A 69,466-nucleotide genomic window follows, 5' to 3' on the forward strand; every position below is an offset into this window, starting at 1 on the left:
GGCCTGGGATGTGGATTTAAATGGATAATTAAATAAACCAATATGTAATTTGTGTTAATTTTATTTTACCCTTATTTTACCAGTTAAATTGACTGAAGTCATTCTCATTTATAGCAATGACCTGGGGAATAATTACAGGGGAGAGGAGGGGGGATGAATGAGCCAATTGGAAGCTGGGGATGATTAGGTCGCCAGATTGGGAATTTAGTCAGAACACCAGGGTTAACACCCTTACTCTTACGATAAGTGCCATGGGATCTTTAGTGATCACAGAGAGTCAGGACACCCATCTAACATCCCATCTGAAAGACAGCAATCTACACAAAGCAATGTCCCCAATCACTGCCCCAGGGCATTGGGATATATATATATATTTTTAGACAAGAGGAAAGAGTGCATCCTACTGGCCCTCCGACACCACTTCCAACAGTATCTGGTCTCCAGAGACCGATCAGGACCAACCCTGCTTAGTTTCAGGGGCAAGCCAGCAGTGGGGTACAGGGTAGTATTCTGCTTGCTTCCTTACCCTGTAAGCAGTCTATTAACAAGAGAACACAGCAATCCTTGCTTGGGTTTTGTTTACCTGGTCACGGTCTCCATCTTTTTAACATTGATAGCACAAAACCAATTTAACTGAATATCTGTGATATTAGCATATTTCACATTTCATGTCCAAATCATCTTAAACTAACTTTATTGAGCTAGACAATCAATTTTTGGCACTGGGATGATTTGGACATGGAATGTGAAATATGCTTATAAAAAAAATCGGGGATATCCACTTGCAGTGGTTTTGTGCTATAAACCAAAGCATGGACTGCTGTCTTGCCTTGTCCATTGACTGCTTACAGGGTAAGGAATCCAATGTACGTTTGTAATTTCGGTGATTTATCCCTTTTAAGTCTACTTTTGAGACATAAGACTACTTTTGAGATGTGCAAACATGTGCCAAACTTTACATTTTTTGAGTGTAATGCCCCTTTAGTGGATGTGCAATAATCTAGAACAATCTGATTAATCTAAACTTCTTGTTATCTTGGCAGATAAACGTCTTGGCAGATAAGAAAAGAAAGAAGGCTGCATCAAAAGCTAGGGTGGAGAAGCACAGAAATCCAGAGCTGCTTGAGCAGCACAGAAGAAAGGAAAGAGAGGTATAGAGAGAGGAAAAATTGCAGTCATGAGTGGTTTCAGAGTTGGAGTGCTGATCTATGATCGATTGCAGAGCTCCCACTCCGGACACTCTTAAGCAGTGCAGTTAGGGTCCTCGGGGGAATCTTGGGGATAAACTTATTTCTGTGCCTGAAAAAGAACACATAAAACATAAGCCCAAAATGCACCACCAAAATGAGTGAAATCACATTTCCTATATCTCTTTTCCACTCAATCAATCTAAACACATTTACATTTGAATCATATAGCGGTCACTCCTATCCAGAGTGACTTGGCGTTAGTGCATTCATTTTACGATAGCTACAGTAGGTGGGACAACCACATATCTCAGTCAAAGTACGTACATTTTTTCTCAATAAAGTAGCTATCAGCAGTCAGTGCTAGCAGAGTGCTAGCAGAGGGGGAAAAACTCAAGTGCGAGTTCACAAAAGGCAAGTGAGTTAGTATTAAAAATCTACACTGCTCAAAAAAATTAAGGGAACACTAAAATAACACATCCTAGATCTGAATGAATGAAATATTCTTATTAAATACTTTTCTCTTTACATAGTTGAATGTGCTGACAACAAAATCACACAAAAATTATCAATGGAAATCAAATTTATCAACCCATGGAGGTCTGGATTTGGAGTCGCACTCAAAATTAAAGTGGAAAACCACACTACAGGCTGATCCAACTTTGATGTAATGTCCTTAAAACAAGTCAAAATGAGGCTCAGTAGTGTGTGTAGCCTCCCTACAACACCTCGGCATGCTCCTGATGAGGTGGCGGATGGTCTCCTGAGGGATCTCCTCCCAGACCTGGACTAAAGCATCCGCCAACTCCTGGACAGTCTGTGGTGCAACGTGGCGTTGGTGGATGGAGCGAGACATGATGTCCCAGATGTGCTCAATTGGATTCAGGTCTGGGGAACGGGCAGGCCAGTCCATAGCATCAATGCCTTCCTCTTGCAGGAACTGCTGACACACTCCAGCCACATGAGGTCTAGCATTGTCTTGCATTAGGAGGAACCCAGGGCCAACCGCACCAGCATATGGTCTCACAAGGGGTCTGAGGATCTCATCTCGGTACCTAATGGCAGTCAGGCTACCTCTGGCGAGCACATGGAGGGCTGTGCTGCCCCCCAAAGAAATGCCACCCCACACCATGACTGACCCACCGCCAAACCGGTCATGCTGGAGGATGTTGCAGGCAGCAGAACGTTCTCCATGGCGTCTCCAGACTCTGTCACGTCTGTCATGTGCTCAGTGTGAACCTGCTTTCATCTGTGAAGAGCACAGGGCGCCAGTGGTGAATTTGCCAATCTTGGTGTTCTCTGGCAAATGCCAAACGTCCTGCACGGTGTTGGGCTGTAAGCACAACCCCCACCTGTGGACGTCGGGCCCTCATACCACCCTCATGGAGTCTGTTTCTGACCGTTTGAGCAGACATGCACATTTGTGGCCTGCTGGAGGTCATTTTGCAGGGCTCTGGCAGTGCTCCTCCTGCTCCTCCTTGCACAAAGGCGGAGGTAGCGGTCCTGCTGCTGGGTTGTTGCCCTCCTACGGCCTCCTCCACGTCTCCTGATGTACTGGCCTGTCTCATGGTAGCGCCTCCATGCTCTGGACACTACGCTGACAGACACAGCAAACCTTCTTGCCACAGCTCGCATTGATGTGCCATCCTGGATGAGCTGCACTACCTGAGCCACTTGTGTGGGTTGTTGACTCCGTCTCATGCTACCACTAGAGTGAAAGCACCGCCAGCATTCAAAAGTGAGCAAAACATCAGCCAGGAAGCATAGGAACTGAGAAGTGGTCTGTGGTCACCACCTGCAAAACCACTCCTTTATTGGGGGTGTCTTGCTAATTGCCTATAATTTCAACCTGTTGTCTATTCCATTTGCACAACAGCATGTGAAATGTATTGTCAATCAGTGTTGCTTCCTAAGTGGACAGTTTGATTTCACAGAAGTGTGATTGACTTGGAGTTACATTGTGTTGTTTAAGTGTTCCCTTTATTTTTTTGAGCAGTGTATATCTTTGGGGGGCGCTGTGTTATTATATAAGATACTATTTGAAGATGTAGCATTCCAGCCATTTTAGAAGATGGGCAGGGACTCTATTAAGATGACATATACTATTATAGAGACTATAGACTACTGGTATATATATATATATATATATATGTTTTATTCTATTTGATAACGGGAACATGGTGGTATGGTAACACAATCGGTAACACAATTACAGGACATCACTGTCTGTGTTCTGAAAGAGGGAGAGCATGTAGAGAAAGAAAGAGGAGAAAGTACCATAGATTTCCTCTTCGCTCCAGTCGCTGCCTCCCTCCCCACACCATTTCGTATAGACTGCTTTAAGCTTGACTCTGTACTGGCATCTCTGGTCATATGAAACCTTCCCTGGTACACGTTCCAATTGTATTTCCTTACCCTGGAAGAAACATACACCGAACCATAAGTGGAACTCAAAGTGTACTATTTGACTGACACACCCATGCACGCACACACACAGCAGATGTCCAAAGCCCTTTATTCTAACACATTCAGTAGGTCTGTAAAAACAATGCAAATACTGTCCAGTGACTAAAGCTCTATTTTTATTGGTGTAATTCGCATACGTGGCCGGTCTCAGGTTGACAATAGCAGAACGCCCATCCCCTCATCTGACACATATTCTGTCTGCAGCCAGCTAATCTTAGGCCTCATTAGCTGTGTATTTGTTCATGGATCATTAAGTATGATTACAAAACACAGTTTCTGAAAAGTTCCCTGTTGCAAAATAGATTTTTATCTCCGTGAGACTAACCTGTATAACAATGGCACGGCTGAGTGGCGTGCAGTGCCTTTGGAAAGTATTCAGACCCCTGGACTTTTTCCACATTTTGTTACTTTACAGCCTTATTCTAAAATTGATTAAATTGTTTTATTTCCCCTCATCAATCTACACACAATACCCTATAATGACAAAGAAAAAAAATAGGTTTTTAGAAATGTTTGCTAATTCATATAAAAAAAAAACTTCAATATTACATTCACATAAGTATTTAGACCCTTTACTCAGTACTTTGTTGAAGGACCTCAAATCAAAATCAAACTTTGTCACATGCCCTGAATACAACAGTGAAATGCTTACTTACAAGCCCTTAACCAACAGTGCAGTTCAAGAAAGAGTTGAGAAAATATTTACCAAATAAACTAAAGTAAAACATAATAAAAAGTAATACAATAAAATAACGAGGCTATATTCACGGGGTACTGGTACCGAGTCAATGTGCGGTGGTACAGGTTAGTCGAGGTCATTTGTACATGTAGGTATGCGTGAAGTTCATAGATAATAAACAGTGAGAAGCTGCAGTGTAAAAAAAACAATGGGGGGTGTCAATGTAAATAATCCGGTGGCCATTTGATTAATTGTTCAGCAGTCTTATGGTTTGAAGCTGTTAAGAAGCCTTTTGGTCCTAGACCTGTTACTCCGGTATTGCTTGCCGTGCAGTAGCAGAGAAAACAGTCTATGACTTTGGTGGCAGGAAGCTTGGCCCCAGTGATGTACTGGGCCGCACGCACTACCCTCTTTAGTGCCTTATGGTCAGATGCCGAGGAGTTACCATACCAGGTGGTGATGCAACCAGATTGGTGCAGCTGTAGAACTTTTTGAGGATCTGGGGACCCATGCTAAATCTTTTCAGTCTCCTGAGGGAAAAAAAGGTGTTGTCGTGCCCTCTTCACTTGGTCTTGGTGTGTTTGGACCTTGATAGTTTGTTCGTGATGTGGACACCAAGGAACTTGAAACTCTTGACCCACTCCACTACAGCCCCGTCGATGTTAATGGGGGCCTGTTCGGTCTGCCTTTTCCTGTAGTCCACGATCAACTCCTTTGTCTTGCTCACATTGAGGGAGAGGTTGTCCTGGCACCACACTACAAGGTCTCTGACCTACCTACAGACTGTCTCATCATTGTTGGTGATCAGGCCTACCACTGTTGTGTCGTCAGCAAACTTAATGATGGTGTTGGAGTCGTGTTTGGCCACACAGTCGTGGGTGAACAGGGAGTACAGGATGGGACTAACCACACACACCTGAGGAGCCCCAGTGTTGAGGATCAGCGTAGCAGACGTGTTGTTGCCTACCCTTAACACCTGGGGGCGTCCCGTCAGGAAGTCCAGGATTCAGTTGCAGAGGGAGGTGTTTAGTCCCGGGGTCCTTAGCTTAGCGATGAGCTTTATGGGCACTATGGTGTTAAACGCTGAGCTGTAGTCAATGAACAGCACTCACAGAAGTGTTCCTTTTGTACAGGTGGGAAAGGGCAGTGTGGAGTGTGATTGAGATTGCATCATCTGCGGATCTGTTGGGGTGGTATGCGAATTGGAGTGGGTCTAGGATATCTGGGAGGATGCTGTTGATGTGAACCATGATCAGCCTTTCAAAGCACTTCATGGGTACCGACGTGAGTGCTACGAGGTGGTAATCATTTAGGCAGGTTACCTTCGCTTCCTTGGGCACAGGGACTATGGTGGTCTGCTTGAAACATGTAGGTATTACAGACTCGGCCAGGGAGAGTTTGAAAATGTCAGTGAAGACACTTGCCAGTTGGTCTGCACATGCTTTGAGTACACGTCCTGGTAATCCGTCTGGCCCCACGGCTTTGTGAATGTTAACCTGTTTAAAGGTCTTGCTCACATCGGTTACCGAGTTATTCCACAGTCGTTCAGAACAGCTGGTGGTCTCATGCATGCTTCAGTGTTGCTTGCCTCGAAGGCAAAAGGCATTTAAAAAGAAAGGAGGACCAAGGCACTCTTCATATAATTAATTAAAATGCCTTTATTCGTATGGCATGTTTAATAGAAACAAAGTTTATATGAAGAGTGCCTTGGTCCTCCTCTCTTTTTGATTACCAATTTACCCCTTTTACCAAAGAGCACCTTCTAGCTACCAAAATGTACTATTGTGTACCTTAGTAGCGCTTCCCTTCCTCATCTTTCTACTAGAAAAGGCATTTAGCTCGTCTGGTATGCTCGTGTCACTGGGCAGCTCACGGCTGGGTTTCCCTTTGTAATCCGTAATAGTTTTCAAGCCCTGCCATATCCGATGAGCATCAGAGCCAGTGTAGTAGGATTCAATCTTAATCCTGTATTGACACTTTGCTTGTTTGATGGTTCGTCTGAAGGAATAGCGAGATTTCTGATAAACATCCGGAATAGTGTCCTGCTCCTTGAAAGTGTTAGCTCTAGGCTTTAGCTCGATGCGGATGTTGCCTGTAATCCATGGCTTCTGGTTGGGATATGTACGTACGGTCACTGTGGGGACGATGTCCTTTAGTCTTCTTGGGTATGACGCTAGAAGCTTGGCACACCTGTATTTGGGGAGTTTCTCATATTCATCTCTGCAGATCCTCTCAAGCTCTGTCAGGTTGGATGGGGAGCATTGCTGCACAGCTATTTTCAGGTTTATCCAGAAATGTTAGATCGGGTTCAAGTCTGGGCTCTGGCTGGGCCACTCAAGGGCATCCAGAGACTTGTCTCAATTCCACTCCTGCATTGTGTTGGCTGTGTGCTTAGGGTTGTTGTTTTTGCTCTAAACTGTGGGACCTTATATAGACAGGTGTGTGCATTTCCAAATCATGTCCAATTAATTGAATTTACAACAGTTGGAGTCCAATCAGGTTGTAGAAACATCTCAAGGATGATCAATGGAAACAGGACGCACCGTATCTTAATTTTGAGTCTCATAGCAAAGGGGCTGAATACTTATGTAAATAAGGTATCTGTTTTTATTTTTGTTAATTTGCAAAAATGTCTAAATCTTCTTTCTCTTTGTCATTATGAGTTATTGTGTGTAGATTGTTTTCATGGATATATAAAGGGTGACATAAATAAATAAAAATATCCACACATCCAGGGCTTACCAGAGACTCTTGACACTTGTTGTATTTTAAGATGAAATTCCAGCAGTGGACAGCGCCTATGTCCGGAGGGTCCCAGCTCAGGATGAGATTCCTACCTTCCTCTGTGATCTTCACCTTAGGGGCCGGGGGCTTGACTGAAGGGAATCAGACAGATAGTATAACATTAGATAAATGAGAGTATTATTAATAAACAGTATTGCATACTTGAGAGAATAGTCGTATCATATAATTACTCACTGGTTGGTCTACTTTCATAAAGATAAAGCTTTTTTATATTGACGACTGTCACGAACGTCATCTTGAAAATGACCGGACCAAGGTGCAGCGTGGTGAGCCTACATTTTTCTTTATTTTTTAAACGTCGCCAACAAAACAATAAACAACAAAAACGAACTTGAAGCTCCGTAAGGCTATACATGAATTAAACGAAGACAACAACCCCCAAATGAGAAAAGGAAAAAAGGCTGCCTAAGTATGATTCCCAATCAGAGACAACTATAGACAGATGTCCCTGATTGAGAATCATACCCTGCCAAAAACAAAGAACCAGAAAGCATAGACTTTCCCACCCGAGTCACACCCTGACCAAACAAACATAGAGAATAAAAGGATCTCTACGGTCAGGGCGTGACAACAACATTTTTACTGACTTCACTTCCTGAGGCAAATGTGTTTGAATGTTTTTCAGATCATACCATGAGGATATCGTAAACATTTGTTTTTAACTGTTAAAAAAATGTGGTATGGAGTTATTCTTACCATGATATCTAGGAAGCACCAGGAAGTTATTCTGTACAGATAAGCCATCGAGAGTCCCATTGACCTTGAAGTAGACGTCATATTGAAGGAAGGATCCTCTCAGGTGACATCCTGTCCTCTGACCATCTCTGTACTGGTACTCACTGCATGCTGCTATGTGGGAGGGACCAAGGTATCTGAAACATAAGGGATGAGAGGGATGACAATCTGTCACTGCTCAGCTAAACCGACACAGCTCAACTGACAAATATTCAGTGTTCCAGGAGTTATTTTACCAGTTCAGTTGTTATCCGTTGAATTGGGTAGGGATGTATTAGGGGATTTTGACAGGAAGTAGAATAGTTCTCACCCATAGTAGAGCTGGAGGTCTGAGGCCTGATTGACTGGAAGCCAGCTGCAGTTCATGGCCTTAGAGGAGTAGAGGGAACACTGGAAGTTCTTCACCAACTCTGTTATAAATAAATAAATATATATATTATATATATTTGAGAGAGAGAGAGAACAGACTCATGGCAGACTACAAAAATAGGATCTGACAAAGAGAGAGATGGAGATTGAAATGTTGACCTATTAAGGTTTTCCATCCAGCATAGCCTTAAGCTGTGTGGCTGTTTGCTCAACCCTGTGTTCAATATTTTATTGGATGTACAGTACCTACCGTAAACTAGAATTAAATGCAAGGGAATTTCAAACATGTAAAACAATATTAATCGCAGCACATTGTTCATATTACAGTAGACACATTGGATATAGTTCAGAGGGGTTCACCTGTCCCAATTCATAAAGGGAAAACTCCTTCCACTTAAGCCAACTTTTCACTTAGTCATGCAATGATTTCAGAGGGAGACTAAGTGAAAATTCAAAGTTAGGATTTGCCCCAGTGATTGTTACCTACCTGTGGGTTTAGTGATGGATTTGCTGACAGGTTTGCTTATGGTTCTACCTGTACAGTGTTTGGGGTTTGTTTGCACTGTGTAATTCACTGCATCTTCCGTAGAGAGTCTATACTCTTTATACAACTTCAAAGTTGTCTCTACTTTGGGTCTCCTCTGCAAAGAAAAATGTTATCTGTAATTTCAAATTCAGTGTTATATCTAAGATTAATATGGTGTATATTAAAATGGCCTACAGGTTAACATCACTTCATATCAGATGTTTCTCATACTTTAAGATGTTATAATTTATAAAGTAGCTATAAAAGAAAGGTTTTGAAATTGGTGAATAAATATTTTACTTGGCTTTTGATATAAATGTAATTGTGATTCATATTTTGCATTTGATTGTTTTCTATAATATGCATGAATATGTGTCCCCATTCAGTCTATGCGTGCAAACCAGTCTGTAATTAAATAAATTCCAAATTAATATTTGTATTAAAATAAATGTCCCTTTCGTGGGCCCGAGTGAAACAGTCGACTCACCTCTCCGATCGTTGTAGTGATCATGTAGTTCACCTTGCATGATGCATTTAAATTATTTGGTGCGTTCCACGACAGCTTTATACGGAATTCAGACTCCCACGTCAATGACAGGTTGAGCGGCTCAGGGAGAGCTGAAGAGGTGACAAGAGATGAGCAGTGTAAACTACTCTGTATGGCAATGTGATGACCGACTGCTATATATATTGATCCACAAATCTGTTTGGAGTATGCCCTACTTAGAATTTCTGAACATTATGACTCACGGGGGCAAAGTAACAACAAGCATAACCCATATGCTTTATAGTTAGGCTACATCAAAAATAATAGGCAAATAATCATAGCCCGTTTCAAATTAACATGTTACAATGGATGCAGATTTGGCTCGGGAATCCAACATGTACTTTCATTTTAAAAGGCTTTCCTACTGAAAATGATTAAACAACTTCTGCCACATACAGTAGGACTTAAAAAGGTAATGTAAAGTTCACACAATTGCATTACCTTTTTCAGCTGCAATCTCTGTTGCGACGAAACGAATAAAGTATTGTAGAACCAAGATACATTTCAAATGTTTCAAAATCATGTTGTCCTGCACGGAATTCCAAAGGTAAGGATCTCAGAATTGTCAAGCAGTGGTCTCCCAAACTGAGAGAACAATGCAACACTGCCTCAGATCTGATTGGTCACAGGATAGTGATTGAGGTCTCGATCACAGAGGTTATAAAAAGCTCCGGAGTACTGCTGGTAATTTGTTCTACCTGAAAAGTGATGAATATACATACTGCTGGGAATTGGGCAGGGCAGTGTGTGTGTGTGTGTGTGTGCATGCAACCAGACATGTTGATTCTTGCCAAAGCAGGATTCAGGCAGATTCATCTCAATTCATTATCTTGTTTTCGGAAAACCAGCTGGTTGCCACAACACTAGCTAACCCTTCCAGCAACCCCTTCACAGCGAGGTGGCTTCTTACAGGCAGAAGGCAAGTTCTTAACTGACTTTTAAAGATGGAATCCTTAATGCCCTTACAAAAAAAAGATTGCAGTTTTGAAACTGCCATAAAAGTGCAGTAACTGAAGTCGACTATTGTATTTTGGACACCAAGGTAAAGAAGGTTTGAAGTTGGATATTCAACGGATATTCACGCTTTCAAATGTAGTTTGAAAGCTATTGACTTGAGCCACAGGCTCCAAATAAGTGTCATTATGTTGGAAAAATTGCGCAGGACGTTGCACAGGTCTATTTTCATGATTGACATTAATTCACTTTCCAAAGCTAATAAACATGTGGAAATTGTGAGCAGCATTTTTTATTCTTAGTTGAATTAGTTAGGGAGCGTGAACAAAGTACAAACTCTTTTTACATTTGAATTTCAATAGCTCCTTGGTCATGTGACCTACTTGACCCAAACAAGGTCCAGAATGTCCACTGACTGCCCTTCTATATTGCACACCCTTTAGTTTGTCCATTTTCATCTAACAAGATTTTACATAAATTTTTCAAAATGTAAAATTTCAATAGCTCCTTGGTCATGTGACCTAGTGACTTCAAACAAGGTTCAGAATGTCCATTGACTATACCTTCATATCGCACACTCTGATGTTTGTCTACTTTCATATCATGCTATTAGACTTAAATCTGTAAGCTTTGCAGGCCTTCATTTCACATGGGTGTTAAACATTTAAGTTAACAAATGTTCCAGCCTCGCAATAACTATCTTTCACATGGACACTGAAAAGATCCGCGAATGGCTGTATGTGGAATGGATCAAGGATAGGAGAGGTGTTCGAACAGAGGTGCTTAAAGTAAGGGGCACAGGTAGGCCTCATGAAAAACAATGTTTCATATGCTCTTTTTATTCACAGTAATAGGCAGTGATTTGTTAGAGTGAGCTTGATAAGGTGAAATAATTATTTTCATAGCATCACTTTCATATACTGTATATTAAGACAAATCCTTCTACGTTGAGTATTAGAACACAGTTTCCATAAGCTGATAATGACTTGATTTGAGTGCATTCACAACAAGCCACCTGCAGACAACTTACAAAATGCAACAGTGCATTTGAGGGTCGTTTTTCTGATGAAAATAGTTATTTGATGCATGGCCTACTATTTCTAACTGGAAAAATAAATTCCTACGTCTTGTGAGTAAAATCCTTTTCCCAAAATGGATTTAGGTACATGTTTGTGAAGAGGTATGAGGGTTGTGATATGGGTCATTTAATAGCAAAACCATTTAAGGGATCAATACCAATACCAATAACCATCAGACCAAGTGTTTTTGGTTGACCCTGCTGGACAGAAAGAGAAGAAGGAATCAGAACACGCTGCATTCAAATTCAGGTCTTAGTTATTCCATTGTACTGGATCTAATACATAATAGCATTTTACCTACATTCATGAGTGTAATATTTTTTGGGACATACTGTGAAAAACTCTTGGCTGCTGGCTGTGTCACTTTCAGACATGCGCAGACCAGACTGAAAGGGGAAGGGTAGCTCTTGACTTGATCCACAGGGGTTCTCTGTAAAGAGAGAGTAATCCAAAAGGCAGACACACCCCTTGACTTTCAATTGGCACCGTTGACCTGTATGTATATTCTCTCCTGATAGGCACTTTAGTCAGACTGTGCACCACAGAGCCAGAGGTATGAGGAGAGACATCCTCCTTTGTATTTATGGGAACAAATATTTCCTAACACTTTGGATCCTATTCTTGGACAGTTAGAAGACACAATGCAACATGTATTTTTTATTTTTTACTAATTACTGTCCGTGAGTAACCTCAACCTTGTGGGTCTGTGGGTGTTTGGGCCAATAAAGTGGCAACTCAATTCTACCAGTGACGAGTCTCTCATGCCCCTATGAACGGGGGCAGAGGGCAATAGCTTTTCATCTAAACCAGTCCTTTTATACCGGAGTACACTAACCCCTAATTGGGGCTCTTTTCTTGACACACAGTAACAGTTTACCAGATAAGAAGTCAAGAAGATCAAAAAGTAGATTGTTGTAAGGGTGTATTACATCCTGTGCTGCCACATTGTCATATCCATTCTGGATTCTGAGTGGTAAAATCATAGTTGAAAAATGCCTCTATGTATGTGTATACATTTTCCCCCAAGCCAAATGGGTTGGAGTTGAGTTCTGCAGAGTTCTGTCATGCTATCCAGGTCTATGCCCAAACAGTTCGAGCTAATACTTTTCCAGAAGTAAGTCTCTCACTGTTTGCAGCTTGTTTACAGACCCCCCCCAGCCCTGGACACCATATGTGAATTAATCCCCCCCATTTATCTTCAGAGTTTGTACTGTTAGGTGACCTAAACTGGGATATGCTTAATACCCCGTCCGTCCTACAATCTAAGATAGATGCCCTCAACCTCACCCAAATTATCATGGAACCCTCCAGGTACAACTTCAAATCTGTAAACTCAGGCACCCTCATAGATATCATCCTGACCAACCTGTCCTCTAAATACACCTCTGCTGTCTTCAACCAGGATCTCAGCGATCACGGTCTCAATGCCTACGTCCGTAATGGGTCCGCAGTCAAACGACCAGTCAAACACTCCCTAAAACACTTCAGCGAGTAGGCCTTTCTAAATCGACCTGGCCCGGGTATCCTGGAAAGATATTGACCTCATTCCGGCAGTAAAGGATACCTGGTTATTCTTTAAAAGTGCTTTCCTCACCATCTTAAATAAGCATGTCCCATTCAAAAAATGTAGAACCAGGAACAGATATGGTTCACTCCAGACCTGACTGCCCTTGACCAGCACAAAAACATCCTGTGGCGTACTGCATTAGCGTCGAATAGCCCCCGCGATATGCAACTTTTCAGGGAAGTTAGGAACTTATCGGCAGACTCAACAGCCTTGGTTTCTCAAATGACTGCCTCGCCTGGTTCACCAACTACTTCTCTGATAGAGTTCAGTGTGTCAAATCGGAGGGCCTGTTGTCCGGGCCTCTGGCAGTCTCTATGGGGGTGCCACAGGGTTAAGTTCTTGGGCCGACCCTCTTCTCTGTATACATTAATGATGTTGCTCTTGCTGCTGGTGAGTCTCTGCTCCACCTCTACGCAGATGACACCATTCTGTATACTTCTGGCCACTCTTTGGACACTGCGTTAACAACCCTCCAGACGAGCTTCAATGCCATACAACTCTCCTTCCGTGGCCTCCAATTGCTCTTAAATACAAGTAAAACTAAATGCATGCTCTTCAACCGATCGCTGCCTGCACCTGCACGCCCATCCAGCATCACTACACTGGACAGTTCTGACTTAGAATATGTGGACAACTACAAATACCTAGGTGTCTGGTTAGACTGTAAACTCTCCTTCCAGACTCACATCAAACATCTCCAATCCAAAGTTAAATCTAGAATTGGCTTCCGATTTTGCAACAAAGTATCCTTCACTCATGCTGCCAAACATACCCTCGTAAAACTGACCATCCTGCCAATCCTCAACTTCGATGTCATTTACAAAATAGCCTCCAATACCCTACTCAATAAATTGGATGCAGTCTATCATAGTGCCATCTGTTTTGTCACCAAAGCCCCATATACTACCCACTACTGCGACCTGTACGCTCTCGTTGGCTGGCCCTCGCTTCATACTGGTCACCAAACCCACTGGCTCCAGGTCATCTACAAGACCCTGCTAGGTAAAGTCCCCCCCTTATCTCAGCTCGTTGGTCACCATAGCAGCACCCACCTGTAGCACGCGCTCCAGCAGGTATATCTCTGGTCAAAACCAATTCTTCATTTTGCCGCCTCTCCTTCCAGTTCTCTGCTGCCAATGACTGGAACGAACTACAATCTCTGAAACTGGAAACACTTATCTCCCTCACTAGCTTTAAGCACCAGCTGTCAGAGTAGCTCACAGATTACTGCACATAGCCCATCTATAATTTAGCCCAAACAACTACCTCTTCCCCTACAGTATTTATTTATTTTGCTCCTTTGCACCCCATTATTTTGTATTTCTACTCTGCACATTCTTCCACTGCAAATCTACTATTCCAGTATTTTACTTGCTATATTGTATTTACTTCGCCACCATTGCCTTTACCTCCCTTATCTCACCTCACTTGCTCACATTGTATTACAATGACTTACTTTTCTACTTTATGTTTATTTTACTCCATGTGTAACTCTGTGTTGTTGTATGTGTCGAACTGCTTTGCTTTATCTTGGCCAGGTCGCAATTGTAAATGAGAACTCGTTCTCAACTTGCCTACCTGGTTAAATAAAGGTGAAATAAAAATAAATAAATTGTCTGGTTCTTACCTGTGCCTAGTTTGGGCAGGTACTTCTCTTTCTGGGCAGGGTTGCCATACAGCAGGATGCCCTTGAAGTCGATGAACACCCAGGGCGATGCCAACGCACAGGTCGTGCATTGGGAGGGAACTACTTGAATTTGCCCAATAACTCCAAACGAAAAATGTGAGTTTCTAACGGTTTCTGTTGCAAAACGTTAGAAACTCACGTTTTTAGTCGGAAATTCTGACTAATGAATACACCCCGGACTTCGGCAGCACGAGAAAGTCTGGTTTCCTTATTTCAAAGTGGGAAGAGTCAAGAAAATAAAACTTCTTCAAAGAAAACGCATATCATAGCGCCATCTACTGTTCTGGAAAGTTGGTGGACATTAATATTTCTCTAAAATCCATTCACAAGATATTGTAAAAAAAAAAAAAGTCTTTCATTTTCAGTCTATTACAAATTTATTCTAAAATACAGAAACAAAAAGTGACAATGAAATCAAACAAGAAGGACACCAAGGTGACACTGCTATACTTCATCAAGCACCTTTCTGGTTCGGTTATACATCATCGTTGTCGTCATCTATATATTCCTTCGTACAAAATGGATGCTAACGCGTGTCATTAACATACATAATATGAGGCAAGAGGATGAGGGGGAATCACAGTTATTTGAAGAGAAAACTCATGATTCAATCCCAAAAGTACAGTTTTTGGTGTGTCTTCGTCAGCCTGAAGTACCATTTTTTATGGCACAAAGTCCTAGACATGGTTACAGTACATGGTACCCATTCTTGTCATTTGAGGTCTTTATCCTCTGATTGCCAGACAGAAGTTTGTCTGTCATTGTTTGACCTATAGCTTCACAAGTTCACTATTCTATACTATTGCATTTACATGAAGTTATTATAGATATATACAAAGGCAAAAATAATATAATAAAAACTAGTTGGCACACAAGTTCATGAAAAAAAAAATGGGCTTGATGAGACATAATACATTTCATACATGTCTTTTAGGAGGCTAATGGCTGAAAATAAGGCACTTATGAGTCACGTGATACAGCCCCAAATGCCATTATCAACACAACATGATCAATTTCACCTATAAAAGAGGAAGTGGCGCCCTCTACTGTCCGAGTCCTCTCAGTACACTTGGCGACAGCTCATTTGGCCAGTTCGTTACTTCAGTCGTTTCAATGAACCACCACTACAGTTACTCACACCCACCCAGTCAGCCAAACGCTATTAACTAAATGTTGGAGATAGGAACACAAGCATTTCACTTCAACCGCAATCACAAATGCTAAATATGTGTATGTGACCAATAGAATTTGATTGTGAAATCGGTGATTTCAGAAGCAGAACTAAACCAATACACACACGTTTTAAATAAAACGAGAAGAGTTGCTTTTCTGACATGGAGAGTCCAGCAGCATGTTTCAGAGTTGCAAGTCAAGATGTATGCCAGTATATTCAGAAAAGGGAAACCAGACATGATGCATTTCATGTCTTTTATGATACTGTGCCAAAATTCCTCGGACTCACTGTTGAACCCTGTTCTTACCAGACATGAAATGAGTGACACCAATCTACTAGGTCCTAATCAGACCACAAGCATAGACTAGAATATTCAGTCCCCAAAGAGTGAAACTCCTAAACCTCACATCAATAGTCACTCACTTCACACGCACATCATCAGACTACATGACATCCACAAAGAACTCGCTGGGGTTGCCCATGGCTAGGTGGAAGGACTGGCGCGAGGCCGTCAGCTCGGGGGGAACAGAGCCCAGGTCACGGGTTGGGGGGGCCCCGGGTGGTCCTCCAGGGACAGAGGGGCCCATGCCCGGGTGCATGGGGACCGAGGGGTGCTGCTGGGGGTACTGGTGGGGGTGTCCCATGTTTGGGGGTCCCATGTGTGGGTGTGGGTGCTGGGGCACCATCATCACCATCATAGGGTTGTAGGGCATGGGCATCCCCGGGGGATAGGGCGACATGTGGGGGGGCGGTGGCATGCGGTGATGATGATGATGCGAGCGCTGTGAGGAGTGGCTGTGCTCGCTAGGCGTGGCCGAGCCGTGGCCCCGCCTCAAGCTGCTGCGGACTGAGTATTCTGATTCGCTGCCGCTGCCCGAGCGAGAGTCCCCCCCTTCCCCTCCTCCAGAGGGGGACTTTTCTCCTCCTCCCGCCGTACTGCCTTGACCCCCCTTACTGCCTCGTCGCCTCTCACCCCCCTCGCTCCGCGTTGACCCACTGCTCCGGCTCCCTAGGGGGACAAACACAGGGGTTAGAACTGATTACAACTGCCAGCTCTCACACATTTATGGTTATTTCTTTAGTTTCCATAATGCTGTCACAATTTGGACATTGGCCACCAATGTGACACCCTCCCCGGACATCTTTCCCTCCTTCCCTACCTCCCCCTTGGTCTTACCTTCACTGTGCTGACTGGCTGTGCCCGTGCTGCCTGGAGCGAAGCTGTAGCTGGACAGCTCGTGGTAGGGTGGGGGCTGGCTGGAGTAGGGGTGGGGGTGGGGGTACTGGAAGGAAGGGAATGAGTGTAGCAGGGGCCAAGGCGTGGCCCCCGGGAGGGGCAAGGGGGCCAGGGTGTCCTGGTCGGAGGCCCCGCTGGAGCCATCGTTGTCAATCAGGGACAGGTTGGCCATGTCTGGGGGGGACGGGGAGGGGAGAAGTAATGAGGGAGGGGACAAGGAGAGAGAGAGAGTTCAACTTTAACTGGTTGAAGAACTAATTTGGGCAAAGGGTTTGAATAAGCTCTTACAGCTAGAAGATATAGGCATTAGCCTTTCAACAAATAAATTCATTCAAATAAAAAAATCCAAGATATCAAAATTATTTTTCTTCAGCATAAGTGCCCCCCTGGTACTCACAGTTCTCACAGTCGCTGAAGTCTCCGAAGATGTAGTAACACTGTTCTGAGAAGGTGATCTTGTTGACCGTGTGGCGGATGAAGCCGGCCTTCAGCAGGTTGCTGGCGTACTTCCTGGCCTCGCGGCGGTCCTGGAAGCCCTCGATGTGGTGGTACAGCCACTCCACCACATCAGAACCTGGAGATAGACACACACACACGAGAGAGAGAGACAGACACACGCGAGAGAGAGAGACGCGCGAGAGAGAGACGCGCGAGAGAGAGACACGCGAGAGAGACACAAGAGAGAGACACAAGAGAGAGCGACACAAGAGAGAGAGAGACACAAGAGAGAGAGAGACACAAGAGAGAGAGACGAGAGAGAGAGACACGAGAGAGAGAGAGACACGAGAGAGACACGAGAGAGAGAGAGACACGAGAGAGAGAGAGACACGAGAGAGAGAGACACGAGAGAGAGCGAGGATGAGGAAAGAGTGTCATTAGTTTGATCCCTTTAAATGTTTCCTTTTTATCTTGATACAGAGGCCTGACTATGGCCCCATGCTCTAACTCACCCAGGAAGGCATTGGGGATGGTGATCTTGAGCCACATCCTGTCTCTGACCTCCAGGCCAGACTCTGGGGAGGCCATGGCCTTAGCCACCGACGCCATGTCAGAGTGCAGGGACAGGTTGAAGTCATCAAAACCTGGAGTGATAGAGAAGGAGAGAAGGAGTAAGAGATACAGGAAAGGAGAAAGGGAGAAAAAGAGAGGGGGAGATAGAAAAAGAAAATGAAGAAGATAGATGGAGAAATAAAAGGAGAGAAAGGGGGGTAGGTTTGAGGAGAGAGATATAAACTCAGCAAAAAAAAAAAGAAACGTCCATTTTTCAGGACCCTGTCAAAGATAATTCGTAAAAATCCAAATAACTTCACAGATCTTCATTGTAAAGGGTTTAAACACTGTTTCTCATGCATGCATGTTCAATGAACCAATTAATGAACATGCACCTGTGGAATGGTCGTTAAGACACTAACAGCTTACAGACAGTAAGCAATTAAGGTCAGAGTTATGAAAACTTAGAACACTAAAGAGGCCTTTCTACTGACTCTGAAAAACACCAAATGTCAGATGCCCAGGGTCCCTGCTCATCTGCGTGAACGTGCCTTAGGCATGCTGCAAGGAGGCATGAGGACTGCAGATGTGGCCAGAGCAATAAATTCCAATGTGAGATATAGCTGATCTTCCTCACAGTGGCAGACCACGTGTAACAACACTCGCACAGGATCGGTACATCCGAACATCACACCTGCGGGACAGGTACAGGATGGCAACAACAACTTCCCGAGTTACACCAGGAACGCACAATCCCTCCATCAGTGCTCCGACTGTCCGCAATAGGCTGAGAGAGGCTGGACTGCGGGGCTTGTAGGCCTGTTGTAAGGCAGATCCACACCAGACATCACCGGCAACAATATCGTCTATGGGTACAAACCCACCGTCGCTGGACCAGACAGGACTTGCAAAAAGTGCTCTTCACTGACCAGTCGCGGTTTTGTCTCACCAGGGGTGATGGTCGGATTCACGTTTATCGTCGCACGAATGAGCGTTACACCGAGGCCTGTACTCTGGAGCGGGATCAATTTGGAGGTGGAGGGTCCGTCATGGTCTGGGGCAGTGTGTCACAGCATCATCAGACTGAGCTTGTTGTCATTGCAGGCAATCTCAACGCTGTGCGTTAGAGGGAAGACATCCTCCTCCCTCATGTGTACCCTTCCTGCAGGCTCATCCTGACATGACCCTCCAGCATGACAATGCCACCAGCCACGTTCTGTGCGTGATTTCCTGCAAGACAGGAATGTTAGTTCTGCCACGGCCAGCGAAGAGCCTGGATCTCAATTCCATTGAGCACGTCTGGGACCTGTTGGATCAGAGGGTGAGGGCTAGGGCCATTCCCTCCAGAAATGTTGGTGGAAGAGTGGGGTTACATCTCACAGCATGAACTGGCAAATCTGGTGCAGTCCATGAGGAGGAGATGCACTGCCGTACTTAATGCAGCTGGTGGCCACACCGGATACTGACTTATCTTTGACCCCCCCCTTTGTTCAGGGACACATTATTCCATTTCTGTTAGTCACATGTCTGTGGAGCTTGTTTAGTTTATGTCTCAGTTGTTGAATCTTATGTTCATACAAATATTTACACGTTAAGTTTGCTGAAAATAAACGCAGTTGACAGTGAGAGGACGTTTCTTTTTCTGCTGAGTTTAGAAAAGGAAGGGTAAAAACCGAGGGAGGTAGACAGCCATCATTGACCACATAAAAAAGATCTAGTCTAGAAGAGAAAGACAGATGTGGCCGGTGCTTCCTGTGCCAAGGTCGGGTATAAAACGCCTGGCACGCGACAAAGGAATGGATAGACCACAATAAAAATAAAAGATAGAGAGAGGGAGGAGGGCAGAAATGAGAGAAACAGAGAGGAAAACAAAGTAAGAGAGAGTAGACTGGGGGTCAGTCAAGTGGAGAGAGAAAGAGCGAGAAGGTAAATGTTTAAAAGAGTGAGAAAGTTGAAAAGAGAGCGGTAATATGTAGAGAGTAGCCAAAGAGAGAGAAGAAAAAAGAAAGAGCGTGCAGTACTCACGTTCTGTCTCAGTGACAGAGGTGGTGGTGATGGTGCTGAGAGCAGAGCTGCCGGTGTAGGGAGGGTAGGCCCCCGCCAGGGCTACCGAATGGCTCACCCATGCTGCTGGGTCTATGGGCCGGATCGGCTCATCTACAGCGAGAGGGGGGGGGGGGGGGGGTACACGAGATCTCAAAAATGTAATTTCTTTGGCATTTCATAGGATAAAGTATTGATGGCCCCACTATACAGAGTGTACAAAAGATTAGGGACAGCTGCTCTTTCCAAGACAGACTGACCAGGTGAAAGCTAAGATCCCTTATTGATGTCACTTGTTAAATCGTCCTCAATCAGTGTAGATTAAGGTGATGAAACAGGTTAAAGAAGGATTTTTAAGCCTGGAGACAATTGAGACATGGAGTGTGTATGTGCACCATTCAGAGGGTGACGGGACAAGGAAATATTTAAGTGCCAGGCGCTCCGGTTTGAGTGTGTCAGAACTGCAACTCTGCTGGGTTTTTCATGCTCAACAGTTTCCTGTGTGCATCAAGAATGGTCCATCACCCAAAGGACATCCAGCCAACTTGACAACTGTGGGAAGCATTGGAGTCAACATGGGCCAGCATCCCTGTGGAACGCTTTCGACACCTTGTGGAGTCCACGCCCCGAGAAATTTAGAATGTTCCGAGGGCAAAAAGGAGTGCAACTCAATATTAGGAAGGTGTCCCTAATGTTATGTACACTCAGTGTCAAAGACCATAGAGACAGAGTAGCTGTACAACTCTGTGGTAGAGACGAGGCGTGCAGGCTGCTACTCACTGCGGGGGAGGGTGAAGTAGCCCTGAGGTGACGGGTCCCAGCACTTAGCCACTGTCAGGATGATGGGCCTGAGGGAGAGACAGAAGGACAGGTCATCATCGCGTGTCAACTGGCATTTCCCATTGAGCGCAGGCAAAAGGGCTGGACCGTGTAAATGTACTGAAGTCCTTAGGTCTGAAACGCACCCCGGTTTGTGCACGATCTCCCTCAGCACGCGCACCGCGTCGTCGTTGCTCATGTTCTCAAAGTTGATGTCGTTCACCTTGAGGAGAAAGAGAGTCCGTAGATATGAACGGTCCAACTCGAGAACAAATGCCTCATGTAATCAATTACCAGTTATATATACAGTGCCCTGCGAAAATATTCGGCCCCCTTGAACTTTGCGACCTTTTGCCACATTTCAGGCTTCAAACAAAGATATAAAACTGTATTTTTTTGTGAAGAATCAACAACAAGTGGGACACAATCATGAAGTGGAACGACATTTATTGGATATTTCAAACTTTTTTTACAAATCAAAAACTGAAAAATTGGGCGTGCAAAATTATTCAGCCCCCTTAAGTTAATACTTTGTAGCGCCACCTTTTGCTGCGATTACAGCTGTAAGTCGCTTGGGGTATGTCTATCAGTTTTGCACATCGAGAGACTGACATTTTTTCCCATTCCTCCTTGCAAAACAGCTCGAGCTCAGTGAGGTTGGATGGAGAGCATTTGTGAACAGCAGTTTTCAGGTCTTTCCACAGATTCTCGATTGGATTCAGGTCTGGACTTTGACTTGGCCATTCTAACACCTGGATATGTTTATTTTTGAACCATTCCATTGTAGATTTTGCTTTATGTTTTGGATCATTGTCTTGTTGGAAGACAAATCTCCGTCCCAGTCTCAGGTCTTTTGCAGACTCCATCAGGTTTTCTTCCAGAATGGTCCTGTATTTGGCTCCATCCATCTTCCCATCAATTTTAACCATCTTCCCTGTCCCTGCTGAAGAAAAGCAGGCCCAAACCATGATGCTGCCACCACCATGTTTGACAGTGGGGATGGTGTGTTCAGCTGTGTTGCTTTTACGCCAAACATAACGTTTTGCATTGTTGCCAAAAAGTTCAATTTTGGTTTCATCTGACCAGAGCACCTTCTTCCACATGTTTGGTGTGTCTCCCAGGTGGCTTGTGGCAAACTTTAAACAACACTTTTTATGGATATCTTTAAGAAATGGCTTTCTTCTTGCCACTCTTCCATAAAGGCCAGATTTGTGCAATATACGACTGATTGTTGTCCTATGGACAGAGTCTCCCACCTCAGCTGTAGATCTCGGCAGTTCATCCAGAGTGATCATGGGCCTCTTGGCTGCATCTCTGATCAGTCTTCTCCTTGTATGAGCTGAAAGTTTAGAGGGACGGCCAGGTCTTGGTAGATTTGCAGTGGTCTGATACTCCTTCCATTTCAATATTATCGCTTGCACAGTGCTCCTTGGGATGTTTAAAGCTTGGGAAATCTTTTTGTATCCAAATCCGGCTTTAAACTTCTTCACAACAGTATCTCGGACCTGCCTGGTGTGTTCCTTGTTCTTCATGATGCTCTCTGCGCTTTTGACGGACCTCTGAGACTATCACAGTGCAGGTGCATTTATACGGAGACTTGATTACACACAGGTGGATTGTATTTATCATCATTAGTCATTTAGTTCAACATTGGATCATTCAGAGATCCTCACTGAACTTCTGGAGAGAGTTTGCTGCACTGAAAGTAAAGGGGCTGAATAGTTTTGCACGCCCAATTTTTCAGTTTTTGATTTGTTAAAAAAGTTTGAAATATCCAATAAATGTCGTTCCACTTCATGATTGTGTCCCACTTGTTGTTGATTCTTCACAAAAAAATACAGTTTTATATCTTTGTTTGAAGCCTGAAATGTGGCAAAAGGTCGCAAAGTTCAAGGGGGCCGAATACTTTCGCAAGGCACTGTATGGCTATCTAGTTACCCCGGTCAGTCACACACACACACCTGAAGCAGCATGTCCCCGGGTTCGATGCGTCCGTCGGCAGCCACCGCCCCTCCCTTCATGATGGAACCGATATAGATGCCCCCATCCCCTCTCTCGTTACTCTGGCCCACGATGCTGATGCCTAGGAAGTTATACTTCTCTGTGGGAGGGAAGAGGATATCGGTTATTTCATCTCAAACTTTTAGGAAGAAAGTTCCCTGAGATAAAGAACCTCTGAGAGGTGGTGGTAAGAGTTGGTGGAAAACAAAAAAAAAGTGACAGCAAGTGAAGAGAGAAGGATAGAGACATGACAGGAGGAGAGAGGGGAGGAAGTGGTAGTGAGACATGGAGTTCAGGTCACAGGGCAGAAATGTGTTGGGAGGGGTGGATGTCTATAGCCTGGTGAAGCAGACTGAGCGCTTAAGTTCCGTTTCACTTCACAGAACGTGAGCTACACACGCATAGTACTGGTTAGGTGGTCTAAAATAACGAGTGAAAAAGCTTGACAGTCAAAGAGGGGGTCAAGAGAGATGGGTGGAAGACATGAGAAGGGGAGTGGTGTCGGGGAACAGACGGCGAAACGATACTGACCCATGTTGAGCGTGACGGTGATGATGTTTAGAGACATGGTGGAGTCCGTCACGCTGCTGAACGACGACGCCTGGGACAAGAAAAGGGAAAACGCAATCAATTCCAACGCAGAATGGGACATTTCTGACTTAAACGGTTTATGTCGCAAACTTAAGTCAGAAATTAAGAGAGGGGGGGAAGAAGGAATAGTGCATTCATCACCCTTTCTAGCCTGGGCGGGCGCTGTTTCTTGCGCCTGCGGTGGCGTTTGAGCAACCTGGACGCCGTGCTCTGCTCTGTGGAGCTGCTGAACCGGCTCATGGTGTCGTCATCCTCAGAGTCACAGAAACTGGTGGTGTCCAGCTCGCTGCTCATCACCGTGGTAGCGCTCTCATAGCCCGCTAGGTGGCGCTCCATGCGGCTCTGGCCGTTTATCCTAGGCCCTGACGCACCAGAGATCGAGAGAGCAACAGATAGGAGAGCAGGGGGAGAAGAGGAAGAGAGATAGAGGGGTTAACTATGGATTTCACGTTTATTCATGTTATCAATGTCAATTGCTAATACCACTAGAAAAAGGATTGCGTTCAGTAGACAAAACATTTTGAACCGGGAAGCCTGACATTGCCCAATAAGAAACGCTCATTGTCATTTTCCATTGTAAAATGTTCCATTACAGTGCCCTACTGAACATGACCCAGTGCCGTTCCATCATGGTTCGTCAATAGTTACCACAGCCACAAAGTCCTAAACCCTGCATATTTAACAATTGTATTTTTATGATTTAGCCATTTTGACTTTGTGGCTGTTCTATCTAGTGGAAACCATCATGTGACAAAGAGCAGGCGGTGCAGAGTGCTCACCATGTTGCTCCATGGCCTCCCTGTGTCTGGGTCTCTCTCTCCTGAAGGACACCACAGACTCTGTTTCTGTCTGGTCATCCAGGTTCTCCACACTGCCTGCTGCATTGGGACTGCATAGGGGAGAGGGTTAAAGTAGGGAACGCTCTGGAACATACATTATTAATAAAACACAAATAGCAGCGCACACCTAATGTCTAATAATATAGGCCACAACACAGATCGTATTACAACCTATGAGGACAATGTGTATGAATAGGAAGCAATGGATTAAGCCTAGTTAAGGTTGGGTTCAAATAGTATTTGAAATCTTAATTTTCAAGAACTTTGAGGGATTACTTTAGTCTGCCTTGAGTGCTAGATGGGCGGGTTTGTACTTTTGGGGCCATTCCACTGGTCCCATTGCACCAGGAAAACTCTATATAGTGCAGCTAATGATTTTAAATACTATCTGAACCCAGGTTTGCAGTGTATTATAACCTAGACAGCCAGTAACTAGACCCTGTTCCCAGACCAGGTGCTTACTGTCAATAGGCGGCACAGGCTCAGATCATGTTCAAATGGGCCGTTGTATTTAACAGTAGGTAACATGATAGCTGGAGTGACTGAGGTATTCTGTCATAGTATACGTTAGATACAGTACGAGATACATTAGAGTAGCACACTGATTATTCGGGACTGTGGGAGAGGATGTGCGCTCATACTGGAACGATGGGGGTCTGGAGTCACCGATGCCCCCGGTCCTCTCGACAGGTGGGGGTGGGAGAGGAAGAGGGGGTGAGGGCGGGGGCCGGACTTCTGCTGGGGGTGGAGGAAGGACTGGTGGTACTGGCTCTGCTGCTCCTGGCGTGTCTGATGAAACCAACTGAGGAGAGCGGGAGGGACAGAGATTTGGAAGGGGATGATGGTGAGGATGGAGGATAAAAAAAATTACAAAATAAAATAAAACATTTAAAATTAAAATAAAACAGGTGGAAGAAGAGGATTTATTATTCTAGTTTTTGTTGTCAGTCAATTTTTTAGGTTGTTAACTTTGTTTTTTACTCAAAGGGCCTTCAACGGGCCGCCAGTTGCCAATCCCTGACCTTGCGCAAGGCATCCAATTACCTACTCCCTACAGACCCAACATACTCCTCCTACACAGACCAGTCTGCCTGGAGAGGGGCTAAAAAGCCAACAAACTATCTTTCAACAAAGATTCTGGGTTTCTATACATTTCAATTTCTCTATGACAAAGGAGACTGAACAAAGCATCCATTCAAATGTGTTCTAGTTTCATGGATACAGTTCTGTCCTGAACCTTCCCCTGTTTTGATTGAATATCCCCTCTAAGGTGTCAGAGACACAGTGCCACAGAACACTTCTCCCCCTTTCTTTTCTTTAAGCTCTCTTCCTCCACCTCGTTCTTCTAAATGGCTGTTTGACTATAGAGCAGTCATCCCTCTGGGACCCTCCACCCTATCATGTGTCAGTCCCTATGGCCTCCTCTCTTTGTCCAACCCTTTTAATCCCGCTCTCTCTCCTTTCTTCTCCTTCATATGCACTTGGCAGATGTTTTCCTCCCAACCGGGACAAGTCACAATGTTTTGTCTGCAGGACTCATATCCTGCATGTTCTTTAGGGTAGGTAATATGATCATAAGTGAGGACATTTGAGGACGTAGTTACATTCACAGACCAAGGTGTTCATGATAGTGGGTTTTTGTCAGTGCCCTTTTAGTAGTTAAAGCAGGGTCATAGCCACAGAGGTCGGTAGAGAAATGGCCGCCATGTTGGCACCAAACATTCCATGACAATAGCGTTCTAATTGGCATTCTTAGAAGATCGTGTAATGGTCTTGGAACTTGACGCCAATGTGGAGATCGTTTTAAACTCTGAAACTCAGACTGAGTTTGCCAGAGTCTGTAGCCTACATCTCTGGCTCTGGTTCAAAGCTCACTTTGAGCAGTTTATGATACATTTGAACTGATAGGTCCAACTCAGCAGTATTGTTCCGACTTGGGAACTTGACTTTTACAATTCGGTCCTGGAAAAATAGTTTGTAGCGATTCAGGAATTCCCCCTCTGTCTCCCTTCTACTGCTGCCCTTTCACTGGTCCAAGATAGCTGTGGACCGTCTACCTTTACCAGTTTGCCCTTACCCATGACACCACTCGTCCGTTGAAGCAGGGGAGCTTGGCACTGTCGTCTGAGATCTCTTCCTTCACCACCCTTAAAAAAAGAGAAGAAAAAAGAGATGAGGCTAAGTGAAAACACAGAGACAAACACATACTGTAAACCCATACGCAGAGACCGACGTAAAGAGCAACACGAGGACACCGCTGCGTTCGTTTCCCAATGACTCAGCGTCCTTACCGAACCACAACGGAGATAGATACACACTCCCTACAACTACATCTGAAACTCTCACGGACCAGCCATTGTTTCTTGAGACTTAGGAATCCATCACTCTTCTTTTCCTCTGCATCCACTTATACAACGTCAGTGAGACAGAGTCTGCTGTGTAATATTTGTCTGTCTGAGCCACTATGTTATTACTGCAGTACTTAGGACCTGAGCTTGACATGAGTACTGTGTAGAGGAAACATTTAACCGACTGCCTAAAGACTTACAGCTAAGCTTTTTCATCTTAATTTGCCTCTACGCCTGATGTTTTGTGTGTGTGGTTTGGTTGGCCAGTGTGTGTGTGTGTACACATGCACCATTTTGTGTGTACGTGTGTGTGTGTGTGTGTGTGTGTGTGGGGGGGGGGGGGGGGGGGGGGGGTGTAGTATGGTCAGCTCTGCCCAACTCTGGGGTTTTGTAAGCAGCTGTTGAGGGTTGGTTTTATGGGTGAGTGTGAGCAGCTGTTGTTTTGAGTGTAAGCAGCACAGGGACAGATTGTTGTGGGCACCGGGGAGGCATGTCACAGGCTGGAGGCGGGCCTTGTGTGACAGTGCTGGAGTGGGTGAATGTGAGAACCCGTCTTTACCCCCTATCGTGCCCTCTTTGTCATCTCTCGCTCTCAGTCTCTTTCAATCCTTTCTCTTGCCCTCGGTCTATCCTGTTCTTTCTTGCTAAGAGGTCAGACTCAGATTGCGTCCAGAAAGGGACAGATGCAACATTCTATCCCTAACAGGGTAATAGTCTGCATACCTCACCATTCCAAACAAAATGACCTCCCCCTCAAACTATTTCACCAACTCACTCAAAAATGTCTCAAACACAAACACATCTTGGAAATTCAGAATCCCCTTGGAATCCTAAAACCTGACATTCTTGCCCAGCACCTCCCTCCTAGCCGTTACTTCTTTGCCTCGCACATCCCAAGCAAACACACGTTTTCTCTCCCATCTACTAATCTCTCGCACAGCACACCCAAAACCACCATTCACTTCGACTACCCCGACCCCTCTCCCCATGCTCCCCACCCCACTCTCTTCCTGTTGATTCTGCCACGGCCAGACACCAAGCAAATGGCCTCTGTCCAACCCCTGGTCCCCGATCTGGTCTGCTCTGTTCCACACTGCTCAGCTCTGCTCTGACTGCCACACACAGCCTGTCTGACAGCTGGCTCGCACTCCAGGAAACAAAACACAAACAGAACAGGCAAACACACACACCAATGCTTTAGTTACTTTACTGAGGCCTCAGGCTGACTAGCTCTGTTTTGATTGGGCAGCTGACTCATTTGAGCTGGGTTTAAATGTAGCCTACTTGTAACTGACTCTCTTGAGATGTTTCAAAATGTTGTGGTTGTGGTAGAAGTAGGCTTAGGTCTAACGAACCCAGGAGTCAGACACTTCCAACGGCTTGACTACAACTCACATTTTTAAAAATGGATTTAACCTTTATTTAACTAGGCAAGTCAGTTAATAAATTCCTATTTACAATGAGGGCCAACCCCGGCCGAACCCTAACGACGCTGGACCAATTGTGCGCCACCCTATGGGACACCCAATCACGGCCGGTTGTAATACAGCCTGGAATCAAATCAGGGTCTGTAGTAACGTCTCTAGCACTGAGATGCAGTGCCACCCAAGAGGCCCACTAATGAAGCTGGAGCATTTGATTGTTTTAGTGCCCGTTTTAAAAACATAACATGGTGTCTTGGTTTCGCGTTCAGTAACATCCGAGAGAGACATCAAAGTATGTTTTACTAGCTTTACAAAACTTCAGCAGTTTAACTGCAAGTAATGAGTTTAACAGAAGCCCTAGGTCTCATCAGTCAAACTCCACCACAAACATGCATTCCATTCAACCTAGGGAAATGCACAACTGACAGGCAGCCACCAAAGAAAGATTAATTGCGAGAGCAGACAGCTCTTTCAGTCTGGAGGATTTAAATGGGAGAAAAGAAGGAGAGAGAGAGCGAGAGAAAGAGGAGAAAGGGAGGTATACAGGGGTTGCAGCCAGCCAAGCTAGGGTGTTAGGGGAGACAAAAACTTGGTCCAGTTCCCAAAAGGGAAGAAAAGCTGAGGATTTCACAAGCTCATGAAGAGAGAGAGATGGGAATTAGTGATGAGAACAGCCAGGGTAACAGCCAGGGTGAGAAGGGTTTTTCTTCATTGTGGTGTCCAATGTAAAGACAGTATTTATGCCGGAAGTTATGCTTTGACCCATATTTGGATACTAGTATGTTTGCCTGGTCTTAGCTATGAGAGATCAGGAGGGGTGTGATGGATAGAGATGGTTTGGCTTTCTTTGTGCAGTCATTGACCCCCCACATCCACTACGTCTTTGATAGGCGACAGTCATAACGTTATGGGACATTGTGCTTATTTAACTCAATTAAATACTATTATAATAGCCTAACAGGCCAACCAAATGTGTCACCTTGTTGCATTAACTGTCTAAAGATAAAATCACAAACCCCTATTCCAAACATTAGATCAACTCAAGCGTTTCCCCCTTCTCATGACACTTATTTTCTCCCACTAGCCAATTTTGTAACTAATTGGCGACAGATTTTCACGCGAATAAATCTACCGCCCCGTAGCACTCACTTCCGTCATCATGAAATGCTTTGAGAGACTAGTCAAGGACCATATCACCTCCACCCTACCTGACACCCTAGACCCACTCCAATTTGCTTACCGCCCAAATAGGTCCACAGACGATGCAATGTCAACCACACTGCACACTGCCCTAACCCATCTGGACAAGAGGAATACCTATGTGAGAATGCTGTTCATTGACTACAGCTCGGCATTCAACACCATAGTACCCTCCAAGCTCGTCATCAAGCTCGAGACCCTGGGTCTCGACCCCGCCCTGTGCAACTGGGTACTGGACTTCCTGACGGGCCGCCCCCAGGCGGTGAGGGTAGGAAACAACATCTCCACCCCGCTGATCCTCAACACTGGGGCCCCACAAGGGTGCGTTCTGAGCCCTCTCCTGTACTCCCTGTTCACCCACGACTGCGTGGCCACGCACGCCTCCAACTCAATCATCAAGTTTGCGGACGACACAACAGTGGTAGGCTTGATTACCAACAACGACGAGACGGCCTACAGGGAGGAGGTGAGGGCCCTCGGAGTGTGGTGTCAGGAAAATAACCTCACACTCAACGTCAACAAAACTAAGGAGATGATTGTGGACTTCAGGAAACAGCAGAGGGAACACCCCCCTATCCACATCGATGGAACAGTAGTGGAGAGGGTAGCAAGTTTTAAGTTCCTCGGCCTACACATCACAGACAAACTGAATTGGTCCACTCACACAGACAGCATTGTGAAGAAGGCGCAGCAGCGCCTCTTCAACCTCAGGAGGCTGAAGAAATTTGGCTTGTCACCAAAAGCACTCACAAACTTCTACAGATGCACAATCGAGAGCATCCTGGCGGGCTGTATCACCGCCTGGTACGGCAACTGCTCCGCCCTCAACCGTAAGGCTCTCCAGAGGGTAGTGAGGTCTGCACAACGCATCACCGGGGGCAAACTACCTGCCCTCCAGGACACCTACACCACCCGATGTCACAGGAAGGCCATAAAGATCATCAAGGACATCAACCACCCGAGCCACTGCCTGTTCACCCCGCTATCATCCAGAAGGCGAGGTCAGTACAGGTGCATCAAAGCTGGGACCGAGAGACTGAAAAACAGCTTCTATCTCAAGGCCATCAGACTGTTAAACAGCCACCACTAACATTGAGTGGCTGCTGCCAACACACTGACACTGACTCAACTCCAGCCACTTTAATAATGGGAATTGATGGGAAATGATGTAAATATATCACTAGCCACATTAAACAATGCTACCTTATATAATGTTACTTACCCTACATTATTCATCTCATATGCATACGTAGATACTGTACTCTATATCATCGACTGTATCCTTATGTAATACATGTATCACTAGCCACTTTAACTATGCCACTTTGTTTACATACTCATATGTATATACTGTACTCGATACCATCTACTGTATCTTGCCTATGCTGCTCTGTACCATCACTCATTCATATATCCTTATGTACATATTCTTTATCCCCTCACACTGTGTACAAGACAGTAGTTTTGGAATTGTTAGTTAGATTACTTGTTGGTTATTACTGCATTGTCGGAACTAGAAGCACAAGCATTTCGCTACACTCGCATTAACATCTGCTAACCATGTGTATGTGACAAATAAAATTTGATTTGATTTTAAATAAAATATGCAAATTTTCCCACCAGAGATGCGTTTCCATCAAATGCACTTGTTGCGGATTAGTCTGTGCGTGCCGACGTAGTACACATAAAATGTGTTATCCCATGTACCGAATAAAAAATAATAAGTAAAACAGGTTTCCATCGCATTTTCAACTCTACTGATGGTTTTGGCACAGAAAAATGTTGCGTTAAGTAGCAAATTTGCCAACTCTGGTTTTGGCATGTGAACTCTAGCCAACAGCTCGCAGATAGTGCGGGTATAGCCTGCATGAGATTATTATGGACAGAACAGCAACAATATTTGCCCAACATCAATAATAATATGCCACCAGAATAAGCCCCTTGATAATTATTGGAAAGGGACCCCCTGTGAAGTTAACGGCATGCTTTATCCAAGTCGTAGTGGGAGGACTACACAACATGTCATTACGTTACTCCAATTTTACTTCGATATGATGGTTATTACATCCATATATGCATATAAAAGCATTTCCAGCTACATTTCTCCCATAATTACATTTTACAGACACAAAAAGATCCCACCTTGTCTAGCGTACATATAGTTTACAGACAAATGTTCTGTTTCCGTCAGGTCTGTTGTGGTATGTTTTTTTATCCGACATGTACTTTACTCGCATAAAAAGGTTGGATGGAAACCTGGTTACTAACCACTAACCAGGTTTCCATCCAACCTTTTGGTGCGAGTAAAGTACATGTCGGATAGAGAAAAATACCACAACAGACCTGACGGAAACAGAACATTTTTAAGTAAACTTTCCAAATGTCGACAGAACAAAATACACTAGACAGGTGGACTCATTTTGGGTCTGGAAAATTCATTATGTGATAAAATGTCGCTGGAAACCCTTTTATGCACATGTAATAATAACCATCATATCGAAGTCACACAATAACGTGTGGTCCCCACTAAGACTTAAGACACTAATACCGTTTATTAGGCTACAGATTAGTTATACAGATAAGTTATGATGAACTTCACAGGGTGTTGAAAGTGCAAGGTGATGAACTTGATGCTCCTTTCTAATAAATATTAAGGGTCTTATTCTGGCGACATGATCAAATGCCGTTTGACAAATCAAAACAATCTTGCTCTTCTGTCCATAATAATCTCATGTAGGCTATGCCTGCACTGTATATCTGCGAGCTGTTGGCTAGAGCGCATGTGCCAATACTAGAGTGGGCACACTCGCTATATAACACAAACATGTTATAAAGGAAGTGGATCCTTTATTCGGATCACCAACCAGGACATTGGATCTAATCAAAAAGGCCGACCCAAAACAACGTTGCTGCAGAAGAGTTAGACGGAGCAGCCTCCTGGTCAGACTTCAAAGGCATGCACACCACCCATCGTTTCCGAGTATATTACTCGCCAATGTCCAGTCTCTAGACAACAAGGTAGACAATTAGGGCATATGTTGCCTTCCAGAGAGACATCAGAGATTGTAATGTTCTCTGTTTCACGGAAACATGGCTCTCTCGGGATATGTTGTCAGAGTCGGTACAGCTACCGGGTTTCTTCATGCGTCGCACCGACAGAAATAAACATCTCTCTGGGAAGAAGAAGGGCGGGGGTGAAGGCTTCATGATTAATGACTCGTGGTGTAATCATAACAACATACAGGAACTCAGGTATTTTTGTTCACCAGACCTAGAATTCCATACAACCAAATGCAGACCATATTATCTCCCAAGAAAATTCTCATCGGTTATAGTCACAGCCGCGTATATCCCCCCTCAAGCGTATACCACAACAGCCCTCAAGGAACTTCACTGGACTTTATATAAACTGGAAACCATATATCCTGAGGATGCATTTATTGTAGCTGGGGATTTGAGAACAAGGCTACCTAAATTCTATCAGCACATTTTTTGTAGCATTCACGTGGGAAATACACTGGACCACTGCTGCTCTAACTTCCTTGATGCATACAAGGCCCTCCCCTGCTCTCCCTTGGGCAAATCCGACCACGACTTAATTTTGCTCCTACCGTCCTATAGGCAGAAACTCAAACAGGATGTACCCGTGACAAGAACCATTCAATGCTAGTCTGACCAATCGGAATCCACGCTTCAAGATTGTTTTGATCACTCAGACTGGGAAATGTTCCGGGCAGCCTCAGAGAATAACATTGATTTATAAGCTGATTCGGTGAGTGAGTTTATAAGGAAGTGCATTGGAGATGTTGTACCCTCTGTGACTATTAAAACCTACCCTAACCAGAAATCTTGGATAGATGGCGGCATTCGCACAAACGTGAAAGCGCGAATCACCGCATTTAACCATGGAAAGATGACTGGGAATATGGCCGAACATAAACAGTGTACTTATTCCCTCCGTAAGGCAATCAAACAAGCGAAATGTCATTATAGGGACAAAGTGAAGTCGCAATTCAATGGCTCAGACACGAGATGTATGTGGCAGGGTCCACATGCAATTACGGACTACAAAAAAAAAAACAGCCAAGTTACGGACACCGACGTCTTGCTTCCAGACAAACTAAACACCTTCTTTGCCTGCTTTAAGGATAATACAATGCCACCGACGCGGCCCGCTACCAAGGACTGCGGGCCCCCCCTCTCCTTCTCCGTGGCCGACGTGAGTAAGACATTTAAATGTGTCAACCCTCGCAGGGCTGCTGTCCCCAGCCTAGCCGCATCCTCAGAGCATGCGCAGACCAGCTGGCTGGTGTGTTTATGTACATATTCAATCGCTCCCTATCCCAGTCTGCTGTCCCTACATGCTTCAAGATGGCCACAATTGTTCCTGTACCCAAAAAGACAAAGGTAACTGAACAAAATGACTATCGCCCTGTAGCACTCACTTCTGTCATCATGAAGTGCTTTGAGAGACTCGTCAAGGATCATATCACCTCCAGCTTACCTTCCACCCTAGACCCACTTCAGTTTGCATACCACCCCAACAGTTCCACAGACGATGCAATCGCCATCACACTGCCCTATCCCATCTCGACAAGAGGAATACCCATGTAAGAATGCTGTTCATTGAGTACAGCTCAGCATTCAACACCATAGTACCCTCCAAGCTCATCATTAAGCTTAAGGCCCTGAGTCTCAAACCCACCTTGTGCAATTGAGTCCTGGACTATCTGACGGGCCACCCCCAGGTGGTGAGGGTAGGAAACAACATCTCCACTTCACTGATCCTCAACACTGGGACCCCATAAGGGTGCGTGCTAAGCCCCCTCCTGTACTCCCTGTTCACCCATGACTGCGTGGCCATGCACACCTCCAACTCAATCATCAAGATTGCAGACGACAACAGTAGTGGGGGCTTGATTACCAACAACAACGAGACAGCCTACAGGGAGGAGGTGAGGGCACTGAGTGTGGTGTCAGAAAACAACCTCTCATTCAACATCAACAAAACGAAGGAGATTATCATTGACTTCAGGAAACAGCAGAGGGAAAACCTCCCCTATCAACAGGACAGCAGTGGAGAAAGGAGAACATTTTATGTTCCTTGGCGTACACATCACGGATAAACTGAAATGGTCCACCTACACAGACAGTGTGGTGAAGAAGGCGCAACAATGCCTCTTCAACCTCAGGAGGCTGCAGAAATATGTCTCGTCACCTAAAACCCTCAAACTTGTACAGATGCACAATTGAGAGCATCTTGTCGGGCTCTATCGCCGGCTGGTACGGCAACTGCACCGCCCTCAATCGCAGGGCTCTCCAGAGGTTGGTGTGGTCTGCACAAAGCATCACTGGGGCAAACTACCTGCCCTCCAGGACACCTACAGCACCCGATGTCACAGGAAGGCCAAAAAGATCATCAATGACAACAACCACCCGAGCCACTACCTGTTCACCCCGCTACCATCCAGAAGGTGAGGTCAGTACAGGTACATCAAAGCTGGGACTGAGAGACTGAAAAACAGCTCTCAAGGCCATCAGACTGTTAAACAGCCATCACTAACACAGAGAGGCTTCTGCCTATTTACAGACTTGAATCATTGTTCACTTTAAATAATGCAACTTTAATTATGTTTACATATCTTAAACTACTCATCTCATATGTATATACACTATTTTATACCAGCTATTGCATTTTGCTCATGCCGCTTGGTCATCGCTCATCCATATATTTTTACATCTACATATTCTTATTCCATCCATTTAGATTTGTGTGTATTAGGTAGTTGTTATGGATTTGTTAGATTACTTGTTAGATATTGCTGCACTGTCAGAACTAGAAGCACAAGCATTTCACTACACTCGCATTAACATCTGCTAGCCATGTGTAATTTGATTTGAAATGTTTGAGAAAACCATCAGTAGAGTTGACAATGCAATGGAACCCCATTTAATGTGTTTTTAAAAAAAATGTGTTACATGGGACATCGAGAAAGGTGCAATTGCGACCTGCAATTCAGTGCGTTCCTGCATGTGGGCATTACAGCATCTGCAGGGACACCTACTTATACTTCTATTGAACCATTTTTAAGATGCGGGGGAGTTCCAGTACAGTAGGTGGTGTTAATGCACAATAACGTTGGATGCCAGCCACCAATAAACCCCACAGAAGGGGTGGGGCCGACAACAGCTGCTGGCTAGCCGTACACCGGTAAACAGTGTCCTTCGTCCCTGCATTTCTGTCAACGTTGCCGAGGGCAGATGTTCGGCAGGCGGGAGCGAAGGACATTGTCTGCTAGCTTAGCCAACTAGTCCAGTACACAACAGGCGGGAGGCGACACTGTGTGCTCGTTAGCTAATTAACACACGGTGTCCCTAACTAGCGAGTTAGCTAACACAGTGTCGCCGCAGCCCTCCGCTTTCTCCAGTGCACAGCATGCGAGAGTGACACTGCGTGCTAGCTAACTAGCACACGGTGTCGCTAATTAACAAGATAGCTAGCACACGGTGTATCCCCCATCCTCCCACCAGCTGTGCTAGCGGAAGGCGGGGTGACAACGTGTCCTTAGCCCCCACCTGGCAGGCACTGTTTTCCCGCAGTTCTGTTAACAACAGTAAGGGCAGGGGTTCGGCAGGCGGTAGCGACCAGCTGGCTAGCAAGGCATACTCCGGGGGTGGGCACAAAAACCCCCAGATAGTTTTATTTCCCTTTTGAACCCGGGGAGGGGGGATGGACCAATGGGGTACTTGGCGGGGGTGTTCATGAAGTAACTATTTGGATGCTCGAGGGGGTGGGGCAGGAACGCTCTTCGAATTGCACACCATTGAATTTATATGTGCACAATGTCATCACGCACAGCCTTTAATCTGCTGCAACAGGTCAATTTGATAAAAACATATCTGGTGGGAAAATGCGCATGTTTTTTAATGCAGTTTTATTCATATTCGCATTTAAATCTGTAAACATAGTTACTGAATGACACCTTTCATTTGCAACATTGGATCATGCAAGTTGATCCAGTTAAATGGTTACCAGTTAACTTAACTATTGTAACTGTCGTTAATAAAGTGTAGCAACAGTTCACCCTTTGTGTCTTTGGGAGTATAGTCAAAGATAAATAAACTTTGCAACAATGTATCTAATCAACTACTGGACTCGGGTTGGTTTTCTTTATTATCAGAATTTGCCTGAAACCCACAACACGACACCGCACAATCTTGCATCACTGGCTCTCACTTACCCGAAGTCCTGGTCCATAGACTTAAAGAAGAATTTGTAGTTGGGCTTGTTCAAGACCTGTTTAAAATCCAACAAAGTGATATTTTCGGCAGGAATCTGAATCTTCACCAAATACGGCGTCTCCTCCTCGTCGATGTGGTATATTATTTTGGTTTCCGCCATTTCACCAGCAACTTTTTTTCAGCTGCACCACACAAACTATGGAAGAGAAAGGTAGCTAGTTAGCTAACACTAGCTATGCTAACGGGAGAAGAGGGTGAGGAGAAGTGCTCTTACAACACTAGCCAGCAGTGAGTTTGCCCTGGCCAGAACTAATAAAAAAGTTTAACATCTACTTATATCACGAACATATCGCCTTAGTTTATATCCCCCAAAGAAAAATATATAATTCCCTAACGGCGAATGGGTTAAAAACCACGCACACGCTACATTCACAAGATCCGCTACCCACAATTTCTCCCCCAACAAAAACATAAGGGGGGGTCTAAAACTTTTCTCCCGACTATTACAAGCCAACGCGGCGTATGACGTCAGGTATGCTCCCTTTACGTTTTCGCTCAACGTGCCACCGTCTGTCTGTATCCAATGGTCTGTAGAAATATTCCAGGAATTTTATTCCACAACATAATTCATCTTCATGATGATAACCGTTATGCTAAACACAAGTCAAAACATGAAACAGACATGAAATGCTTTTAATAAATAGCCAAGGACTGTAGTACAATGTAATAATACAAACTCCATTAATGCCCATCTTTACAGTTGAGAACGGCCTATATTACACCACTAGAGGGAACTCTAAATCAGTGCATAGCAGAAAACAGAGCTGTATACAGAATTTTCTGAACAACATTAGCGCTACTTACATCAACTAAATCTGATTATGAGGCTGTATACATCAACTTTGATCTTGTAAGCATATTTGTATTTTACAGTTTCAAGGCTGTTTGAGGTAGGCCTATAGTTCATTCTGGATCGAGGCCATATTCAAATATTTTGACAATACACATTTCCTTACTTTAGAAAGTAATCAAGGAAAGAAGAAAGGATGCATGTAAAAGTGTTCATCCTCCCCTCATTTGCAGAAGAAGCTTGGCCCGAACACTACCGCCACTATGCAGGTCACCCCAAACAACACCCAGAAGACCACGGCTAGCAGCTGCACACATACCAGGGTCCTCCTGTGGTGCTGCAGCACCTCCACCTCATCAACCAGTCCTCCACCTCCGCTGTGGGGCCTATCGCTGGGGTGCATCTGCTCCACCCGGAGGCTCACTGTGGGCAGGATGATGAAGCGAGAATCCCTGCTGGCCTCCAGGGAGAGGACCACACTCTGAGTGACTGTGGCCAGTCGGGTGGCCACCGATGTGGGCATGCGGAAGGCCATGGGCGGCAGCTGGGCCAGGATGCGGGAGTTGCAGGGCAAGGTGACAGGGTCCCCTGTCTCCAGCGTGGTGGGGTGGCGGCAAAGGGGGCAGGAGATGGCAGGACTGGGAGGGCTCTGGGGGTCCGAGGGGTCAGTTGGATACGGGGACAGCTGGATCCTCTGGAGGCACTCGGTGCAAAAGACATGGAGGCACTCCAGCATGCGAGGACACTTGCTGCTCTGGTTGTACTCCTGGTAGCAGATGGGACACTCCACATCTGTGGACTCCCCTAGGCTGGGGGTGGCTGCTGAGACTGGGTGCCCCTGGAAGAGCACTGGTTCCGGGGGCTCAGCCATGGTGAGTGAGAGGGTGAGATGGAGGTGGGAATGGGAGTGGAAGGGGGAGTGGGGGTTCAGGGTTAGACTGCTGTCAGATGTTCTCTTGTATGTCTGCAGAACCTGGAGGGAGATATGATATGATCAAATGTTGATTATATTCTTATATGTACAGTATACGTGTTCCTATAGTATAGGCCATTTCATCCTGTTTCAGTATGTGTGTAACATAGAGAAAATAAAATTGGCCTATATGGGGTTAAAACGTTAAATCGATGTAAAGCCTGCCCCTTTGTCCCTACCAGTGGGGAGCTGAGGAAATACAGTGCCTTGCGAAAGTATTCGGCCCCCTTGAACTTTGCGACCTTTTGCCACATTTCAGGCTTCAAACATAAAGATATAAAACTGTATTTTTTTTGTGAAGAATCAACAACAAGTGGGACACAATCATGAAGTGGAATGACATTTATTGGATATTTCAAACTTTTTTAACAAATCAAAAACTGAAAAATTGGGCGTGCAAAATTATTCAGCCCCCTTAAATTAATACTTTGTAGCGCCACCTTTTGCTGCGATTACAGCTGTAAGTCGCTTGGGGTATGTCTCTATCAGTTTTGCACATCGAGAGACTGAATTTTTTTCCCCATTCCTCCTTGCAAAACAGCTCGAGCTCAGTGAGGTTGGATGGAGAACATTTGTGAACAGCAGTTTTCAGTTCTCTCCACAGATTCTCGATTGGATTCAGGTCTGGACTTTGACTTGGCCATTCTAACACCTGGATATGTTTATTTTTGAACCATTCCATTGTAGATTTTGCTTTATGTTTTGGATCATTGTCTTGTTGGAAGACAAATCTCCGTCCCAGTCTCAGGTCTTTTGCAGACTCCATCAGGTTTTCTTACAGAATGGTCCAGTATTTGGCTCCATCCATCTTCCCATCAATTTTAACCATCTTCCCTGTCCCTGCTGAAGAAAAGCAGGCCGAAACCATGATGCTGCCACCACCATGTTTGACAGTGGGGATGGTGTGTTCAGCTGTGTTGCTTTTACGCCAAACATAACGTTTTGCATTGTTGCCAAAAAGTTCAATTTTGGTTTCATCTGACCAGAGCACCTTCTTCCACATGTTTGGTGTGTCTCCCAGGTGGCTTGTGGCAAACTTTAAACGACACTTTTTATGGATATCTTTAAGAAATGGCTTTCTTCTTGCCACTCTTCCATAAAGGCCAGATTTGTGCAATATACGACTGACTGATTGTTGTCCTATGGACAGAGTCTCCCACCTCAGCTGTAGATCTCTGCAGTTCATCCAGAGTGATCATGGGCCTCTTGGCTGCATCTCTGATCAGTCTTCTCCTTGTATGAGCTGAAAGTTTAGAGGGATGGCCAGGTCTTGGTAGATTTGCAGTGGTCTGATACTCCTTCCATTTCAATATTATCGCTTGCACAGTGCTCCTTGGGATGTTTAAAGCTTGGGAAATCTTTTTGTATCCAAATCCGGCTTTAAACTTCTTCACAACAGTATCTCGGACCTGCCTGGTGTGTTCCTTGTTCTTCATGATGCTCTCTGCGCTTTTAACGGACCTCTGAGACTATCACAGTGCAGGTGCATTTATACGGAGACTTGATTACACACAGGTGGATTGTATTTATCATCATTAGTCATTTAGGTCAACATTGGATCATTCAGAGATCATCACTGAACTTCTGGAGAGAGTTTGCTGCACTGAAAGTAAAGGGGCTGAATAATTTTGCACGCCCAATTTTTCAGTTTTTGATTTGTTAAAAAAGTTTGAAATATCCAATAAATATCGTTCCACTTCATGATTGTGTCCCACTTGTTGTTGATTCTTCACAAAAAAATACAGTTTTATATCTTTATGTTTGAAGCCTGAAATGTGGCAAAAGGTTGCAAAGTTCAAGGGGGCCGAATACTTTCGCAAGGCACTGTAGGTTGCAAGTTCAAACCCCCGAGCTGACAAGGTACAAATCTGTCGTTCTGCCCCTGAACAGGCAGTTAACCCACTATTCCTAGTCCGTCATTGAAAATAAGAATTTGTTCTTAACTGACTAGTTAAATAAAGGTAAAAATAAATTAAAAATAAACTTTAAAAAAGGCGGAACAGTGAAAGTAGAGAAACAAAGGAGGACAGGAGCTGTGGATGGAAGTGATTACTGGGGCCTACACACACATACTCTCTCTCTCGTTGTGTTTGAGGTATTTCTTGCTGCAGGCTAGGTAACATTATAATGGTGTTGCGCTAACAACACCAACGCGAAGTTCATACAATGCAGAAGAACATTCTCAGGCCTACTGAGTTTGAATTCCACTGATAGTTGACTAGTGAAATATAGATTTGTTTCAAGTAAACTGCCAATGATCTAATCTCTGAGCGTTGTTCCACTGCTGCATAATAGGGCCAATGAACCAAAATATGCAATTCAAGTGTAGCATACATTATGGCAAAGGAGTATACCCACTGTATTGTACTCATCTGATATTTCCTCAGGCGTTTATGTGTTTACCTCATTAAGATCACAGTGTACTTTCATAAACAGTGCTATTCTAGTCCCAACCCTCCACTCACACGGGACAGAGCAAGGCAAGCCTGACTCAAGAGAGCAGTTGCCTAGCAGTAGGGATCTATTTTGTATTGGGCCACGGGAGCAGAGATGGTAAGAAACACATTTACAACTGGAATTGATCTAGCTGTACATGTAATAAGATCAAAGTAATGAAGTTATAGCTTTGATTTTGTTCAATAACCTTAATAGATATTCCACACAAATTTGGTCAACATTTACCCTGTGTAATTTGGTTGACAATAATTCTAATGACTTGTTCCAACTCCTAGACATGCACAGACACAAATGACACAGAATGGCAAAACATTAGGGCTGTCAGAGTTAATCAGTTAACTCATGTTACGTTTTTGTAATTTTAGTACATGCATTTTTTTAAATCATTATTACCGGTAATCAAATTGTCTGAAAGCATTCAAAATACATTGAGAACATACCAAATACATAATCTTTGCCAGTGTTTCCCAACCGGGAGTACGCGTCCCCCAGGGGGTATTTGGTAGAAGAAAAAATATTGGGATTAATATTACCAAAAATATATAGTACATTTATTAAAATGTTATTACGCAGGAAAACATTTACTGCGGTCACTGGTGTGAAATATGTAGTTATTTTAGATTTTTAGGCCTACTTTTTGACTTTACTGGCCTCTGCCTGCCTGCCGGTTGGCTCAACGTTTGATCCTCTGCTCGCGCCAAGTGCTCGTGATCCTTTGCTCCAAGGGCTATAATGCCTGCTGCTGTTATCCTGACAGAAACTACGAATGGTAAGACAGAAGTAGATGCACTGAAGACGTTACAATTGTCAAATAACACAGTGTGCCGTAGGATCTATGACATGGGCGTTGATATCGTTGATCAATTGGTGGGAAAAAAATAAGCTTTTTTTCTACAGTTGGACGAATCGACTGATGTCAATGGGGAAGCCCAGTTGATTTCGTTTTTGTGATACAGAGACATTTCGGTAATGAATGAGCACATTCTGTTCTGCAAGAAGCTAACGGGGAGAAGTACAGGTGGGTCTGTGTTTAACGTCATTGACAGCTTTTTCACAGAGCACAATCTGGATTTGAAAACCTGTGTTCGTGTGGGCACGGGATCGTGCTGCATCAATGCCTGGGAGAGGGAAATTATTAACGTTAATTGGCCACACAAAGAAGGTAAATCCCACTGTATTGTTCACAGAGAGGCATTGGCCAGCAAGATAATGAGTCCTGAGATGCATGATGTTTTGAAGGATGCAGTGAAAGTGATTTACTTTATAATGTCCAGGTCTCTGAATCACCGAATGTTTGAAAGGCTCTGTGATGACAGTGGGACTGTGCACCAGCAGCTACTGCTTCATAGCGATGACCACCGTTGTCTCTACCGAGGGAAATCGCAACAGAGGCTCTTTGGCTGTGTGCTGAAGTAAGTGATTTTCTGTCTGAGCACTCACACCCCTTGTGGAACACAGACTGGGGTGTCCTCCTTGCCTATCTTGCTGATGTGTTAAGCAAACTGAACAACCTGAATCTAACTCTGTGAGGTAAAGACAAGGGAGTAGTGAGGGGGACATAATATATATCAATATTTTTTTATCTAGTCAGATAAACACTCCAAACAGCCTATCCGACCGCTCGGAAGCATCCACATGGTCCTAAAGCACACCGTGGCCTTGTTTTGTATCACATTCCAATGATAAAACGGGGGAGGACAAAAATGCAATTTCATAATGTCCCTAATGAAAGTTGCGCCCCTGGTAAAGACACACATTCTAAAAATGTATGACAAAGTCTGTGGATTCATGAAGAAGATGAAACTCTGGGAGAGGAACTGTGAAGATGGGGCTAATAAGTTGTTTCCAGCAGCATGACACCAAACCTTTTACAGTGCTCCTATGGTGCAAATAGTATTCTCACATTTATCCAAACTCAACAGTGAGTTCAACTCCTACTTCCCTGACATTGAAAACAAGTCTGCCAAACTTCACTGGGTGCATAAACCCACATTTTGTCAAATTTACACCTATGAATCTATGAATCACTCCGGTCGCACAAGCATGAGGGGGTACCACATGCAGGTCAAAGTGTTTTAGGGTACAGTACCCAAAAAGGTTGGGAACCACTGATCTATGCAACTAAAAATAACAATGCAATGTAAAAAATAAGATTGAGGTTAAAGTGTGCTTTCTCAATTTACCTAATTTAGCTAACCGTTACTTTAGACAAAATTAAGAAAACAATATTATTGTAATGTTTTTTGTATGAAAAATCTTAAACTACAGCTTAATTTGAGCATGTCGGGGCGACACGTAGCCTAGTGGTTAGAGCGTTGGTCCAGTAACCGAAAGATCGAATCCCCGAGCTGACAAGGTAAAAATCTGCCCTTCGGCCCCAGAACAAGACAGTTAACCCACTGTTCCTAGGCCGTCATTGTAAATAAGAATTTGTTCTTAACTGACTTGCCTTGTTAAATAAAAAAAGTGCAGAATTTGTGATTAACTGCGATTAATCACAGCAAATCCTGCGATTATCTTAAATAAATGTTGCTATAGTTTGAAAGCACAACAAATAATACGTAGGCCTACTTGATGGTGTCAGATAACGGTTATGATAGCCTGTGTATTAATATATTGCTACTTTATCTATGTACGTCCGTTGATATCAAAACACCATGGGAGTGAAACTCACTGACACTTCATCCCTATGTAGTGTGGACAGAAGATAAGGAAGACTTACCTCCTCACACACACAGTCACACACCCCTCGGATCACGGCTCCGTACCAAAGTTCTCACTAAGCCATATATACATATCTTCCTCCTTTTCTGTCCACCACGTACAGTAAACATCAAATCTACCTCTCTCCCTCTTATCTTTGCTGGATCGCTTACTCTCCCTTTCTATTCTTCACCCTGTATCTCCTCTCCTCCCTTGCTTTACCCATCCCTTGACATCTTTTCATCTCTCCTACTGGGCCCAAGGTTGTCTCCTGGTTGCCCTGACATTAATTAATTAATCTCCAGGTGACGTGGTGGTAACTAGTAACCAGGGACACGTAATAGGTAGTAGCCACCTCCTCTAACCCTGACACTTCTCGCTGTCCTGACAGTGTATTTACATTGTCTTTGTCAATGTACAGGTTATTCAGAATGACAGCATAAGACATACTGTTGTGAGTCAAATTGCTGTGGATGTCAATCAAGAGGGGAATTCATTTGTTTATGATTTTGGTATCAGTTCAAAAAGCAGCAACCTGATAAATAGTTGAGTTACTGGTGCTGGTCTAATGGAACTCACATAATGTCTTGCCTTCTATCTGTATGTCTGTAACACCATAGGAAACCGATTGCATATGTTAACATCCTCTGTGAATTATCTACAGAAAAACATTTCTCTGATCATGCATGTACTGTATGCAGCCAAATAAGGTCACGATACAGATCCAAGAAGTTTGGTCGGCAGTTGGGCTCCCTAGTGGCGCAGCGGTCTAAGGCACTGCACCTCAGTGTTGGAGGTATCACTACAGACCCTGGTTCGATTCCAGGCTGTATCACAAACGGCCGTGATTGGGAGTCCCATAGGGCGGCACACAATGGGTCCGGGTTAGGGTTTGGCCAGGGTAGGCCACATTGTAAATAAGAAGTTGTTCTTAACTGACTTGCCTAGTTAAATAAAGGTTAAATAAATAAATTAAATAGGTAGCCAAAAACAGGACATGAACAGATCACCCTTTGCCCATTTCACAAATATTGTGTGTGTCTGTGCACGCGCACTGTGGTATGATTTTTGTGTGTGAATATGTGTTACAATTATACATTAACATTTACACACTATTCACATATACATATTAATATACAGTCTGACCCATAATTATTGGCATCCTTGATAAAAAAGATTGTATAATATGAATAATACATATTGGATGCTAAAAAAAAGAAAAGGGAAATATTATTTTTAGAGTAAGCGATTTTGTTTAACAAGCAATACAAAAAAATCCCTGAAAGATTGACATTTTAGTAATTTAGAAAACAATTATCCAGAGCGACTTACAGTTAGTGCATCCATCTTACGATAACTATGTAAGATAACCACATATCACAGTCATAGTAAGTACATTTTTCCTAAATAAAGAAGTTATCAGCAGTGCTAGTAGAAAATGCAAGGTTTATTTATTTTGGGGGAGGAGAGGGGGGGATAAGACTGAGATGTCTTATTTAAGGTACTCTTTGACGAGGTAGGATTTCAGACGTTTTTTGGATGATGGATGGGGACTCTACTGTCGTAGCATCAGGGGGAAGCTGGTTACACCATTAGGGTGCCAGGACAGAGAAGAGCTTTGACTGGGCTGAGCGGGAGCTGACCTCCTGCAGGGAGACCAGAGGTGGCAGAACTGAGTGTTCAGGTTGGGATGTAGGGTTTGAGCACAACCTGAAGTTCAGGAGGGGCAGTTCTCCTTGCTGCTCCATAGGCAAGCACCATGGTATTGTAGTGGATGCAAGCTTCGACTGGAAGCCAGTGGAGAGTGGAGTGACATGGGAGAACTCGGGAAGGTTGAACACCAGGCGGGCTGCGGCATTCTGGGTAAGTTGCAAGACCTGATATGACGAGTGCCTGGATTCGGACCCGCGCTGCTTCTGTGTGAGGAAAGGTCGTCCTCTGCGGATGAACCTGCAGGAGCGAGTCACTGTTTTGATGTTTGCAGATCCTAGTCACACCAAGGTTCTTTGCACTCTGGGTGGTTGACACTGGAGCTGTCGACTGTGATGAAGAGATCTTGGAGCGGGCAGGCCTTCCCCAAGAGGAAGAGCAGCTCCATCTTGTCGATGTTGAGCTTTAAGTGGTGGGCCGATATCAAAGCTGAGGTATCTGCCAGGCACGCAGAGATGCGTGTCGCCACCTGGGTGTCAGAAGGGGGGAATGAGAAAAGTAGTTGAGTCATCTGCATAGCAATGCTAGGAGAGACCATGGAACTTGTTTATTGTCACATACGCCAGATAGGTGCAGTGAAATGTGTTGTTGACTAAACATCAAGATATATGATAAACAGATATGATGATTTGTATGTCAGTGTGTGTGCTTGTAGAGTCAGTATAAATGTGTGTGCATATGATGTGTTTGTGAGCAAATTAAGCATGCGTGTGTTGGAGTGTCAGTGTGCGTGAGTGTGCAAAATGTAATACAAAGGTCAGCTTAGATAGTCTGTGTAGCCATTCTGTTAGCTATTTAACAGTCTTATAGCTTGGAGATAGAAGCTGTTCAGGAGCCTGTTTGTGTCAGACTTTATGCACTGGTACCGCTTACCGTGCAGAAGCAGAGAACAGTCTATGGCAGGGGTATTCAAACTCTTACCCTATGAGGTCCGGAGCCTACTTGTTTTCTGTTCTACCTGATAATAAATTGTACACGCCTGGTGTCCCAGGTCTAAATCAGTTCCTGATTAGAGGGAACAATGAAAAAATGGTGTGGAACTGGCTTCGAGGTCCAGAGTTGAGTATGATGGGTCTATGGCTTGGGTGGCTTTAATGATTTTCCAGGCCTTCCTTTCATACTGCTTTACATAGAGGTCCTGGATGGTAGGGAGATCGGCCCCGTGATGTACTGGGCTGTCCGCACCACCCTCTGTAGCAGTGATACAGCCAGTCAAAATGCTCTCAATGGTGCAACTATAAAACTTATTGAGGATTTGAGGACCCATGCTGAACCTTTTCAACAGACTGTGTGTGTGTGTGGACCATTGTAAGTCCAAGGTGATTATCTAGGTGGGTGAGGACAGTGTGGAGAGCAAGGGTGTCTAGGATTATGAAGTTGATGTACGCTATAACCAGCCTTTCAAAGCACTTCATTAATACAGGTGTGAGTGCTACAGGGCAGCAGTTATTGTTTCATGAAGCTATAATGTTCTTGGGAACAGGAATGATGGGGGTAACCTTAAAACTTGGGGATTACAGACTGGGCTAATGAGAGGTTGAAAATGACTGTGAATATGCCTGTCAGCTGTTCTGCGCATGCTCTGAGGTCACACTCTGGAATAACGTCCGGCCCGAGGCCATGCGAATGTTGACCAGATTAAAGACCTTACCTTGGAGAGGCCTTGGAGGCCTTGGAGAGCGAGATCACCCTGTCCTCTGGGTCAGTAGGGTCCCTCACGCACGGCACGGTGTTGTTATTGTCGAAGTGTGCATAAAAATGTATTGACTTCAACTGGTAGACAGGTATCATTGGGCAGATCAAGGCTGGGTCTTCCTTTGGCCCCTGTCCTCAGCCGTAGCCTCAGTGTTGTCTGAGATAGCCCTGGGTGCGGTAGCCATGTCCTTTAGTTTAATGCCAGCCTCGGTCTTAAGCCATGGCTTTTGATTGGGAAAGCAGCGAACCTTCACGCTGATGCATTTCCTAATGAAGCCGGTGACGAAGGTCGTAAGCTTGTTGATTTTATCAGCAGAGACTCTGAACATATTCCAGTCAGCCCTAGCAAAGATGTCCTGTAGCATAATCTCTGATTCTGATGACCATTTCTCAACAGAGCGAGTCATGGGTACTTCCTGTTTGAGCTTCTGCTTGTACACAGGAAGCAGGAGTACGGAGTCATGATATCATTTGCTGAAAGGGGGGGGGGGGGGGGGACCTTGTATGCTTGCTTGTGGGTAGAGTAACAGTTTTTAATAAACTCTAGCAAAGCAGTCCTGTAGCACAATCTCTGATTCTGATGACCATTTCTCAAAGGAGCGAGTCACGGGTACTTCCTGTTTTGAACTTCTGCTTGTAAACAGGAAGCAAGAGTACGGAGTCATAATCTAATTTACCAAAATGGGGGACGAGGGAGGGCCTTGTGTGCTTGCTTGTGGTAGAGTAACAGTGGTCTTTATCGCCCCTGAGGGCGAAGGAGACATGTTGATGAAAATAGGGCATCATGGGTCTTAATGACGAATAATTAAAAATCGACGGCAACAAGAAAAGCAGCCTCCGCGTCGCAAGTTTTCCTGCTTGTTTATAGTCTCTTACAGTTCGTTAAGTTCCAGATTGTTATTTTTCTTGTCCTGAGGTGAAATGTATACAACAGTCACGATAACAGCTGAAAACTCCCTCGAGAGGTAGATTCGGTATTGGACCATCAGGTATTCCAAGACGGGTGAACAATGGGTCGAGAGTTCCAGTCAGCACACCATTTGTTGTTGATGAAGAAGCAGACCGCTCTTCATTTCCCTAACTCCACTGACCTGTCCACTCACTGAAAGGGGAATCCATTGAGTTGGATAGCCATGGGGGGTATCTTGTCCGAAAGCCATGTTTAAGAAAAGCAATGTTTTTTTTAAATCCAGTTTTTTAAAGCTAAACTTGGTTTTTGCCTGATTAACCTCTGGTGGCAGAGCATTCCATGATGACATGGCTCTATACATAACTGAGCAACACATTCAATCAGTTTTTGGTCTGGGTACAGTGAAGAAACCCAAGGTGGCGTGTTTGGTGATGTATGACAGTTCATGAGGTCGTATCTTATTGAGTCATCATACTGTACGTGCAAGACTGGATGTTGCAATCTTTCACTCACTATAGGATGACTCACTTTCAACATAGACATGAACCCATGTGGGTGTTATTTCAAATGAAGGAATCTAGGTACTTCCCATGACAAAGGGGTTGAACTGGAAATAGGAAAGGGAATGAGAAAGAGAATGTAAAGGAAAGTAAAGTGTACAGTTTGTGAGAATCTCCATTGAAATGTTTTCTGGTCAAGGAATAGGCTTTATCTGGGTCCGGGAAACCGGCCCAATGCCTCTTTTTCTGTTCAGTACAAGTTCTAAACGGTTTTGTTCTTAACAAAACTACATACAGGATCCCTTTTTACAGTAAGTACATCTACAGGTGTTAAGCACAGAGGAAAATGGTTCCCGGAGGACACAACACATCAAAGAGTACAGTCTAGATTCTTTCAGATGTCTCATCCTTCCCAAGATCCTGTTACTCTTTGCTTTGACTGTAGGAGGAGGAGGAAATCTCCATGAAAAGAGTTCCCGGGTCACCTGATAGGTCCAGGGCTTTGTCTGGAGGATTTACCGTGGAGGCAGAAGACTGTTGTCACGTCTTTGACCCAACAACACCCCGGAGAGTGTCAGAAAGAGGGAGCTGCTGGGATTTCTGGGAAGGGAAAAGCCATATGAGGGATTACAGAGGGCGAACAGAAACATATACAATAGTATCTGTTGTTGTGTTTTCATAACAGATTCTTGCAGAGCACGTGGTATAACTATCAGCTTGTTTAATATCAAAGTTGTATTAAGCTGATCAAGGGCAGTAGTGAGGTGTAAATCAAAGGGTATCTGAGCCAGTGTGACTAATAAAGAGTAGACAACAGTGAGACATATGGGTCGTACGTGACCGATGTGGGTTTATGTATGGGTTATGGTATTAGCAGATAGGCTATGGGATAGCATAGGAAGTTGTGTCAGTCTGATCTCCTGGCAGTCATGGCTTAGTCTGGGTATCAGTCTTTTTAGCTAACATTCCACTCCCCACTCCTGTCTTTGGGAAATGACAGGTAGTGGCAAGGAGTTTAATGTAATAGCTGAACAGAGACAGCAACCAGGCTAGTCATGGCTCAGTCCTGTTCTGTCCAGTTTGGTGCAGTTACAAAGTAGTCTGATGTCATCAAGAAAAAGCCCAGAGGGATTTTACCAAGGGATCTGGAATTCTATGAAGACTTTCACTAGTATCTTCCCTGGTCTCTCCTCTCCCCACAGACAAAGACATACAGACAGATGCACAGACAGGGAGGGGCCAGCTTGATGCAGAATAATATCAAAATCACTGTATTTCACAAGACAGGAAACCCTGACTCAAGCACTTTGTCTTACATTTATGGTTCTCTATTATATCTGGGAAATGTTTGTGATAATATCAGACAGACAATGGCCAAACTGTAGCAGAATGGCCGACGGACCTTATTATATATACAGTATAAAGTAAGTGTGGATAAAGAGTGGGAGAAGGGTTATGGCTCACCAATGTGAGGGTTGTCACAAGTTAACACAGCCACAAACTCATAAATATGGCTAAACTCCGCCCATTTCTAGCATTTACCTTCTTAAAATGTGGTTGTAAACCCTAACCACACTACTAACCTTATGCCTTTGTAGTTAACTTGGCTTTGCGGCTGTGTTAACAGTTAACAAGTGATGACCCTATGTGGGAGTTGCCTCTCTCTTTGATGACATCACTGTATTTTAAAAGATTAGTCATATGTTAATAACAGTATGTTTGGCAAGCTGTCAAGTGAGATCCCTACCTCCCACGCACTTCCCCCTCTAAAAAATCAAAACACACTGTAGCCTCATAGTCTCATCATTCCGATAGTTCATTCTCGTTGAATGAAACAGCACCCAAAGAGAAACAAAAATGTGTTCAGAACATGAGTGCGGAATTTGTTACAGAAGCTACAACACGGATCGTCGGTGTCCTCGTGAGTTACAGTGTAAGCACATCTTTTGTGAGAGCTGTATCGTGACTCTTTCTCGACCCTCGGTACGTGAAGTGGAATCCAGGAAGGAATGTTCGCGGCAGGACAAGACAATTGTTTGCCCACTGTGCCGGTACACAACGTCGGTCTCGGGTAAAGTGAGGGCAGCGCTTCGGGTAGACGAAGGTATTCTTGAGCGCATGATGTCATCTGGCGTACTAAGCATGACAGACGACGAGGAGGATCGAGAAGATGATGAGACTTCTCATGAGAACTCAGCCGAGGAAAGGGACTCCTCTTCGGGTTCCGTAGTTGGAAGGTTCCGCCGTTCGCTGAGGCGCGTCTGGGGCAAATTAACTCGGAATGATGACCAACGGAGAGCGGGTAAATTGCTCTACTCTATTGCAGTACTGTAATTTAGTTTTCACAATAATAAAACACGACTACTCATATTCAATTAGTTTCTATTTATAGCCTATGGCTACTGTTATGACATTTTCACTACTTAAGTTGTTATATTCTATACCTACCCAAAGAAGCATAGCTGGGTTGCCTGCGCTGCAGACGTCTGTATGTGTCCGCTAATACAGGACTATTAAAGGCACAGTGCACTACTTTTGTGAAATATATACAGTACCAGTCAAAAGTTTAGACACACCTACTCATTCCAGGGTTTTCTTTATTTTTAGTCCTTCAAGACTAAAAGCATTCCTCATGAAGCTGGTTGAGAGAATGCCAAGAGTGTGCAAAGCTGTCATCAAGGCAAAGGGTGACTACTTTGAAGAATCTCAAATATAAAATATCTTTGGATTTGTTTAACACTGTTTTGGTTACTAATTGATTCCATATGTGTTATTTCATAGTTTGTTTAAACTATTATTCTACAATGTAGAAAATAGTAAAAATAAAGAAAAAACATTGAATGGGTAGGTGTCCAAACTTTTGACTGGTACTGGATACAGTGGCTTGTGAAAGTATTCACCCCCCTTGGCATTTTTCCTATTTTGTTGCCTGACAACCTGGAATTAAAATAGATTTTTGGGGGGTTTGTATCATTTGATTTACACAACATGCCTACCACTTTGAAGATGCAACATATGTTTTATTATCAAACGAACAAGAAATAAAACAAAAACAACTACTTGAGCATGCATAACTATTCACCCCCTATTCACCCCCCAAGTCAATACTTTGTAGAGCCACCTTTTGCAGCAGTTACAGCCGCAAGTCTCGAGGTATGTCTCTATAAGCTTGGCACATCTAACCACTGGGATTTTTGCCCAGTCTTCTAGGCAAAACTGCCCCAGCTCCTTCAAGTTGGATGGGTTCCACTGGTGTACAGCAATCTTTAAGTCATACCACATATTCTCAGTTGGATTGAGGTCAAGGCTTTGACTAGGCCATTCCAAGACAATTTCAAGACAATTTCCCTGTATTTAGCGCCATCCATCATTCCTTCAATTCTGACCAGTTTCTCAGTCCCTGCCGATGAAAAAACATACCCACAGCATGATGCTGCCACCACCATGCTTCACTGTGGGGATGATGTTCTCGGGGTGATGAGAGGCGTTGGGTTTGCGCCAGACATAGCGTTTTCCTTGGTGGCCAAAACGCTCAATGTTAGTCTCATCTGACCAGCTTCCATATGTTTGGGGAGTCTCCCACATGCCTTTTGGAAAACACCAAATGTGTTTCCTTATTATTTTATTTTTTTAAGCAATGGCTTTTTTTCTGGCCACTCTTCCGTAAAGCCCAGCTCTGTGGAGTGTATGGCTTAAAGTGATCCTATGGACAGATACTCCAATCTGTGGAGCTTTCCAGCTCCTTCAGGGTTATCTTAGGTCTCTTTGTTTCCTCTCTCATTAATGCCCTCCTTGCCTGGTCTGAGAGTTTTGGTGGGCGACCCTCTCTTGGCAGGTTTGTTGTGGTGCCATATTCTTTCCATTTTTTAATAATGGATTTAATGGTGCTCCGTGGGATGTTCAAAGTTTCTGATATTTTTTTTATAACCCAACCCTGATCTGTACTTCTCCACAACTTTGTCCCTGACCTGTTTGGAGAGCTCCTTGGCCTTCATGGTGCCACTTGCTTGGTGGTGCCCCTTGCTTTGTGGTGTTGCAGAGTCTGGGGCCTTTCAGAACAGGTGTGTGTATATACTGAGATCATGTGACACTTAGATTGCACACAGCTGGACTTTATTTAACTAATTATGTGAATTCTGAAGGTAAATGGTTGCACCAGATCTTATTTAGGGCTTCATAGCAAAGGGGGGGAATACATATGCACACACCACTTTTCTGTTTTTTATTTTTAAATGTCCATTTTTTTTTTCATTCACCAATTTGGACTATTTTGTTTCTGTCTATTACATAAAATCCAAAATAAAATGCCTTTAAATTACAGGTTGTAATGCAACAAAATAGGAAAAACACCAAGGGGGATGAATACTTTAGCAAGGCACTGTATATATCTGTTTTTTTTCCTGCAGATTTTGTTTTACTTCCCGTGGCTATGCAAAGAAGCCTACTATTTATAGTTTTTTTTCATAGGCCTACATATTTATTCTCCCCTTACAGATTGTATGACTGATGAGGACCTACGAGACCTTGCCATGATGTCATGCTACATCATTTGATGAGGACTCCGTTGGAAAAAAGTAATCAGCTGCTGCACCTGATTGATCAGAGAGAGGGCGTTGCTGTCCACGAGCCAACGCTACAGTATTTAGAATGGAGAAGACTGGCGGGTCCAGTTGGAAGTTGGAGCAAGCAGGAATATAGCCTCTTCGCACCGGGAGACCTGTACACGTTGATCTCCCGTTGCTGAAGTTGACATCCCTTACCCCGTATAACATATTTACCAGCCCTCTGGTATATTTACGAGAAACTTTACCTGTCACTGAAGGCAATTCTATAATCCTGTTTACCATTTGGTACGGGCTATACAATGTGTGAACTATGGTAAAAATGGTATAAATATACGTTTTCTGAAGCTCACTCCCTAGTCCCCATACAGCCTACTAGTTTTCCGTGATTTTTCCATGTGATCCTAGATGGCAGCACACCATTAGGAAGATAGGATGTGAATTTGGTTAATTTGAGGAACGTTGGATATAAATGTTTGTTTTTTTCACACATTGTAAAAATACATTTGGTCAATTTGTGGAAAGTTGGATATAAAAGTAGTTTTTTTCTCCACACATGTAAGAATAAACTAGCAGGAATATAGCTTTATTTACACAGGCAGCCCAATTTGGAGCTTTTTTTTTTACTAATTGGTCTTTTAACCAATCACATCAGATCTTTTCCAGAGTCAAAATTAGTCAAAATAGCCATTATTGGGTAAACAAAATATCAGAATTGGGCTGCCTGTGTAAATGCAGCCTATGTATTCTATAATAGCCAACTAGGCCTAAGTGTCGATTTTTTCTCACTTGCATGTCATAATTTGGTGGTGACCAAACATAAACACAATGGTAAAACAGAATTGTAAAGGCTGAAAATGACAAGACCATATAGGCTTTTTCTCTGAACCCATTTGGCTACCAAATGAAATGTTTTTGTATGAAATTGTCTTTGGTGCTTTGAAGTAGCCTATTTTATTTAACCTTTATTTAACTTGGCAAGTCAGTTAAGAACAAATTCTTATTTACAATGATGGCCTACCCCGGCCAAACTCTATGACTTTCCATTTCCAAAGATTAGAATAAGTATTTAATATTGTTGGTGCTAAGTTCACAAGCACACACTTAATATAATTCAATATGTAATTCAGTGTATTTACTTCATTCACTTTCATTGATTGTGCACTTTTTTTAGGCCTATGTTTTGTTGTAATAAAAGCATATCGGCATACCAATATTACTGTCTTGTTCGATTCATTTTCATCTATAGCCTTGATAAATATGTTGCAGCAGTAACTGATGCTTCCTTTTACCCTGAGAATAAGTTAATCATTTAGGTGAATAAAGGATACAGTTATGAACTTCTGCTCGGTTTACCATTATAATGAATATAAGACAGTTTAAGCTCATACCATCTAGGCCTATCCAATAATCAAGAAAAGAAATGTTCACAATAGCTACATTTCCATCCAATTAGCAACAGATTTTCATGTGAATATTCAACAATCGCATAAAAACATTATGCACATTTTCCCACCAGAGATATTTCGGTCAAATTGATTTTTTTGCAAATAAAAAGATGTGCGTGATAAAGTACTGCACATTTATTTTATTCATTTATTTCACCTTTATTTAACCAGGTAGGCTAGTTGAGAACAAGTTCTCATTTACAACTGCGACCTGGCCAAGATAAAGCATAGCAGTGTGAACAGGCAACAACACAGAGTTACACATGGAGTAAACAATAAACAAGTCAATAACACAGTAGAAAGAAAAAAAGAGTCTATATACATTGTGTGCAAGAGGCATGAGGAGGTAGACGGATAATTACAATTTTGCAGATTAACACTGGAGTGATGAATGATCAGATGGTCATGTGCAGGTAGAGATACTGGTGTGCAAGAGAGCAGAAAAGTAAATAAATATAAACAGTATGGGGATGAGGTAGGTAAATTGGATGGGCTATTTACCGATGGACTATGTACAGCTGCAGCGATCGGTTAGCTGCTCAGATAGCAGATGTTTGAAGTTGGTGAGGCAGATAAAAGTCTCCAACTTCAGCGATTTTTGCAATTCGTTCCAGTCACAGGCGGCAGAGAACTGGAAGGAAAGGCGGCCAAATGAGGTTATGGCTTCAGGGATGATCAGTGAGATACACCTGCTGGTGCGCATGCTACGAGTGGGTGTTGCCATCGTGACCAGTGAACTGAGATAAGGCGAAGCTTTACCTAACATGGACTTGTAGATGACCTGGAGCCAGTGGGTCTGGCGACGAATATGTAGCGAGGGCCAGCCGGCTAGAGCATACAGGTCGCAGTGGTGGGTGGTATAAGGTGCTTTAGTAACAAAACGGATGGCACTGTGATAAACTGCATCCAGTTTGCTGAGTAGAGTATTGGAAGCTATTTTGTAGATGACATCGCCGAAGTCGAGGATCGGTAGGATAGTCAGTTTTACTAGGGTAAGTTTGGCAGCGTGAGTGAAGGAGGCTTTGTTGCGGAATAGAAAGCCGACTCTAGATTTGATTTTAGATTGGAGATGTTTGATATGAGTCTGGAAGGAGAGTTTATAGTCTAGCCAGACACCTAGGCTATACACACAACCATTTCTTCTGCGGTTAAATTCCCTAGTAGGCTACCGAATAGAAATACAAGTTTAATTGGTTTCCATCTTATTTTCAATTCTACTGATGGTTTTGTCACAAAATGTTTTGTGTTATATAGCGAATGTGCCCACTCTTGTCTTGGATGTTGCGCTCCAGCCAACAACTTGCAGATGCAGCCTGCAGATACATTGCGGGTATAGCCTACATGATGAGATTATAGACAAAAGAGCTAGATTATTTTGATTTGTCAAACGGCAGCCAAGCATCGATCATCATGTTACTATTGGAAAGGAGTATAAAGCGCATCACCGTGCACTTCCACCACCCTGTGAAGTTCATCATAGCTTATTTCATCTGTAGCCTAAGAAACTGCGTGCTTTCCTGAGTCGTAGTGGGAGGACCACACAATATATTAACCTGTGACTCCAAGTTTACTTCTACACTGAACAAAAATATAAACGCAACACTTGGTTAAAGGCATCAACCAAGTTTCCATCAGGTTTATGCCATCCCTTGAATTTTACTATGACGTATAATTTTTCCTCAGAAATTCTGGAAGAAGCAATCGACATGAATGGTTGTACCTGTGTTCACATGGGCCTGGGGTGTGTTCAGTGAGTTGAAAGATTCAGAAGATTGCAGAATGCAAATAGAAATGTAACAAATAGAGCTAACTTGATTCCGTGGCCTATTCTAAGGCTTTTACCTTCAAATCTTTGTTTGTTAGTTACAATCTACTACTCTCTGATTGAGCTGTGTTGTCTGCATTTCTGTCTTTTGGTTGGTAGGTGGATGGTCAGCAACGGTGTTCAGATTGGAAGTGAAAAAAATTGCATATCTGATTCGAATCTGTTCTTTTTCATGCAGTCTGAACAGCCAAAAAGCACATGGAATCGAATATTTCCAGCCATCTTCCTAAGTGTTTTGAAGTCCGATACACATCTGATTCCTGGCCATGCGCTCGTCTGAACTGTCAAATCTGATTTATTTGCCCCGAAGTTGCTTTTAAACTGTTATTTGGCAGATCTTGTTGTTTGCTAGCTACTCTGTTGATAGTTTGACAAGGACATGTGGTCGCTAACTAACTTCATTGTTTACAAATGAGTGAATGTGCTAGAAAGCTAAACAGCTACTTAGGTAGCTAGTTGGCTAGCCAAAACGTACTTGTTTTGAAAGTTAGATCATCTTGTCCTTTGAGGTTTTTGAAGTGTTCGAACACTATGATTTTGACCATTCAAAGCAACTGGGAAATGTCCATGGCAGGCATTGTCACCTTAACTGGTACATAATGTCTGAGTGATAGGAACTAAGCACGAGCACCACCACCAATCAGCCTACGCCACTGCACACACACCCGTCATTGCTTGGACAATTAGCGTAGCCATGTCAGCAAATGACTGCTGTCTGAACGGACACATGTCCGATTTGGTCACTTGTAACTTTCTGTTGGGACAGACGGTAGTCCAAAACGGATTTGAAAAACAAGACTGATTTGAGCATTAAGGCCTGCAGTGTGAACAAGGCTTAAGGGATCATAGTTCTCACCTAGTCAGTCTATGTCATGGAAAGAGCATGTGTTCCTAATGTTTTGTAAACTCAGCATATTTAAAATACAGGAAAATCACGTTTTTGACTGCAATGGGCCTTTACTCAAGTAGCCTCAACATCTCAACAGACTATTTCCCAACCCTTTGTATTGTGATAGAATTGAGAAATTCAATGATATTTAAGTAATGTAACTGATGTCACTAACCTAATGAAAGTTACTGATATCATTAACATTTATATATCGAAAAGTGACAATTTTCTCATATTAGTCAGTGCACTAATGTAATAAAACTTCATTTTGTCCTACAGACTTCTGTTTGTGTGTCTGGTAATAGCTGCTGTAGATGTTAGTTGTTTAGCTCCATCAAGTGGTGAGAGAGAGAAAAAGTACAGTATTATGCTTATTGACATTTGTTTTATTTTACCTTTATTTAACTAGGCAAGTCAGTTAAGAACAGATTCTTATTTTCAATGATGGCCTAGGAACAGTGGGTTAACTGCCTTGTTCAGGGGCAGAACGATTTTGGTTACTAGTCCAACGCTCCAACCACTAGGCTACCTGCCGCCCCTTATCTCTTGTGATGATTTAGTTAATAACTTTAATAGCAAGGACAACCATTGATGGCATAGCTCCAGTAAAGTTGAGGAAGGACACATCCAAATGGAGAGCCCCTTGGATGAGTGAGGAAACAAATCAATTAAAGAGAAATTGAAGAAAGGCAGAGCGGAAGTGGAGAAAGTCAAAGTTGCAGGACTATTATGATATTCTGAGAGTGCAACAGTGGTGTAAAAATACTTTAAAGTACTACTTAAGTCGTTTTTTGGGGTATCTGTACTTTACTATTTATATTTTTTGCCAATTTTCACTTTTACTTCACTACATTCCTAAAGAAAATAATGTCCTCTTTTCCCTGACACACACAAGTACATTGTGACAGGAACATTGTCCAATTCACACACTCATCAAGAGAACATACCTGGTCATCCTTGCTGCCAGGGGCACACTGGCGGACTCACTAAACACAAATGCTTCATTTGTAAATTACAGTATGTCTTGAGTGTTGGAGTGTGCCCCTGGCTACATAGTATGTCAAAAAAAGAACATTGTGCTGTCTGGTTTGCTTAATATAAGGAATTTGAAATGGTTTACACTTTTACTTTTGATACTTAAGTACATTTTAGCAATTCCATTTACTTTGAATACTTACTGTAAGTATATTTAAAACCAAATAGTTTTAGACTTTTCCTCAAGTAGTATTTTACTGGCTGACTTCCACTTTTACTTATTAAGCCATTTTTTATTAAGGTATCTTTACTTTTACTCAAGTATGACCATTGAGTACTTTTTCCACCACTGGAGAGCAACTTGGCATATATAACAAGGCAATTAAACTGAACAAAAATATAAATGCAACAATTTCAAAGATTTTACTGAGTTACAGTTCATATAAGGAAATCAGTCAATTGAAATACATTCATTAGGCCCTAATCTATGGATTTCACATGACTGGGAATACAGATATGCATCTGTTGGTCACAGATACCTTAAAAAAAACGTGGGGGCGTTGATCAGAAAACCACAATTTGCAACATGCAGCGCGACACATCTCCTTCGCATAGAGTTGATCAGGCTGTTGATTGTGGCCTGTGGAATGTTGTCCCACTCCTCTTCATTGGCTGTGCGAAGTTGCTGGATATTGGCGGGAACTGGAACACGCTGTCGTACCCGTAAATCCAGAGCATCCCAAACAGGCTCAATGCTTGACATGTCTGGTGAGTATGCAGGCCAAGGAAGAACTGGGAAATGTTCCACTTACAGGAATTGTATAGAGATGCAACATGGGGACCATGCATTATCATGCTGAAACATGAGGTGATTGAATGGCACGACAATGGGCCTCAGGATCTTCTCACATTATCTCTGTGCGTTGAAATTGCCATTGATAAAATGCAATTGGGTTCGTGGTCTGTAACTTATGCCTGCCCATACCATAACCCCACCGCCACCATGGGGCACTCTGTTCACAACGTTGAAATCAGCAAACTGCTCGCCCACAGGATGCCATGTCAGCGGTCGTGAGGCCAGTTGGACGTATTTCCGTGATCTTTTCTTTCAGCTCGTAAAACATGGGACCAACACTTTATATGTTGCGTTTATGTTTTTTTTAAGTATAGAAATGCCAGATGGGCTCATTTTTGTAACTTGATCTCTATTAATCAGAATAATTTGAGATTGCTCTTCTCGACCATTGATGCCCTGATAAATCCTACCCCCACAAACCTACAGTTGAAGTTGGAAGTTTACATACACTTAGGTTAAAAAATTCCCTGTCTTAGGTCAGTTAGAATCACCACTTTATTTTAAGAATGTGAAATGTCAGAATAATAGTACAGAGAATGATTTATTTCAGCTTTTATTTCTTCCCAGTGGGTCAGAAGTTTACACATACACTCAATTAGTATTTTGTAGCATTGCCTTTAAATTGTTTAACTTGGGTCACATGTTTCAGGTAGCCTTCCACAAGCTACCCACAATAAGTTGGATGAATTTTGGCCCATTCCTCCTGACAGAGCTGGTGTAACTGAGTCAGGTTTGTAGGCCTCCTTGCTCAGACATGCTTTTTCAGTTCTGCCCACACACGGATTGAGGTCAGGGCTTTGTAATGGCCACTCCAATACCTTGACTTTGTTGTCCTTATGCCATTTTGCAAAAACTTTGGAAGCATGCTTGGGGTCATTGTCCATTTGGAAGACCCATTTGCGACCAAGCTTTAACTTCCTGACTGATGTCTTGAGATTTTGCTTCAATATATCCACATCCTTTTCTTTCCTCATGATGCCATCTATTTTATGAAGTGCACCAGTACCTTCTGCAGCAAAGCACCCCCACAACATGATGCTGCCACCCCCGTGCTTCACGGTTGGGATGGTGTTCTTCGGCTTGCAAGCCCCCCTCTTTTTTCTCCAAACATAACGATGGTCATAATGGCCAAACAGTTCTATTTTTGTATTCTCCAAAAAGTACGATCTTTGTCCCCGTATTCAGTTGCAAACTGTAGTCTGGCTTTTTTATGGCGGTTTTGGAGCAGTGGCTTCTTCCTTGCTGAGCAGCCTTTCAGGTTATGCCGATGTAGGACTCATTTTATTGTGGATATAGATACTTTTGTACCTACCTGTTTCCTCCAGCATCTTCACAAGGTCCTTTGCTATTGTTCTGGGATTGATTTGCACTTTTCGCACCAACGTACTTTCATCTTTAGGAGACAGAACGCGTCTCCTTCCGGAGCGTTATGACGGCTGCGTGGTCCCATGGTGTTTATACTTGCGTACTATTGTTTGTACAGATGAACGTGGTACCTTCAGGCATTTGGAAATTGCTCCCAAGGATGAACCAGTCTTGTGGAGGTCTACAAATTTTCTTCTGAGGTCTTGGTTGATTTCTTTTGACTGTTCCATGATGTCAAGCAAAGAGGCACTGAGTTTGAAGGGTAGGCCTTGAAATACATCCGCAGGTACACCTCCAATTGACTCAAAGTATGTCAATTAGCCTATCAGAAGCTTCTAAAGCCATGACATCATTTCCTGGAATTTTCCGAGCTGTTAAAAGGCACAGTCAACTTAATGTAAACGTCTGACCCACTGGAATTGTGATACAGTGAATTATAAGTGAAATAATCTGTCTGTAAACAATTGTTGGAAAAATTACTTGTGTCATGCAAAAAGTAGATGTCCTAACCGACTTGCCAAAACTTTAGTTTGTTAACAAGAAATGTGTGGAGTGGTTGAAAACGAGTTTTAATGATTCCAACCAAACTGTATGTAAACTTCTGACTTCAACTGTATTTAAACGGTCAAGAGTCTTTGTCACCCTTGGTGAACATAACTAAGATAATACATATCACATGTGGCGTTCCACAAGGTTGGATTTTGTTTCCGGTACTGTTTAGTGTATATATATATAGGAGGGCGAGGGCCTTATATGCGTCGCGGAAGTTAGAATAACAATGATCTCGGCTTTTACCAGCCCGGGTTGCGCAATCAATGTGCTGATAGAATTTAGGAAGCTTTGTTTTCAGATTAGCCTTGTTAAAATCCATAGCTACAATAAATGCAGCCTCAGGATATGTGATTTCCAGTTTACATAGAGTTGAATGAAGTTCTTTTAGGGCCGTCGATGTGTCTGCTTGGGGGGAATATACACGACTGAGAATATATACACAAGAGAATTCTCTTAAAGCATACACTCCCGCCTTTCTTCTTACCAGAGAGATGCTTGTTTCTGTCGACGCGATGCGTGAAGAAACCAGGTGGCTGTACTGACTCTGATAGCGTGTCTCAAGTAAGCCATGTTTCCGTGAAAAAAATAACATTACAGTCTCTGATGTCTCTCTAGAAGACCCAAGAAAGCCATTGATCAACTGCAAAACATTCAGAATGCTGCAGCACGGGTACTGACCAAGACCAGATGGAGAGCACACATTACACGGGTTTTAAGATCTCTGCACTGGCTGCCTGTGAATTTTATAATTCATTTTAAGATTATTCTATTGATTTTAAATCAATCCATGATTGTGCACCCCAATACATGTCAGACATGCTTTTAAGTTATGTACGCAGAAGGTCCCTCAGGTCCTCTGATACTGGCCTTTTAACTATCGTAAAGCCCAGGACCATGAGGCATGGAGAGGCAGCCTTTACTTATCCCCCCAGTCTCTGGAATAGCTTTGCTTTTCCTTATAGTGCTTTTCGTTCAGTTTGTGTAATTCTTTTATTTTTTTACCATATGTTTGTTGTGCAGTAAATATTTCAGCTTTTTTTTTGTTTTTTTATAGATTTTTTCCTGTTAAGCACACTGCATCTCCTTCCATGCCTGAAATGTGCTGTATAAATAAAGCTTGATTTGATTTAATTATCATGCTTATCTTATTGCATAAAAATTGAGCAAAGGTTGTTTTGGGTCATTTAGACCTATGTCCATAAAGTTCAAATATTTTTTGTTTGTCTTATAGACCTAAATACACAAGAGTTGGGCAAATGTTTAACAATATCCAGGCACACAGGGTTATTGTTCTGATTGTGTCCTTACGTGATTTGTATTTATCAAATTGTCAATGCTTGACTTCAAGATATCTTGTGACATGAAATCCTTTACCTTGACCAGATATGATGGTTTAGGCTATGTGTTTGAAAACATCAACAAGCTCAATGAACTTCCATATCTGCCTTATCTTACTTTATTAGTGACCTATAAACAAATATTAAATGTCATGTAAGGACAAAAAACTCTGGGCACTACTTATAACACATTGTCCATTTAATTCAGCAAGGCAATTAATACCATAACTTGATAATCACTAATGTGTTGATTGAGGTTTTAGTATTCAGACATTTATAATGAACACTTAAACGTGTTTTATGAAACTTAATTTTCATAAAACACATTTAAGTGTTCATTATAAATGTCTGAATACTAAAAAAATATTATTCATTTCCCTGTAGCCATAAGCAGGAGAAAAGTACAGGAAAAAGGATGTTCTCTTGGCACAGAGGAGCTCAGAAGCTGGAGGCCTCTCTACAACCCCAGCCACAGCCTGAGACTTAGAACTAGTCAACCGGTCCCCAAACGTCTCCAAACTGGCCAGGCTCAGAGGATCTTAAGCCTGAGATCAGGAATCCAACCTGGGACCAACAACATTGTGGCCAACCAGAGAGGGTCCCCCTGATGGAGAGGAGTATTAACCCCCCCAACCTGTATTCCCCCAGCAATTTCATGTCTTCTTCAGAAGTGCAGACTACTACCTCCGATATGCCTCGCTCTACCCAGAGAGTCAGTAGGCCTTGGTTTCTCAGCTACACGCCTTGCAAGGATAACAATGCTAAAACTGCCATGTTTTCAAGGGATTCAAACCAGCCCCAACCCAACCACCATTTCCCCAGACTGAGTCTAAACAACATCCAGCCAAGCTCTGGTCTTCCCAGCAACAATGATGTCCATGTCAGTTCTACCACTGGAGAGGCTAAACCGGGTCCAATACGCTCAGCCCCTTTCAAGACTAAATTCGAAAAGTTTGAGTCTGGAATTTACAGAAGGCCCAAAGGTTCTTGGTCCAAACAGAATGAAGGTGATCTGGACATAAAGCTCCCAGGCTAAACTAGGTCCTTAGGCAGCCATGTTGGATCTTCCCCTGCTGAAATTCAGCCCACCTCCACTAATACAACAGCCGATCAGAGCCAAAGTAGTGCTCTATCTCACAAAACTGTTGATGATCACTCTAGTTATGAAGGCCACAAGTCTACCCCGCATGACTTAGAAAGCAACTAAATGTCAAGCAATCCCATTAGGTACAAGTCTGGTAAACTCACAAAAAGTTGGAACGGCTAGGCTTTCATGGGCTTCCAAAAACATATGGGCAAAGCAGGGTCAACCCAGGACAAAAAAGATACTGACCTCTGTGCCCAAAATGTGCCTCTCACCACAATCACCCCCACCCCCAGTAAGGTTCCACCTGTCTCTGGATCAGTTGAGACCAGTGAAGAGCATCCACACCCAGTTACACCCACCTCTGCATCCAGTGTCCACCCAAGCCCTCCCGGTGTCCAAATCTAACCAGATCGAAAGCACCACTGAACTCACTGAGAGTCGCAACCCCACCAGCAGCGTTATAAAGGGCAAACCTGTCAAGGGAACGCATGTGAAGGGCCAAAATCATCTTACCTCCTCCGATGCCTCCTCTCCCTCCAACGATATCCAAGGAAATGCCTCTTTCCGTGGAGTCCCACCCAGGGGAGGCTCCAATACCCCAGCGTCAGGCCAAGATAGAGGTGCATTGTACAAGGATCAACCAACACCCAGAAGGTCGGGGTCACCCCAAGGTAAAGGAGGGGACCTGAAGGCTGTCCCACTCCCACTGTTCCCCAGTGAAGCTGATGCTGTTCAGAGTGGAGAGGTAGATGTCAGTAGTGTCAAACGGGATGTCCAAAGTAAGGTAGGGGTCTTCATTAGTGTGAAACAGAGCATGAGAAGTGAATTTTTTTTACCTTAAGATGGGTCGGATCTGCCCTCTGCTGTCTACTGACAATGCCTCAATTTGAAGAGGCATCAGAACTTAACTATTTGAGGACATCTGCAGGTTCTCTCCTCAATAAAGTCTGGTTTGAATTCATGAAAGATTTGACCTGGCCCCATAGCCCTGTTCTATTTATTCAGAATATTGTTGTGCTTGTACATTTAAGTGGTGTAAAGTACTTAAGTATAAATACTTTAAAGTACTACTATAGTAGTTTTTATGGGTATCTGCACTTGACTATTTATATTTTTGGCAACTTTTACTTCACTACATTCCATATCTGGCATGGGCTTAGCCTATAACCGTATTAATAGACTGTATTAACCAGCAGTTATACACTTCAAGCACTGACATCCCAAGGACAAAATACAGTAAACAGACAAAATGATAGATTATAATAAATAATGGTTTAACATCTCACCCCAAGAGGCCCATTCTAAAATAAAACCAATGCATTTTTCAATGTGGGAAACCTCCAAGGGTCAGACATGAGTTGCGTACCAAATGGCACCCTATTCCCTATTTAGTGCACTACTTTTGACTGGAGGCCAATGGGCCCTTGCCAAAAGTAGTGGACTATATAGGGAATAGCGTACCATTTGGGTTGAAACTATGGTCCACTGAACATAACATCAGGGTTGTTTAGGAAGAATGTATTTTTATTGTCATGGGGAGTATTAGTTAGGGGAAATTATGGAGGAGAAAGACATTGGACTCTTTTTGTTATTGATAAATGATAGTTTTCCCATCAGTTTAGTCCCCTTTAGCCAGAGAGGCCCTCTACAATCAGCTTACACAGACTTTCCATCCCTTATCAGGGCTTGAGGAGTGGGGAGGATTTGGCATGCTGGTTCCTGAGTTGACAAACAACATGGAAAGCATTTTTTTTCAACCCTTTGTAAGAAATTATTTTTATGATGATGTCCAACGAAATGATATTATCGTTTTATGATAATGCCAAAATGAGAGTCTATTTTACAAATTCTATTATCAAAAGACAGTCTGTAAATGTGGTTAATTTGTGTTCACTTGACCTTGCTGCTAGAAAGAGAACACACAAATTGAGATGGAAAAATGAGTTGAAAGGTTGTCATAAATCTGTCACTGTGTCAGATTAAGAATAACCTGATTTAAATCGACAACGTTCTTTCTTGACAAGATGACATAGGCCTAAATGCAGTCCAGTTGAAACATCATCATAGCATGTCTAGACTTGCTTTGGAGTCTGTGACTGATGTTCACTTTTTCCAAGTGCTTAGTTTATCCACAAGGTGGCATGTGATACCATTGAAAACTAAATTGGGTGTTTTTTTCCTTGTCATTTCCCTTTGGTTTCCCCTAGTGGAAGAAGTGTCATGTTAGGTTACTTGCTACAGGCATCTGGAGAAATATGGAAAGAACACAACTCAAAAAGATGAAAGAAAACTATAAAACACATTCATTGCACATAATACTTACTGGATAATAACCATTATTGCTAAAATAGCCATAGGCCTCCGTTTAGTTTGGTTGATATTTACTGTGAGTTTTCCACAGTCGGAATCAACAAGACTCAAACATTTCACAAGTACAGGGATGTTGTTGCTTTGGTCCAGCCACCAGTGGTTTAGCACGGTTCCATGTGTCCATGCTATTGCTCAAATTACACCGCTAACAGTCATTTATGGAGGATGACCCTTAACCTTTTCCCAGCGAGTGAGCCTCACCAAAATACCCACTTCCATTCAGGATCCAGCAGTGGGGGGCCAAGGCTAGGGGGAAGCTTGAGGGATCTGTCAATCAAGTTGAAATACATTGTACATTGGATTAATGCAACTCCCCTACAACATCCCCCCCCCCCTCCCCCCAATACTCCTGAAAAGTGGAACAGTCCACTTTCCCATTAAAGTCTCCTACAGAGTTCAAACCCATTAAAACCATATTGTGTAAGGGGAGTATTTTCTTGTCCCATGAACTATGCCTGCCTGATGTGGAATGTTACAAAGCAAAGGTAAACTGACAGGTCTTTCTAAGCTCTCTCTCTCTCTGTGTGCACATGAGCGTGTGCATGCCTATGAATGTGTATGCATCTGTGTGTATGTATCTGTGTGTGTGTGACGTGTTTTCTCTTTAAAACTGGCTCCCCCTGGCCCCCCTCCTTCTCTCACTCTGAGGGGAATTCTGTACCATGTGTCTGTGGTTTTCAGGGAGCTTTCAAGGAAAATAAAGCATAGAGGCCTCCCAGTCATCTCCTCCTCTTCCCCTCCTCCTTCTTCTCCTCCCTCTCTTACTCCCTGTCCCTCCCTCGCTCCATGTGGCAGTTTTATGTTTTCTAACTCATTCTCTTACTCTCTCTGAAACAAAAATGACAGAGTAACTGAGCTAACTACGTACGCAGCATTACATAAACTAGACACCTCAAAAATGATTTCCACATTCCCCATGCAGTACGATTACGGGGTGGGGGAGCGAAAAGGGAGGCAGGGAGGGAGGGAAAGAAAGAGAAAGGCTTTTTGTTTGGCTAAGTACACTATGTGAAAGAGTGGAAGGGAGGAGGGGAGGCTGGGGGGGGGGGGGGGCGAGAAAAAGGGGCTGAAAATACATTAGTAATGGTTGAGTCTGCTGTGGCATTTGCAGATCAAATTACTTCAGATGGATTTGCTGGGTTTGACTATTTCCATGTTAGTTTGAACTGTAGTAATTCTGCTGATTGCACTGCAGCAAAGTTTACCCTCAACCTTTTCATAAGAAATTAAGTTAAACAAGTGCGCCAAATAGAATGGAAATGATTAAACAAGGACAATGTGAAGGAAAGGGTGATTATTTTGTATTTATTTATTTCACCTTTATTTAACCAGGTAGGCTAGTTGAGGACAAGTTCTTATTTACGACTGCGACCTGAGTTACTGTAATGTACGAAACAGTACTGTTATCATCTCGAGATCAGATCTTTATCAGTCTAGAAAAACATATTTATCTCCTTAGTGCCAATGCACAAGACAAGACAGAAATCTAAAGCTTTAAAAACAACACACTATCTTAGTATGGGAAGGAGACGGTATTCTAATGAGTTTGATTCCTGGCAAAATGTTCTATGTAAGACCAGTTTAATTAAGGAGTCTTGCGAAAGAAAAACTCAAAAATGTAAGTAGTCTTCATTGGATGTGTGTCATGTGAATGAGGATCTGAATCACACAGTGCCGTTGTTTTATGAGCATTGCCTTATTACAGCATATTGGATGACCGTCATCCATATTCCATTCACCCAGCTCAATGTAACAGCGATAGGTTTAGGCTACTACATGATACTCAAATGTTTCCTATCTGAGGTTGCTACAACCTATCCTATGAAGGTTAAGTTTATAACGTAGATGCACAGGTCAGGAGACAAATTGGAGTAATCAAGGTGACAGATAATACCGACTTGCACACTCTTGCCTGCATCTATCTGATCTAATTTGTCATTAGTCCAAACAGTTACAAAGAAGAGTTTCTATTGGACAAATTCAGGTAAGTTTATCCCCGTTTTGTTTCCGTTTGCTTCCGTTTATTAAGAAAAGTTTTTCAATAGAATCGGCAGAATGAATACACCCCTGATCACCCGCACACACTGGTCACTTTGATAGCAGCCACATAGAAACAGCATCATCACTTTGTTCGTTGTATTATTCCGTCTTGCATCTACGAGCTCTCCTCCTCTTACCCTTTCCCTTCGCCTGTGGACTTCAGTGCACAACACAACAGATGTCTGTGACCAGGCAAATAAAAACTTTCCAAGCCAAACCTTCATACCATAACCACTACACACAGCCTACATCGTTGTCACTATATTAGCTAACGTCATAGTCAACATAGCTACTAGGACTAACGCGTTAGTAAACCCGCTATAATCATGCAGTACAATGCACAACAAGCTGTTTAGCAGTTACACCGGTGGGAGTGGCAATAAATTAATTAAACCAAAAGCTTACCTTGACTTGGAAGAGTTCCAGTGTTGGATAGCCTTAGTCACCTAGCTAACATAAATAGTATTCACCTCTGTTTGAGCCAGGTGTTTGAGCAGGCTAAATTAGGTAGCTGCAGTAGCTAGCTAAGTAAGTGAAAAGAATGCAATGAAATATAGCTAGATCTCTCTCTCTCTCTCTCTCTCTCTCTGCTGCTTTTCTTTAATTCTTGAAGAAATTAATTTGTTCAAAACTGTTCAACTATTGTCTTTCTCTTTGAGTCAACTACTCACCACATTTTATGCACTGCTGTGCTAGATAGTTGTAGCTTATGCTTTCAGTACTAGATTCATTCTCTGATCCTTTGATTGGGTTGACATGTCAGTTCATGCTGACAGAGCTCCAATAGGTTGTTTTATAAAAAATATATATATTTTTTAAATGTTTTAAAATGTTTGAAAAATCTGAAATTTACTGAGTAAGATTGTCCTCCCCTTCCTCCTCTGAGGAGCCTCCACTGGTATCACAGTGTATTTAAGTGTGTCTGGTTCGGAGAGCTTGGCTATTTCCGTGACAAACATGGAGTGAGCTCCTGTCTGTCCGTGCCAGAGAGGAAGTCATAAAGCAGGAAAACTTCCTGTATTATTACCCACGCACCGATGGATGTGAGCACCGTCACATGCTGCTACGTCATGGGGGTTGGAGGTGATGAACGACAGATGGGAAATGAAATAAAAAGTATTCAAATGTGTCCAGTCTAAACTTTTTAATAGTGATTCAAATCTAATAAATATACATTTTAAATCCCCCTACACAGGCTTAAAATATCCCCCCCACACACACATACAAGGAATTCTGAAACACGTTAAATGTTTTTGTACATTTTGGTTCCTCAAATACAATGATGGTTTAGTATGGACTGTGCCCAGAATCATAATCAGTTTTTTTTTCTTCCATTTTCCCCTTTAGTCTACTGATAAGTATAACATAGACACTGTAAACACACACCTGTTGTTAATGTGTTAATGCCCTATAATTGTCTAGTCTGTGTGTGTGGGTCTGCATGCTCCTTTCACTCAACCTAACACGTGGCTGAGGGTGAGAGCCAAAAGATGCTGCTGTACAGAGGACATGTTCCTCCGCCTAGTTTTACAACTAAGGTTCACAGGTCATACACACACACACACCAGATGGAGGCTTGGCTAACAGCCCAAACACTGCAGACAGAGGGAAGATCTCAATTGCATAATCCTTGCGGTCCTCTCCTGGTCCCCTCCTCAAAACCCATTGGAGGAGAAGGGGAGGGACCTCTGGATCTTCCCACAGACCTACCAGTTGTCTTCTACTGGCCTCCAAGCTGCTCTCTCCATCTCTGTCACCCCCTCTTCAGCTTTTTCCCCCCTCCCTTCTCTTTTTATCCCTTGTTTCCTCTAGGTTTATGGCATCACTGTCTGTCTGTGACGGGTGCCCGTCTG

The 69,466-nt window shown here is 43.4% G+C and overlaps 4 protein-coding genes and 1 long non-coding RNA gene across 7 annotated transcripts; 1 reads left to right on the top strand and 4 right to left on the bottom strand.

Moving 5' to 3' along the window:
- Nucleotides 1-262: 262 nt before the first annotated feature.
- Nucleotides 263-14,827, bottom strand: LOC110500589 (interleukin-13 receptor subunit alpha-2). Of its 2 annotated transcripts, none has more exons than XM_021578007.2 (8): nucleotides 14,542-14,827; nucleotides 9,255-9,385; nucleotides 8,729-8,882; nucleotides 8,183-8,282; nucleotides 7,834-8,009; nucleotides 7,075-7,208; nucleotides 3,465-3,603; nucleotides 263-1,299 (listed from the first exon to the last, which is right to left on the bottom strand). In XM_021578007.2, exons 2-8 carry the CDS (start codon nucleotides 9,276-9,278, stop codon nucleotides 1,256-1,258), a joined length of 771 nt encoding a protein of 256 aa, XP_021433682.2. In that variant the 5' UTR covers nucleotides 9,279-9,385; nucleotides 14,542-14,827; the 3' UTR covers nucleotides 263-1,255. The 2 variants fall into 2 exon arrangements, with proteins under 2 accessions (XP_021433682.2, XP_021433681.2); XM_021578006.2 differs by lacking the exon at nucleotides 14,542-14,827 and adding an exon at nucleotides 9,756-10,662.
- A 132-nt stretch (nucleotides 14,828-14,959) lies between these two features.
- On the bottom strand, nucleotides 14,960-37,018 carry LOC110500590 (segment polarity protein dishevelled homolog DVL-2). Of its 2 annotated transcripts, none has more exons than XM_036957989.1 (14): nucleotides 36,509-37,018; nucleotides 26,373-26,442; nucleotides 24,898-25,097; nucleotides 24,236-24,345; nucleotides 23,598-23,818; nucleotides 23,397-23,466; nucleotides 22,826-22,965; nucleotides 21,011-21,087; nucleotides 20,826-20,893; nucleotides 20,028-20,159; nucleotides 17,963-18,094; nucleotides 17,410-17,586; nucleotides 16,953-17,186; nucleotides 14,960-16,784 (listed from the first exon to the last, which is right to left on the bottom strand). In XM_036957989.1, the coding sequence occupies exons 1-14, from the start codon at nucleotides 36,667-36,669 to the stop codon at nucleotides 16,219-16,221; spliced, it is 2,358 nt and encodes a 785-aa protein (XP_036813884.1). In that variant the 5' UTR covers nucleotides 36,670-37,018; the 3' UTR covers nucleotides 14,960-16,218. The 2 variants fall into 2 exon arrangements, with proteins under 2 accessions (XP_036813884.1, XP_036813885.1); XM_036957990.1 differs by having other exon boundaries at nucleotides 24,937-25,097; nucleotides 36,509-37,017.
- A 49-nt stretch (nucleotides 37,019-37,067) lies between these two features.
- Nucleotides 37,068-38,327, bottom strand: LOC110500875 (E3 ubiquitin-protein ligase rnf152-B-like). The gene has a single exon (XM_021578397.2). The coding sequence runs from the start codon at nucleotides 38,228-38,230 to the stop codon at nucleotides 37,583-37,585; it is 648 nt and encodes a 215-aa protein (XP_021434072.1). The 5' UTR covers nucleotides 38,231-38,327; the 3' UTR covers nucleotides 37,068-37,582.
- Nucleotides 38,328-44,946: 6,619 nt separating this feature from the next.
- LOC118942937 lies at nucleotides 44,947-50,808 on the bottom strand. The gene is made up of 3 exons (XR_005038619.1): nucleotides 50,756-50,808; nucleotides 46,854-48,907; nucleotides 44,947-45,671 (listed from the first exon to the last, which is right to left on the bottom strand). It is a non-coding gene; the product is annotated as an uncharacterized LOC118942937 (long non-coding RNA).
- Nucleotides 49,934-54,079, top strand: LOC110500591 (RING finger protein 227). Its single transcript, XM_021578009.2, has 2 exons — nucleotides 49,934-50,609; nucleotides 52,802-54,079. Exons 1-2 carry the CDS (start codon nucleotides 50,165-50,167, stop codon nucleotides 52,858-52,860), a joined length of 504 nt encoding a protein of 167 aa, XP_021433684.1. The 5' UTR covers nucleotides 49,934-50,164; the 3' UTR covers nucleotides 52,861-54,079.
- Nucleotides 54,080-69,466: the final 15,387 nt, after the last annotated feature.

The sequence above is a fragment of the Oncorhynchus mykiss genome, chromosome 21 (assembly GCF_013265735.2).
Source record: "Oncorhynchus mykiss isolate Arlee chromosome 21, USDA_OmykA_1.1, whole genome shotgun sequence".
In the NCBI taxonomy this organism is placed as follows: Eukaryota; Metazoa; Chordata; class Actinopteri; order Salmoniformes; family Salmonidae; genus Oncorhynchus; species Oncorhynchus mykiss.

Coding starts and splice junctions, on each gene's coding strand:
- LOC110500875 (XM_021578397.2), bottom strand. CDS start 38,230: ATGGCTGAGCCCCCGGAACCAGTGCTCTTCCAGGGGCACCCAGTCTCA.
- LOC110500589 (XM_021578006.2), bottom strand. CDS start 9,837: ATGATTTTGAAACATTTGAAATGTATCTTGGTTCTACAATACTTTATT. Junction 9,386..9,755: donor AGAGATTGCAGCTGAAAAAG/GTAATGCAATTG, acceptor TCACCTCTTCAG/CTCTCCCTGAGCCGCTCAAC. Junction 8,283..8,728: donor ATCCATCACTAAACCCACAG/GTAGGTAACAAT, acceptor TATTTATAACAG/AGTTGGTGAAGAACTTCCAG.
- LOC110500590 (XM_036957989.1), bottom strand. CDS start 36,669: ATGGCGGAAACCAAAATAATATACCACATCGACGAGGAGGAGACGCCG. Junction 22,966..23,396: donor CACCGTCACGCTCAACATGG/GTCAGTATCGTT, acceptor TCCCTCCCACAG/AGAAGTATAACTTCCTAGGC. Junction 20,894..21,010: donor GAGATCGTGCACAAACCGGG/GTGCGTTTCAGA, acceptor TCTCTCCCTCAG/GCCCATCATCCTGACAGTGG.
- LOC110500591 (XM_021578009.2), top strand. CDS start 50,165: ATGTGTTCAGAACATGAGTGCGGAATTTGTTACAGAAGCTACAACACG. Junction 50,610..52,801: donor TGATGACCAACGGAGAGCGG/GTAAATTGCTCT, acceptor CTCCCCTTACAG/ATTGTATGACTGATGAGGAC.